The following is a 60948-nucleotide window of genomic DNA, read 5'->3' on the forward strand; positions in this document are numbered from 1 at the left end:
TTAAAGATATTTTCCTATATATTTCTATGTAAAACTTGGATCCCCCATTGTGGCCCCACCCTACCCCCGGGGGTCATGATTTGAACAAACTTGAATCTACACTACCTGAGGATGCTTCCATATAAATATGACCAATCATGCCTTTGCTGTTCTTAAGAAGAAGATTTTTAAAGATATTTTCCTATATATTTCTATGTAAAACTTGGATCCCCCATTGTGGCCCCACCCTACCCCCGGGGGTCATGATTTGAACAAACTTGAATCTACACTACCTGAGGATGTTTCCACATAAGTTTCATCTTTCCTGGCCAAGTGGTTCTTGAGAAGAAGATTTTTAAATGATGCCATTATTTTTTCACGAATTCCTAATTATCTCCTCTTGAAAGAGGGCGTGTCCCTTCATTTGAACAAACTTGAATCCCCTTTACCCAAGGATGCTTTGTGGCAAGTTTGGTTGAATTTGGCCCAGTGGTTCTTGAGAAGAAGATGAAAATGTGAAAAGTTTACAACAACAACGACAACAACGACAAGAAAGACGACAGACAATGGACAAATTTTGATCAGAAAAGCTCACTTGAGCCTTTGGCTCAGGTGAGCTAAAAACCAGTCACAGAATTATGTATCTTAGTACAATCTACTTGTGAGCAAGTCTTACTGAAATTGGATCAAACTGCTGGAGGAGTAGCATTTTGACAGAATTTTACTGAAATTTCTAGTTTAAGAAATAATGGCAACACCTTTTGTTGATATAAGAATATCATAAAATAATCTACTTGTGTATGAAATCTTAATGAAATGGAATCAAAATTGTAGGAGGAGTAGCACTGTGAAAGGATTTCACAGAAATTTCGATTTTTAGTAACCATGACAACATTGCTATTGTTAGTATTATTTGTGTACCAAGTCATATTGTAATCATACCAAAACTGTACTAAAGCTGAACAAGTAGTTTTTAAAACATAGATATCAAAGATACAAAGCTCACCTTGACAAATATTATATATATATATACACAAGTAAGTAAGGCAAATCTCACACCAAATTTTTGCTAGTTAGTGTGCATTTGAAGATTAATATCCATGCAAATTTGGTTTAAGTAGGACTTGCAGCTACATGGGAATGGATTTGCTCTAAAATGCTTAACCTGTTCACTCATCCAGAAAATGTAGGCCAGATCAAGCATCCAAAGCAAGTGTGGTAGCATGCATCCCTAGTCGCATCATCTATACAAGTTTAACCATAACAGGTCATACAGTTTCAGAGCTACTCCAAATACGTTACCCTGGTCACTCATCTAGAAAATGTAGGTCAGATCCAGGATCTGAGGCAAGTCTAGTTGAGTACATCCCTAGATACATTATCCATGCAAAGTTGGTCCAAGTTGGGCTTATAGTTACCTGGGAACGGACCTGCTCCAAAAACTTTAACCTGGTCACTCATCTGGAAAATGAAGGTCAGATCTAGCACCTTAAGCAAGTCTAGTAAGGTATATCCCTTAGGCTAGATACTTCCTCCATGTTAGTTTGCTTTTTGTAGGTCTAATATTCACTGATCTGGAAAATATAGGCCAAATCCAGCATCTGAAGCACTATGGGTATTATTCATTCCAAAATGCATCATCCATGCAAGTTTCGTATAAGTAAGACTTGGGTTACTTGGGAATGGACCTGCTAAAAATACTTTAATCTGGTCACTCATCTGGAAAATGTAGGTCAGATCCAGCATCCGAAACAAGTCTGGGAGTGCCCATCCCTAGATGCATCACCCATGCAAATTTGGTCCAAGTAGGTCTTACAGTTAGTCAGTTACTAGGGAATCCACTTGTTCCTAAAACTTTACAACACAGGCACTGATGGTATAGCGTATCCTCATCTTGAACCTTGTCGGGTGAGCTAAAAATTGCCTATGAACAGAAAGACAGCTGGACAGACACTTTACTAATGCATAAGCTCTTCATGACTCTGATCAGTAGATCTAAACAAGGAGAATATTTAACTAGTGCTTGTTACTGTTAGATGTCTAAAAGTGAGATTTTTTAAACATAGGTAATCAAAGATTACGAAGCTCACCTCAACAAATGTTATCTATAAGTAAGGCAAATTTCACATATTTTTTTTCTGCTTAGGGTACATCCCAAGATCAATATCCATGCAAGTTTGGTTTAAGTAGGACTTATAGTTACTTGGGAAATAGACCTGCTCAAAAAACTTTTAACCTGTTTAGTAATCAAGAAAATTGTCGTCAGTTCCAACATCCAAAGCAAGTCTGGAAATTTTCATCATTAGATGCACCATCTATGCAGATTTAATCATAACAGGCCATAATATTATGTAGCTACTCCAAAAAAATACCCTGATCACTCATCTGGAAAATGTAGGTCAGATTCAGAATCCAAAGCAATTCTGGAAGTATCCATCCCTAGATACTTCATCCAAGTTAATTTGGTTAAAATATGGCTAAAATTCAATCATGCCGAAAATCTAGGTCAGATCCAGCATCCAAAGCAGGTTGGTTAGTGTACATCCCTAGATGCATCATCCATGAAAGTTTGGTCCAAGTAGAGCTTATAGTTACTTGGGAATGGGACTGCTCCAAAATCTAAACCTGGTCTCACGTGTGGAAAATCTAGCTCACATCCAGCATCCGAAGCAAGTGTGGTAGTGTCCACCCCTGGATGCATCATCCATGCAAGTTTGGTCCAGATAGGGCTTATAGTTACTTGGGAATGGACCTGCTCCAAAAAACTTTAACCTGGTCACTCATCTGGAAAATCTAGGTCAAATCCAGCATCCGAAGCAAGTTTGGTAGTGTCCATCCCTAGATGCATCATACATGCAAGTTTGGTCAAGGTAGGGCTTATAGTTATTTGGGAATGGACGTGCTCCAAAAACCTTCACTTGGTCGAGGTGAGCTAAAAATAGAATACATTTAAAATATATGGCCAAGTGATAAACCCCCCTCCACAGGGCCTGAACTCTTCAATAGGATTTTGCATCAAGATCTTTCTTATGATTTTGTCTAGAGGTAAAAAAGCCTTTTTAAACATTGCTTATTAGATGTCTAGGAGTGAGGATTTTTAAAAATATGATACATTTTAAATATAAGGCCAACTGATAACATCCTACCACACCCCTGCCTTAATTAACTCTTCACTAGGAGGTCATAGATTTTAGTTGAACGCACACTATTACTTATAATCATGCAAATATTTTGTATTACTATAATACACTGTTATTAGCTAGATGCCTAAAAGTAAAGGAAAAGATTTTTAAAGATAAAATGAAACTGTACTCATTTTATCTAAATTCTGTGCAAAATAGGTCAGGGAGTATTCAGCTCAAACATTATGAGTCAGGATTTCACAACTTTGGAAGAGGACTCATTACTTATCATTTATTGTACCCATGCAAACATTTTACAGACTAGATTTCTACCATAAAAAAATTTATATGATACTTTTTTGTTTTGGTCCCACCTCGGGCCAAAATGGGGACTGATTCCATGACAACTGGTAATCAACTCAAAAGAATTTGTAACCTGGGTGTAGCACTGAATCTACAGTGTAACAGAAACCACTTTTTTTCTTTAAGAAATGCTTGCTTCTACAGTTGAAAACATTTACCCAGTAGTTCAATTTGAACACAGAACCCCTTGATGATGTGCTTTATACATATCTATGCACTCGGTTGGTTGAGTGCTTGCTCTATGATTGGAAGGTGACTGCTGTTGGTTCAAGCCCCAGCTGCGACAAACTGAAGTTGATAAACAATAGGTAGACACTGTTCCTTTGCTAAGTGGAGTAAGTGCTCAGCACTTTGAATTTGAAGTGAGAGTTGCAGGTCTTTTGGATGATACCTTAACACTGAGGTATGTGTCAAATTAGGCATTGGTAGAATTAAGATCCCTTACTATTGACTAATCAATGGTGGCTCATTGGCCCTGAGTGCCTAGTAAAGGTTATCACATAAAAATGCAGTAACAATTTCCTGCCATGTATGGACAGGGAATTCTTAATTTGCATAGATTTTCTATTTTGAAATTTTTAACTACATGATTTTTTTAAATTTCTTTTTAATTTTTAACTACAGATAACCCAAATGGGCTATTATATCCTGTTTGGGCAAATGATTCCAACCTGTTCTATAAATATTACAGTGGGGTACCTTATATAAATAGATTGAACATTCTATCATTAAAATGATATTTTCCTAACAGATGCAGTGTGGTGAGGGCTATTCTCTTTAGAGAAGTGGAAAAGCTTTCGCCTTCATCCACTTCGATGAAGGCGAAAGCCTGTCCACTTCTCTAAAGAGAATAGGCCCCCCCCCCCCCTATCAGCCTATGGTAATGGTGAGGGCTTGCCCCAGTTAGATTACTCTATGGGGTAACTGAACTTTGTCTATCTAATAAAAAGAAAGTTCTGTTACATGAGATTTCTTTAGAATGGATAGAATTTCCAAAAACCCTTACAGTGTAGATATGATAGATTTATATCATTCACATAGGCATAGACATAGTATGACACGAAGAGGAAATTCGGGTTACCATTGATCTGATTTCTGAATCTGATTCCGACGCAGAAGCCAATATTTTGTACTTTCTATGCAATCACAAACCTGTAATTGTATGATTTAAACTTTCTGCTTTCACGCAACAAGTCTTTATAGAGTTGTATAACTTTCCTCCTGTATGCCATGTTTTGAAAAACTTTGAACTTTTACCTTTCAGTTTCAAATTTTTCGACAATCTATTTAATGTTACGATTTAGTCGAGAGAGAAAGACACAAAATCAATTTCATGCAGATCCTGTTTTTGAATGAATGATCATATGTGTGTGTCCAACTGAAGAAATGACATTACAATGTTATTGTCGTTAAACAAAGTACTTTCCGACAAGCATGGCTGCACCCATATTGTTTAGCAGAGGTGTACGTTAAAACATTGTTTGCACGATTTCTTGTGTTTTAGAAGACTGAACATCGTAGCGGTAAGTTAAATCAACTTAAATGAGTTTAAATTGATTATTTCATGGTTGCTTAGCTTTGTTTATGTGTTATATAACACTGTATTTGGGTAGCTCATATCACGATCATGAGGAAATTCGAAATGTTATAGTTTTGACCTTTCAAAATGCTTATTCATAAAAATAGATTTTCATTATCTTCACATTGACCTCTATGGAAATTTTACTTGTAAATACAATATTTTACATCTGATTACTGATATCACTTTTCTTTTTCTTTTCTTCTTAAAACAGCGATAATGGCCATATGGAAGAGGATCCAACATTATACCAATTTATCTGGGTGTTATATTCATGTTGTGTATAAAGTACAGTCATCACAAACTTCACAGAATCTACAACATTTATTCAAAAGAACATTTTCAGTCAGACCAAGCTGTGATGTAAAGACTGTAGATGTTCTAGGCAGCACATACACCACTGATCAAACCACAAATGTTACTCAAAAAATATTGGAAAAGATTGGCAAGAACTTGCATTGTAAGCACAATCACCCATTAAATTTAATAACCAGACGAATTGAAAATTATTTCAACAACAACTTCAGAAATAATTGGCGTGCTCCAATGTTTAGTAAGTTTGATCGTCTTAGTCCAGTTGTGACTTTGACCCAGAACTTTGACACCTTACTGGTGCCCCCTGACCATCCCAGCCGGGCGTTGTCTGAGAGTTACTATCTGAACTCTACTTACATGTTGAGAGCCCACACTTCAGCACATCAGAGTGATCTGATAAAGACAGGACTGGATGCCTTCCTTGTTGTGGGCGATGTCTATCGAAGAGACACTGTGGATGCTAGCCATTATCCAGCTTTCCACCAGATGGAAGGAGTTAGACTTTTTTCAAAACAGGAAGTAAGTTGATTTTGTTGAAAGTATAGAAGTGCTATACTATTTAGAATAAATCTTAGGTGATAAATCCCTGTGACTCCTTAAATAGCTGCAGATCTGTAGCTTGCTGGTCTGAAAAAATTGGGATGGACAACCAGCTACAGTGCCACCCATTGAAGAAAGTGTATATTTATTGCGCACAAAAAAGTGTGCTGTTTCTTGATTTATTTCTCTGTTTATTTATGCTGCCATCTCAAATTTTTACTAACTGTGTGTTCCTGGCATATTCTTTTACTACTTCCACAATAAAAACATTTCCCCAAACCATTTCCTGGGGCTGAAATTGAGACAATCGAAAATTTCACCTATTTTATACTGCCATTTTGGGTGACAAGGCTATTTGGCCAAAAGTGCTTCATGCATGACTTGTACATGTAGTTTTGTTGTGAAAGTGCCGGTAGTAACAGCGAGTAAATAGAATATGTTAGGATTTAGGAACACACGGTTAGTAACATTTGAAAATATATGGTGAAATAAACCCAAAAAACGGCACACTTTTGTGCACAATAAATATACACTTTTTTCAATGGGTGGCACTGTAGCTCTCAGGTCATCCATCCCAATTTTTTCAGACCAATGAGCTACAGATCTGCAGCTACTCCTTAAATGGAATTCTTTTACTCTGAAAATGAAGATGGGTGAGAGAGAAATCACTTTGATCCTCTGTCCATCAGTTTGTGCAATCATATATAATCACTTTTTAATGGAGAAGGATTGGAAGCATATTCTTGGCACAAAGATTGCTTATGACCTGGGGATGTATCATGACCTTGACCCAAGGTCATTTCAGTAAGTTCAAGGTCACTGAAAGAAAGAGTATAAAATTCATGTCTGGTCTTTAACTTTCTAATGGAGAAATATTGAGGTTCATACCTTCTACAAAGATTGCTTATGACCGGAAGATGAGACATGACCTTGAGCCAAGGTCATTTGGTCACATTCAGTCATTTTAAGAAAAATGTATTGTTCCTGTCTTGACCATATGTCAAAACATGTGAAACATTGGAAACTTGGTCATTTGAACAATTTCAAGATCACTGACAGAAAAAGCACTGTAGATTCCTTATTTTTCGCAAGCACTTATTATCGCGAAATGACTCTTTAACATCAAATTCTTACAATCGTTACAATGAGAACAATAATTTGTGATAGGAAAGTTGATCAAAAGATTTTACATTGATTTCAGCCCCATAAAAATAAAAGGAAGTAATTTTATTTTGGGAAAGGTGCTTCTCGCGAAATTATGCAATATTTAATTCCTCACGTGTGTTTAAGAATCTACATTTTATAACTCATACTTCACACAAAGATTACATAAAACCAGAGGTGTGTCATTTTCTTGAACCAATGTCAATGGCAAATTCAAGGTCACTTTTAGAAAAATGTATAAATGTACATAGGCAATTGAATAAAAAAGTGTAGCTCCGGGGGATGGGATAATTTTGAGAGTTTGCTAACAGTATGTGTCAATTTTCTAATGAAAAATGGATACAAAATTCACATTCGTGCAAAGGATGACTGCACTTACATTGTAAGGACATGCGAAATTTGCGACAAAATAAACTTTCAAAACAAGCATTGTTCTTTTCATTGCAAGAATGGTCAACATCCAATCTACAACTTTATGTAATTACGTTTTATAAAAGTGTGTATTTACGAAGTTCGAACCTGTTTTCAAAGGCAGGGGTCATCACAATTTCTTGAATCTCCGTTCGATAATGAGGACGCCCACTTTTGACTGACTTTATACATAGTCAGCGCATGTTTGTCTATTGTTCTACGTTTAACAGTAGTTGTATATTTGCATAAATAACAATGTGTCAAAAGGAGATTAATAGACAAACATGCACTCATGGTTAAAAAGAGAAAAAAACTGCTTCTTCTTACATTCACTCCCTATGTTGTAACCAAGGATTGTGACATGTTGAATATTATAATTCACCACATGATTTCTTACCTGAGGTAACTTTGTGAATACTTAATTTCGTCACGTGACTTGTAAGATAGCATGTTTTGTGCTGTATAGGACATTGTGTTCGAACATGTTAAGTCATCTGGCATTGATATAAAATCTGCTTTAATTACATTGATGTGCTCATATTGTTAATTTCGTTTTGAAACTTTTGTCAGAAGTGTATTTGTGCCATACAGAATGGAAAGGGAGATTGGAAAGAGTGATCACGTTCTTTTTTCCAAACATGTCATTGTTATTTATCAAGTCTAATTTTAGACCCATTCTTACAATGTTAGCTCCACCTCTCATGCATATCTAATGGTTAATCAAGGGCAGGTAAGTGTAAATTCACGATATTTGAAAAGCAGTAAGGACAAAAAACATTGAATCATTTTATTGTATCACAGTCTAAAATCATTTTAAGATTTAAATTTGGTTACAAATTGACAGGATTCTTTCATAGACATACAAAAGTGAAATAAGGTTTAGATATAAAAGCAACAGAAGCAATCGAAAAAGACCCAAAAACAGGCGTTAAGTGCAGTCATCCTTTAGTGTGCCATTTTGAGCAAAATTTGTGACAAATTAATCGTTGAAAATGAAAATCTTGAGAAAGAAACTTGGTGATATATGTGCACTATATATTTACATGTGATCTCTCTTCTCAGAGGGTCAATGGACCAAAATATTTTGATGAAAACTAGTTTTATATTGTATGATATTTAATTTTGATACTTCTGCAGCTCTTTAGTCATGTGGAAGACACATCAAAAGTGACATTTTTTGAGGAGGGTACAAGAAATGGCACCAAACAAGAAAGACTTACTGTAGAAACATCGTTGTGTTTAGAACAGGATCTCAAGGACACTTTGAGGAATCTTGCTAATCATCTTTTTGGGGATGGTTTGTATTTTGTGTATATGCACGTAATTGAAGAATTTATCATTCTGTATTTTCAGTTCCTCTCATAACAATGTTTGGTAAAGATTTGTTTAACTTTTCAGTTATGTGTCACAGTGATCTGTATTCAGATTGAGAGGTACACTGTAACCTTGATGAATTTGTTTCTTTATCTGAAATTTTGGTTTATTTTTTACAGATGTGGAGATGCAATGGGTTGATGCTTACTTTGTTTCTTTATCGGAATTTTGGTTTATTTTTTACAGATGTGGAGATGCAATGGGTTGATGCTTACTTTCCTTTTACACATCCGTCCTGGGAACTGGAGATAAAATACCAAGGGGAGTGGTTAGAAGTGCTAGGATGTGGACTAATAGAACAAGATATTCTAACATCTGGTAGGTATAGTTTTCACAGTTTATTTATTAATGTTATGCCAACATTAAGAGTTCAGTGTTTCAGGTAAATATATCATATACAGCTATACACTAAACCTTTATCTCCAAACCAACTTTAACTGGCTTCCCTGTGACAACATCAAAATTGACAATTTAGACAAAATTAAATACAGTCAAACCTTGTCATCTCCAACTCGATGGGTTTGAGGTATTGAGGGTTAAAAACATAGAGAAAAAGGGGTTGGGACTTTCAAATGACTTCAACATATTATCCATGGTATTTGAGATATATTGATGTTCGAGATACTGAAGTTCAACTGTAGTTTTCCTTGTGCCATGTAATGGAAATAAAGTCTATGTGTAAAATATTGTGGAGTTATATGTGAAAGGCATACCTATATACTAGTTTAAAATACAGTTTTGTCTAATACTTTTGTAGAATTACTATTCAAACTTGTAATATTTGCATAAATGTACACGTACAGCCTACTTATAAATTCATTAGGCATTAATTGTATTTTCTTAATTATGCCCCATTTACCCTTATGTATAATTAAGTAAAATCATAATATTAGCAACCTGCCCACTGGATATAGCCCTCTTATCAATCATAGCCTCCTACTTCGTATGATTACACTGCAAGAGCCAGATCATTTCAAACAAAATCTATGGATTGCATTTTCTGTATTAACTAAGCTGGAGCAGATAGCAAAGTTGGCTGGGCCTTTGGTCTGGGGCTGGAGAGGCTAGCCATGAGATTATATAGTATTCCAGACATCCGACTCTTTTGGAGTGAAGATTCTAGATTTTATAAACAGTTTGATGTTGATGATCCAGACAAAAAAATTACTTTTAAGGTATGTGTAAAACTAAGTCAATTTTCTTTGATTTTAAAGTATGAAGAATAGGGTTTTTATCACAGAATATGTTCTTAGATATTTTTTTTACAGTGAATGCTGAAAAGGGAGAAATAATAATATTATTCAATAGATAAATTTTCATTTTGAATTCTCTCTCTCTCTTTTTTTTTAATTTTATAAATTTAAGGATCAAAAGTTGATTTATTACTTTGTGAAAAACTGTATCTTAAATCAACTTTGGTTAAGATGAATGAAAAAAGTACATTTTAAAGTATCATAATTTATGTATTTCATTACAGTTTACCTGCATATTTCTTTTTCATATTTTCAGCTCCACTGGTCTGATTTCAATATAACTGTACACAATTAGATTAACTAAGATACATAATTCTATTGTATGTTTTTTGATTTTGATATACGGCATGGTGACTAAGAATAGAAATTTCTATGAAATACTTTCAAAATGCTACTCCCCCTAATATTTGTGTCTGATTTCAGTATAACTTTGCATACAAGTAGACAACTTTATGATACCTAATTCCATTTATTTGTTTTTGATTTTGATGAACAGGGTTGCCATGGTTACTAAAAATAGAGATTTTTAGTAAAATACTTTCAAACCACTTCTCCTCCTACAGTTTTGGTCTGATTTCAGTGTAATTTGGCACACAAGTAGGCTACACTAAGATACGTAATTCTCTTTATCCGTTTTGATGAACTAAATATAGAAATTTCTGTGAATTTTTTTCAAAACGCTACTCCTCCTTCAATTTTGGACTGATTTCAGTATAACTTGGCACTAATACATAATTCTGTTTATCTGTTTTGGATTTCGAGACTAAACCAAGGATCATTATTTTATTTATTGCTGTTGCACAGTTTCAATTCTAAGTTTTTTTTTTTGTTATAATTACAAATCAGTAGAGCTACAGTCTTGACAGAGACTTCTGGTTTATGTATCATGTATGAGTTAGATATTATTCTTAAACATATATGTATTCTCTTATTTTAGCCTTTCAGTAAGCAATCTCCATGCATTAATGATGTTTCATTCTGGGTGCCTAATGACTTTTCTGAGAACGATTTTTACGATATTGTGCGTAGTATTGGCAGTGACCTTGTAGAAAGTGTAGAACTCTTTGACGATTTTGTTCATCCCAAAACAAAGCGGCGGAGTAAGGCCTATCATATTACGTACCGTCACATGGAGCGAAGTCTGACACAGGAGGAAGTTAACGACATTCACGGGAACATTATGGAGGAAGCTGTCACACAGCTGGGTATCCAAATCCGATAAAATTAATGTGTTATATACTTTTGCACCGTGTTGGACAAAGTACTGTCTGCAAAGTTGTACCTCACAGGCCTGAACAATTTTGGAGGATAGCTATTAGGGATGCACGATTTTATCGATATACTGGTATATTGTGATTTTTTTATTGCGAGATAAGTATCGTGATACGGAGACTAAAATACCGGTATTTGGTAACATAACTATAAATTCCGGAAATTATTCATTTATTTGTTCAAACTATTGAATGACAATTACAGGAAGTGTAAAAAATGTTGAAACAGTTAAACAACGGCATCAAAACATGCTTTATATTAAATAAATGAAAATTAAAAAAGTAAAGTTATGTTTTAATAGCATATTTTTAAGAAATATTATTAAAATTCATTTGAAATTTTAGTAAAAATTATGTGTAAAAATATCATGATTTATCGTGATATTTTTGGTAAAAAATCGTGATATATCACGATACGGAATTTTTGCTGATACCCATCCCTAATAGCTATTCTGATATCTTCAGACTAGTGAGCTACAGATCATCTGCAACAAAGTACACACATGTGTACAAGATTTTGGTTTTATGCACCTTTTACATCGAACTCAATTTGTAGGATACTGAACAATATTAAAGCAAGAAGAAGAATTTTATTTTACATTTTTGTTTTCGAATGTACAGTGTAATGAAATTGTAATACAATCATTTACACACCACTCTGATTATACAAAGATCTATTTTAAACATACCTGTCTTTAATGATGTACCTGTGATAATTATGAAAAATAGACAGGTTTACAACTTGTTCATTATTAAATAAATAATTATTTTGGATTTAGTTTGAACTACATTTTTATTTTGATATGAAGGGAGGAAGTTTATTCTGCCTGTATGTCTTGTGTTTGTTTTGTAATTTTTAGTACATTCCTCATCATTGTATATTCATAAAACATTTGCAAAAAAAAAAAAACTGTTCTTGCAGATTTGGTTTTATTATGGAATAAGTTTGTACATACAGGGTATCCCAGAATATACGATACCATTTCAAGACTCTGTAAAACCTAAAGTAATAAATATTGGATTACAACAAATGTATTATAAACATTGTATATACTGTCCAATTTTATTTACACAATTTGACAGTCATTAAAAAGAAAACAATAAAATGAATTCACTTTAAAAAAAAGTTTTTTAAATGATGCCCTCTAAATGACGTTCTATCTGTGTAACGATAATGTCTAGACATTGTACAAAGTTCCTTAACTCGAGACAATAGTGCCTGTCTCGGTATTAACTTCTGGATTTTCAAAACCTTTTATACATATGTTAAGGATTCTGGTTTGGGTTTAGCAGCAACCTAAGACTAGGATTGATAATTACAGTTTCAAAATGAGGGTAGCTAGCTCTTTTAATAATCCATTTTGATTGAAATTGGAATGGTTATTTTTGCAAAGAGATTGATGTAAATTTGATACATTGAAATTTCATAAGTGTGAGATTTTTTTTGGAATATTTTGTTGCTAAAAAATTGTACTTATTCAAATATTTTTAGAGACATATATCAAAGAAAGCCAATGGATGTGTTTGTGGCAGGTATTTCAAATGGCATCATATATTTTGGGACACCCTGTACATGTGTATATTTTTGGCATTTATGAGCCAATAACCAACCTGGGAGTCTATGATAATTTACTTAAGCAGCTTTGTAGCTCGTATAAAATCATGGACGTTTGATGAGGTTCGTGTGGTTTGATATTGGCCAGAAATGTATCACTATTAATTTTCTTCAGGAACATGATGTCTGTTATACCTGTGACCCAGTGACTCTGGCAAGGTGATGGTGATTGTGGGGGAAAGTACATTTTCTAATTTAGAAAATTATAAAAGGCTAAAAAAAAAAAATGCTATAAACAGATTTAGGTCATTCTGATACCAATGCCAAGACCACCAGAAGAAAGGTTTAAGTTTGATAGTCCTGCCTTGGATATGTTTTTCACAAAGGAAATGATTTTTTTTTTCCTGAGTAGGTCCTTCATTTCATTAGAAGTATGTCCTCTAAATACATGTATATGTAAATTAATTTCAATTCTTTTTTAAACTAAAACATGAAGAACCAAGTAAGGCCATCTTTAAAATAATGTTTGTTTGCCCTCTCCCGACTCAGGGTTAAAAAAATTGGGTCGGTAGGAAGATGGAAAAAAAATTTTTCCTAAAAAAATTCAACAGACATATTGATCGAAGGAATGAAAAAATTCAGGAAGAATTTTTTTTTAAATCGTTTCCTGGAGATTAAAAAAAGTTTAGAGTCGGGCCATTTTCAGCCAGTCGGTCGGGAGAGGGCAAACACAATTTCTTAAAGATAGCCTGACAAATTATACATTATAAGTACATCTACAACTTTATAACAAACATTGATTTGTACCTTTCATTAAAATATTCAATGCAAAAACTAATTGTTGGGATTATTTTTTGTTTAATCCCATACAAAAATCAATTTCATTCCCTCCCCATTTCTTTTCCTATGAAATGATTTTTATACCCCCTGCAAACGAAGTTTGGAGGGGGGTATATTGGAATCAGCATGTCCGTTTGTCTGTTTGTCCGGACCTTTTTTCGGAGACTATTGCATGGTTTGGAGGGGGGTATATTGGAATCAGCATGTCCGTTTGTCTGTTTGTCCGGACCTTTTTTCGGAGACTATTGCATGGATTTGTCAAATTTGTATAGTCATTATACACCATATGGAGGTGTGCACCTGGTATTTTCATTATGATTGGATAATAATCCTGCATTTTATAGATTTTTATGCCCCCGTAGTCGAAGATTCGGTTTTTTGCCCTGTCTGTCCGTTTGTCTAGCTGTCTGTTTGTCCGCAAAAACTTTAACCTTGCCCATAACTTTGATTGGTTGGAGCTATGACTTTTATATTTCACATGTGTATTCCTTGTGACAAGACCTTTCTTTGGGTATCATAAAATTAGACCTTTTGACCTTGACCTTGGAGTTTGACCCCCTTTGTCTAAATTTTTTCAGACTTTAACCTTGGCCATAACTTTTGAATAGTTGGTGCTAGGGCTTTCAAACTTCAAATGTGTGTACCTTGTGACAAGACTTTCCTTCTGATACCAACAACTTTGACCCTTTGACCTTGACCTTGGAGTTTGACCTACTTTTGAAAAAACTTTAACCTTGGCCATGACTTTTGAACAGTTGGTGATAGGGCTTTCATTCTTCACATGTGTAATCTTTGTGACAAGACCTTCCTTTGGATACCAACAACTTTGACCCTTTGACCTTGACCTTGGAGTTTGTCCTACTTTTGCAAAACTTTAACCTTGGCCATAACTTTTGAACGATTATTGCTAGGACTTTCATTCTTCACATATGTAACCCTTGTAACAAGACCTTCCTTTGGATACCATCAACTTTGACCCTTTGACCTTGACCTTGGAGTTTGACCTACTTTTGCAAAACTTTACCCTTGGCCATACCTTTTGAACGGTAAGTGCTAGGGCTTTCATACTTCAGATATGTAACCCTTGTGACAAGATCTTACCTTGGATACCAGCAAGTTTGACCCTTTGACCTTGGAATTTGACTAACTTTTGAAAGACTTTAACCTTGGCCATTACTTTTGAACAGTTGGTGCTAGGGCTTTCATATTTCACAAGTGTATTTCTTGTGAGAAGGCCTTTCCTTGGGCACCATTAATTTTGACCATTTGAACTTGACCTTGATGTTTGACTTACTTTTGAAAAACTTTAACCTTTTTCATATCTATTCAATGGTTGCTGCAAGGGTTTTCATATTTCACAGGTATATTCCTCGAAACAAGACCTTACTTTGGGTACCAACATATTTGATTTGCATTTGAGAAAGTTTAACCTTTGTTATGAGTCGCCATACGGGGGCATCAGTGTTTCACAAACACATCTTGTTTTTTTCATTTTCATTGACTTTAGTCATTTTGAGTTCTTGTAGGTTTGAGACATAGAATCTAGAACTGAATGATGACTTTTATTTTTAAAACGAATTTGGTATAAAGTTATTAAGATTAATTTGATACTGTATAATATGATATTTTTATTCTTTTTCAACAAACAAGTTGCAGTGTAATGTCTCACAAAGATGACAAATGCAATTTTATTTTCAATCTAATAAAAAACAGTATCCTAGTAATTAAACAACAATAATTATGGCTTACTCCCCAAACGGCTACTCACCAAAAACAACAAGTAATTATCACACTCAATTAAGGGGCCCTCTAAGAGGTACAGGTAGACTTACCTGTATGAATAATCTGCCAGAATTTAAGTTACTTTAAACAAAATAAAAAAAAAAATGGATTTGTAATTAAGTTTGTTTTTTTTTTTTTATTTTAGCAGAAGTTTAAATTATATATTGCGTACATATTTTTAAATAAATAATTTTACAAGCACAAAACATAGTAAAATTAAGAATTAAACAGATTTTTTACTTTAAATTGTCTTGAAGTTCTATTGTTTAACAGCACTGTTTAACACTCTTCATATTTCATTATAAATAAAAAAGCACTCTTTCACTTTCACACCACACATATTTACAATATTTACAATTTATTTAGTCACAACTAAGGGATCACTATCCTAGGTGAAGTAGTTCAGATGCAGAGTCTGTGTACGCCATAAGGTCAATGATGCCATCCTGGTACCTTTCTTTCAGTAACTGCAATCTTCTCTTTATAGTTGCATACTTTTTTGCTGGAGGTCTAATGGTCCCGCCGACTTCCCTCTGAATCTTTTGAATTTCTTTAGCATTTTGTATATCTTTGAACATCTTTACGACGATGAAGATGTTAGGATGTGCGTGCTGTGCCATTTTCCATGCCATCCTTCAAGGCTGTTGTTGGTCCGTCTACCTGTACCCCTTAGAGGGCCCCTTAATTGAGTGTGATAATTACTTGTTGTTTTTGGCGATTAGCCGTTTGGGGAACACACCATAATTATAAATATAATTAATGATTAATTAATAAATATAATTAAAAAAACAATGTAACAATGATTATTATTATAATATTGATGTTTTATTAGGCTGCACCTTATTTCATCATTAAAAAAATATAATGATATATTAAATTTTCACTCTAATTAATACTTTTCTGAAAAACCCAGTGGGGGATATTTGTGCAATTTGGGCAGTAAGATTTTTATACCATATTGATGTTAAATACTAATTTGAACAATGAATTAACAATTCAACCTGTATGCAGTGGTGGATCCAGGAATCTTGAAAAGAGGGTGGGGAGGAAGGCGACCAGTTTGGATTGGGGTAGGAGCACACGGTCACACTAAAAAAAAATTGATTCATTAAATCTTATGTATATTTTGGACACAAAAGGGGGCCCAGGCCCCCTGGCCCCCCTCTATATCTGCCAGTGATATGCATTTATTATGTTTCATGTTTGCTTGATTTAGATTTAGTGATTTAGAATTTTTGATTGAGTGACTTTCTTGGTCTGTATGATTTAGAGTATTTACTTGAATATAAGACGTATTGTACAGCATTATGCATATTTATGAGAACAAAACCCCAATTGCATCATCTCAGGTCTTTCCGTCGGAGGTCGGAAAAACAACGTCGGAAAGGCCCAAGAAGTTTCGATTGAACTAAACCCCTACCAAAACACGCGTGGATCAAGGGTTTTACACTGGGGGAGGGGGGGGTCCACATCCACCCAATTTTTTTTTTAAACCAGAAAAAAGAAACAAATTTCTCAAACCGGAGAAACCAATTTTAGAGGGGAGGATAGGACAAGTCCCTTCTTTGTTCTTATTTATACGACTCCCATTACTATTTTACTGTGGGGGGGGGGGGGGGGGGGGGAGTACCGTGTTTTCTAAGGTGTGGGGGCTTTAAAGTAAGTTTTTGATTGCTATATAAATGTAATAACTCGGTCAAAACGCATGTAATGAGCACATTGGAAAATAAAAATTTGACATCTAGAGAACATACTAGTTTGAAATGAAATTGAAATTAGGGTAAGGGTTAATGAACGAGTAAAAGAATCAAAGTACTGAATATACTTCTAGTTGAACTTCTCAACCATTCCAAAAATTCAGTCCATTATTGAAGTGATTATGCTTTGTCTTTTTTTTTTTTCAAAGTAGGCAACGTAATTTTTAACATTAAAGTTCTGCAAATGATGCTTCGTACCGAGTACTGTATTCGTGTATTAGGTGTATTACAAGTACAGAGTACATAGTTATCCCCCCCCCCCCCCCCCCCATCAGGACAAACATGTCATACGTATTCGAGATTCGAGAGACTATATAGGCACTTTACACAGTCTCAACTTTAAACGCCTCTGATACATACATTTTGTAATAGGCAGACCCATGGCACCAGTTTCAAAAGGGGGGGTCCTCTAAAAAAATCTGACAAGCAAAAAAAAAAAAAAAAAGCAAAACTGTCCAAAAAAAAGGGGGGGGCAATTTTCCAAATAAATCTGACAAGCAAAAACAAACAAATAAAACTTAATCAAGTGTCAAAATCCAGGAATTTGCAAGTGCTCGACCTTACAGCGAACAAAAAGTGTGTGTATGGGGGGGGGGGGGGGGAGAATCTAAGGGAAAATTTACTATTGCAAAATACTTTACTCAGAAAAAGAATAAGACACTGATTTTAGTAGAAGAGTAAAATAGATAAATCTTTTGTTTAACGTTTGGCGTTTAACCCGCTCCAATTCAATAGGGAGTGCAAATAGGTTAATTAAAACCTGTAGATTTCAATGTTTACACTAACACTCCTGTTGTGGTCGTTCACTTTACATACAAATTAGATTTTGTTTGTAGACTTGTTAATAAATGAACAACACAACATTATTAATGTTTTTTATATGAGAGTTATTATGACTCGACGAGTCCTATCCTATTTTACTGGGTATGTAACTTCATTTTGATCTTTACCTTATATTTTTGACCCTTAAATTCATGAGCTTTAATCTAGTCACCTAGGGCCTGTTTCTCAAAAAGGCCTTCCATAAGCCCCGGGGCCGTAAAATTTAGACGAGCCCACTTTTTGATCGCAGTCTCATTTTTGCAAGAGGAGATCACTTTTGATTTAATTTTCAAAATGAGACTGAGATCAAAAGTGACCTCATTTAAGTTTCATGGCACAGGAGCCAGTCATAAGCTTATTCCGGACTAAATCGATGACTAAACATGAAAATTGGAATAAGTTGCATTTCACGAGAAAGACGGAGATTTAGGTCCAGACTAAATCTTGGCTTAATTGGCCTGTACACAGACCTAAAAAGTACCAAATATAATATAAAAAATTAAAACAAAATTTATTACATCTGTATATGATAATACCTTTACATATACTCGTACGATATGCGAAAATCTAGCTGCAGATCTGTAGCTCGCTGGTCTGAAAAAAAAGTCGTCCATCCCAATTGTTTTCAGACCGGCGAGCAGGTATACAGAGCAAGATGCCTCTTTCAAAATTGTGAATTTCATGGCCCCTGGTTCAGGGGTTCTGGTGTTAGGGCAGGGCTTTATTGATCACATGTATATAGCAAAAATGCCAATAATATAAATGTAAATTTATTAATATAATTATTTGCAGAACTGTAGCCTTACGGTTTTATATTTTAGTCTTTGGTCATAACGCTACAGATCCCGTAAGGCAAATATGGTGTAAAATTTACTGCTTAATCCATTACCCTAACACCAAAACCCCTGACCCAGGAGGCAATGATATTCAAAAATTTTGGAAGAAGCACCCTTGCTCATCATAACCATGCATTTAGTTTGTTTGCTTAGTACCCAGGAGCAGAGAAGCTTTCAAAGATTTAATGCATTTTCACTGTATATTCAACAGAGCCCCACCCTTACACTAAAACCCCTGACCCAGGGGCTATGACCCATTTTCACCATCTGATCTATACATTTCTGCCTAAACACCAGAACCCCTGACCCAGGGGCCATGAAATTCTCAATTTCGGAGGAGACATTCCTGCTCATTATAAATATGCACTTATTTTGTTTGCTTAATACCAAGGCGCAGAGAAGATTTTCAAAGAAATATATATTTTCACTATATAATCAACGGAACCCACCATAACACCTGAAACCCTGACACAGGGGCCATGAGATGCACAATTTTGGAAAAGATACCCTTCTTCATCATAAGGTATTCTTGCTCATCATAACCATACACTTAGTTTATCTGCTTATTACTCAGGAGCAGAGAAGATTTTCAAAGAATTGATGCATTGTCACTATATAATCAATAGAGCCTTGCCATAACATCAGAAACCCTGACCCAGGCATGCACGGATCTAGAGGGGGTCGGGCGGACCCCCCCCCCCCTGGAATTTTCAGACAGTGTCAGGGGTTCTGGTAAAAAGGGGGTCTGTTTGATTATATTGTGAAATGAATTAATTCTTTGAAGATCTTCTTTACTCCTGGGTATTAAGCAAACAAATTAACTGCATAGGTACACATGTTATAAACAAGGGTGCTTCTTCAAAAATTGTGATTTTCATGGCCCATGGGTGAGGGGTTCTTGCTGGGGGGGGGGGGGGGGGGCTCTATTGGTGTTAAGGTGGGGCTTTATTGATTATATTGTCAAAATGCATCAATTCTTTCAAAATCTTCTTCTCCACTCCTGGGTAATTAGCAGATAAAGCGTCCATACATTGTAGTTGTGATGAGCAAGACTTAGTGTGTTTCTTCCAAAACTGAATTTCGCAAGAGCATGCTCTACGTATGTACAATTTCTAAAACGAGGTAAATTATTGACAAATAAGTTGATGAAACAAGAATATCAGCTGTCTCGTTTAAAGTCATCATTTCGTAAGTTCTATGGTCGATACAATGACCTTGTCAGCAAATACACTTTATCATTGAGTCAAATGCTGACTGACGTTTTTCACACTAATTGTTAGGCCATTATTTACACACTGAATTGTCGACGGATTTTTCCGTTATTTCTCGATCATGACAAGGAGCACACGGCGGGTGTGACCGGTCGGCAGGGGATGCTCACTCCTCCATGGTACCTGATCCCACCTCTGATGTTTGGAGGTCCTTGTTTGCTCTGCTCCTATTTTGTATTGATTATGGACTTTTGAGCTTGAATACTGTTCGTTGTCTCCATATATTTCATTTCATAACCCCTGTGTAAGGGATTCTGGTGTTAGAGTGGGGCTTTGTTGAATGCTTAGTGAAAATGCATTATTTCTCTGAAATGTTTCCGCTCTGTTTCTGTGAATCAAGGATGTAAATGGTATTTTAAGCACATTTGTGAAATTCTTGACCACTTGGTCAAATGTTCTGTCGCTGGGCATGACTCGACTCTGCTTCTACTGAGAGAAGTTATTTTCCTTATGATAATTAATCACTGTTAATACTAGTAATGTAATTGAAAGGTTGACTGAATAAGAGATTTATACAATAATTTTTTTTATAATATATAAAAAGCACTTGTTCAGTAAATGACCAAGAGAGGTCAGAGGGAATGAGATGGGTTTACAAATAATGTTTTTTATCGATTTTTGAACAGAAAACACTACAGTATGCATTATATGTTAATGAAAAGTGGTTGTTTCAATATCAGCAAAGAAACTGAATTTTTACAAAAAATATTTCATGTGCATTGTTCGGTCATAGATATGTTAATTCAGACAGTCGATGCATTATAATATATAACACAAAAAGTACTTTCGTCGATTTTAATGGGCAGGTCAGATGGAGTTGTGAATAATAGATAGCAGAAAAATACCTCTACATGTATATTTTCATTAGCACATCTGTGTATATAAGGCTTTTTGTGAAAATTAAGTTTCTTTTATTTCAAAACACTGCTTTGCTGACATTGAAACAACTTTTTTCACATATAATGCCATTTTCACATCCTTATTTTAAGTCCTTTAAAATCCAAATATTATGGACGAATATTTTTAATTAATAATTTTTTTAATGGACTTATTTCAGTTCTAATTATTAGTTTTTGGGGGAGGGGGTGTTTTTGACATAAAAGCTGCAAGCTGCATCAATTTTAGTTGATGGAGTAATTGCTGGAGATTTATCGTTATCGAAGATATAATTATAGACTATGTTTAAGGAGTTTTATTCATACATTTTCCAAGCAAAATGGGACGTAGCATGGGGATGGAAGGGAGAGAAAGTAATAAAGGAGCATAAAAACTGCCTAAAAAAAAGAGTACTCAAAGTTGTGTGTGTGTGTGTGGGGGGGGGGGGGGGGGTTGACAGCAATAGACTCCGTATTCTTTTTAGAAAAAAGGGGGAGGGTTGCAGCCCCCTCTCCCTCTTCTGCTTACTATAATCCTTGTTACTCCTTAATTATAATTTTCTACCAAATTTTACGTCTTTAAAATTCTGGGTTACATGTCTCTGGTTCACCCACCCTACCCCTTATTAAATATTTTTCATCCTTACTGGATAATATATACATGTACTATATTTCACATATCATACTAGTACATGTAAACATATTATAGGATACCCTATCATAAAGCTTTTCTTTAACTATTCATGATAAAACACTCGTCAGTTTTTAAAGTTTTGTACGAACTAAGAACTTAAGCCTACCTATGAGTAGGCGTAGATTTTTAAAGTCAAGATTTAGTCTCCGTCTAAATCTCCGCCTTTCTGTGAATCACAGTTTGATCCGACTTTCAGGTTTAGTCGCTAATTAAGTTAGGACTAAGCTTACCTTGGTGTACCTTGGTCGTAAGCCTTTTTGAGAAACGGGCCCGTACTAGCTGCTACGAAAATGTGAAAAGTTAACAGACAGATGGACAACGAACAGCTAGACCAGAAAAAGCTTTGTTTCAAGCGAGCTAAAAAGACATCAAGAACTACTACAGGTTGTTTCTTTTATTAGAAAAAAAATTAAATATACAATTGACTATTCCATCACGTAGTTTTACAGACTTCTGGACCGTATCCTTGAGGATACTGTATGACCACATACGGCGGACACTTCGGCACCTGGCAACAACATCCGGGTTGCGGCTCTTCCAGGGAACAAATAGATTTAGGAATGTTCCAGTGGTTCACACACCTACAAAATTGTTGCGGTGGACAACAAATGTATTTTATTTCTACCATATCTTAAAGACATTGTAAGCATCCATGTAACTTGCATTTCATTGCAGAGAGAGAGAGAGAGAGAGAGAGATTTCTTCAAAAAATTCTTATCAATTCATAAAAGGATATATAAAATGTGTTAAATAATCATTTACTTCTTTCACTGGTTTCATGAATAACAACTACCTTGGTATAAAGTGAAAACAAATTTTCAAGTAAATACGGACTTTTAAGGAAGTATATATAGAGAGAGGTATGGGTTCCATTCCCATCATAATTTTTCAGAACAAATGAATGTTTGTATATGATACTTATTAACATTTGATCTTCTTTTGTGTCATTTGATCATCACAAAAAAGTGTCACAAAATGTTCTCGAGTGCACGCCGTTTGTGTGTAGGAGGGGTATATGAACATGTAACATATTGTTTGTATACTTTAATGGTGCAAGTGTAACCATACCAATTTTTCTTCCAAGTTTACAAAAGAACTTTTTCAGTAATGATAGAATAAGGTTATTATCCCTGTTAAAATTAATAGTGTACTTGAATTTACATAACGCAGAAAAAAAAATAAATTAAAAAAAAAAAAATAAAAAAGATATCATCATGTATATCTTGTTTTCAGAATTCAATAAAATCATAACTCATTGTGTATTTTACCAAAATATAGTATAAACATTTTTTTATTCCACATTTCAGAGAATGTAAACATCAGAATTGACCTTAACTTCAAAACAAACTTCATTTGCAGACAGAAGTGTTAATTAATCTCATTTTGACAGAAACAGATAATGCTTTTGGATTTTGTTCAAGAGAAAAGTTAATTAATCCCACGGGACTAGTTGTAGCTTTCACAGTTCACAGTAAGAACATTCTCAGCAGTTATCTCTCTTTGCCCTGGCATTCATTCTAATGCAAAGTTAAGGAATCTACCCCACCACCCCAGCTCCAAACTGGATGAAATAGAGAACCAAAATTAGCTTCAAAATATGTCTTACTGCCTATTCAACCAACATACCAAATTTGAACTTAATTGGTCAACTATGAAAAAAGTTATTAGAAAAAAAACAGAAAATTTGTGGACGGAAGAATGACAGATGGATAGACGGACAGACAGTGATTACTATAGGGTCCCCGCAAATTCTTGCTGGGCCCTAATTACATAAAACTATCATGACATTAGGACTCTTTGTAGTGCAGTGGTTAGAGCTTCCTTTTTTAAAATTACTAGGAATCTCAGACTCACAATTTACAAATCAGCACATGAAGTATAGGTATTATGTTCTAAATTTCTGAATTCAAGAATCTTTATCTGGAAACACTCACTAAAATTTCGATTGGCAAAATACAACAATCTTTTAACTGATGTATTTTAATTTTATTTCATGATTTTAATAACACTTTCAAAATAGTGAACCAGGAAAAATCTTGGAATGTACAATTCACCATTTTTAACTAATAAAAAATGAGCATAATAAAAAACGTTTTGCTCAGTGTTTTTTTTCAATCAAACAACAAAAAAACCCATCAAAAACAGTCATAATATTTAACAACACAAGACTAAGTTTCTGGGCCATATCCTGGGGGGTATTGAATCACTACATAGCTCGGACAGTCTGGAGTTTTACAGCACTTCCCAGGAGCAGGATCACGCAGTGTACAAATACTAGGCAAGTTCCAAGTCACACACCTAAAAGCACCCAAAATTTAATTGAAAAGCAAAAGCAAGCAAGCATTACCAGGCTACCCTGATTTTACAATAAAAGGCATGACAAAGCACCATACATAATTATGTATTATTCAGCTTGAAACCCTGAATAAAAACTTAAAATGTAATACATGTGCATGTGCAAAATGTTTTTAAAGCACAGAAAGCGAAAGCTGAACAGGAACAAAAGCTACCTCTTTTCCATTCAAAAGTGAATGAAGCAATTGAGTTTTCTGGGATTCTAGTCTGATATAACTGGCACTTACTTCTGTTTGCAGCTATAGGCACCATTAGCTGAGCATTCACAAGTCAAGTCACAGCCATCATCCCATTTATCTCCCACACTGTAATCTTTTCCTTTATAGTTGCAAGCTGGAAACAACAAAATATAATTTTCTCATTGTTCAAAACATAATGGCAGTGCAAAAATGACTGTTTTACTGTACAGTAATGACTAGCAATTCTGTTGTCTACATAGAGAACTGACAACAAAAAGTAAATGCTCTGTATAGAAATAAACATGTTCATTTTTAACATATAGTGTGTAATTACATGTACTTTCATTTCAGCCATTAAAGCTGAACAAGACTTGTAAATAAGCATAAGCCATATTAGTTTTCCTATATCCTATATCAGCATTTGGGTATATAAACCCTTTGCATTTGTTACACCTGATTGCTGTGAGTATCAAAGGTATATCTTTATACATTATCCTTTTTGTTTACGGTTTATTTCACTGAACGTGCATTTGTGTTTATTTCACTTTGTAACATTGACCCATGCAATTGATATTGAATACATTTGATAACTTTTTTTTCCTGACATGGCAGAGGCATACAGAAGTCATTTTAGTCACTCCCAAGTATGTCACAATGACAATGAAGGTAACATCCTTTCAGGTGGAGTCTGTGAAGCAAAACACATTGAACTCTGAACAAAGCTGAAGCTTATATAGGGGCTGGAGAAAGAAAGTGTTGAGAAGACTAAAACGGCCAACAAAGATAACACTTATTTTATGAATCGTGTTCAGCTTTAAGCTGAGCTTACACATTCCTATAACTACTTACTTATAAAGCCAGTAAAATTGCAGAAAACTTGTCCACAACAATCCCCAGGCTTCTTCACAACATGACACTGGGCAGGGAGGCCTTGATATACTGGACATCTGAAATTACCCATCATTCATTACCCAAGCTGTGTTTTTGTTAAAATTGACTCTAAGCTAAGAGAGGTAACTCTAGTGTTAATTTCTTAATAAAATATTGATGCCTGCTGTTTATCCGTTATTAGCCTGCTGTTTATCCGTTATTAGCCTGCTGTTTATCCGTTATTAGCTGTTTGTACCTTGGTACACATTGTGGCATTCCTGACTGATCGCTTGGACAGGTACAGTTAAGGTCACAGCCATCCACCCAGCTGTCTCCCTTCTGGTGTAATGTGCCCTTGTAGAGACACCCTGAAGCTGTAATAGGATGAGATTGTAATAAAAAGGAACTCTGTTGTAGCCTTCATTACAGAGTTATCAGAATGTTACACTGGTAACAACCAGTCATCATTACATGCTTTATAAAATGTGTTTAAATACGTACGCTGTGGTAATGGTGTGGTAGTTGTGCCATTGCTACCTGTATAAATTTAAAGTCATTTCAGTTTGAGAAACAAAATCCACTAGTTAAAAATTAAATGAAAAAAAAAAATTAAAAATATGATAACTATATAATGGTCTTTGTTTTACTCACATGTGCTGTGTCCCTGTATAGCAAACACATCTCCCAAACCCTTTTGTGCTACAAAAAAAGCAATGTTTATAAATATACATGTAGTACTCTTCACTGTAAGTAGGATTCCCCCCCCCCTACTTCATTTGATTTGCATCACTTTGTTTAGGTACTGTCATCTTGGCAACTACAAATGAAAACGAAAATAAGAAAGAATTTGAGTTTACAGAAAGTTTATACCAATAACGTGTCTTCAATGGAAAAAATATTTTTTCAGTTGGTACATGTATAACAATGAATTACAGATGAAGTGAAGCTATTTTAGCCCATTCTTTGCTAGAACTATGTTTTACTGCAGTCTCGGGTATCTGCTATAATCCTGTTTGATAATAATACATTAAGATAGAGAGAGATTGAATGCTGGTTAGTAAAACACTTACCTGATCCCCAGTTCACGGCAGAGTTGGTCATGGAGTAGAAGAATGCAGGTTTCTGCAGACCTTTCTCATAGAAGCAGTTTGAAGTAGGAGAAGTCACCATAATCCAGCCTGTTGTTGAACACTGCTGAGAGGACTGCGTCACAGAAAACTGCAGACCTGTTGACGGGTCTCTGTCAACATAATGTAAATTCATTCTAACTCATCTCTTAGTCAGAATGTTTTTTTATGTTTAACATTTTACTATACACACAGAAATATTTGGAATTTTTGTTGGAGGTAAAACACTGAATCCCTACTGTTGCATTCCAATGAATTGTTTGGGTATGGCTTTAATGTCTCCCCATGAGGAGTCGATGATCCTGTCAGATGTAAACCAGTTCAACTTGTCTGAATTTCTAGCATCAAAAACAATAAACGCCTTCTCCACTCCATGCTTGTATATGGACACCTTGATCTGAAAATACAATAATGAGTATTATCAAAAAAGATGCATTACATATTTCTGAAAATACATGTCTATTAAAAGTAACAAAAGTTGAGTGCTCAGTCTACTTTTTCCCTGGAATTTAAACCCCAAAATATACAATGTTTGTAAACATTGCTTCTCAACTCCCAACTCCCCAAGTACTTCAACAGAAGTGGGTGAGTTGTCCCACCTGGATTTTCTCTGCAAAGTCCCCATTTGCATGTATAGTACATGTACCTTTAATTTTACTGTAATTTTTTTTTATTTAAGAATCCACGTTTTAAATGTGATGAGTCATGTACATTATTGAATATTTGATTGGAATAAAGATTTTACTATAGTCTAGCTGATTTTACATGGCATTCTGTAATAAGGTAATAACACATACAGTAATTTACACACACAATGTCATTTTGTTTCGTTTCTTTCTTTCTTGACATAAGGGACAAAACATTCCTTTATAATTTTCAAAGAGGAAGGGATACTTTTTCTTAAAACCAAAATTCATGAAATGAATGTTTGAACACTTTCCTGAAACAAAAATTTGAAAATTTTTGATTTCCATTTTTTTTTTCTATTATAATGCTTTGGTTTTCTGCCAATTTTTCTCCATCTTCATGTTTTCCAAGGTCTCCTTTGACAATAAGTATCAGTATTGGCCAGATTATTGTTTTTCATTTGGGTAAATTTACAGTTGGTGCCATCTGAAAACTAATTAAGAATAGAAACCAAACCATATTTTTTAAATCATGAACCTGAAGTACATATGTATTTGATGAGCTCAACTGTGGTCATTTTATATTTATTGCATAACATTCAGTGTGTACAAGGTTTTCAAATGGGACAACTTGAAAAATATAGCAGAATGACACAAGATGTGCAATCCAGATTCATTTCTATTGCTATACCTCATCAGCAAGTCCTTTGCGTATAGAGTGCTCGTGATACAGATATATGTATGTATGTTCTGACGAAATGTACATTTTGTATTTGGTAAATTAAAATGTATCATGATACAGAAATTTTGATTTGCATATTAACATAATTGTTATGGCTGATAAGTTTTTAATACATTTTAAAACTATGGGGGAATAAAAATCTGCTGTAAGTGGGAATTTATTATAAGTGTGCCCACTGTAACCTTGTACTGTAGATCATAACACAAACCTTGTCCAAGCAGAGAGAGTTCCACTTGTTGGATGCGTCTGGTTTGTAGGGTTTATTTGGGAACAGGTTAGCAGCAGTAGGGTCCAGAGGATTGATGGTCTGTCCACCAGCCCACAACTGGAATAGGTCACCGGGTATTCCTGCCACACCCTTAAATAACAGCTGCCAGCCACTGGGTGGGGCTAAATGAAGAACATTCTTATTTCAATATTACATCTACATACACAAACCTTGTTAAGAAAGATACACACAACAGCCTGTTGTTTTACTTTCATAAAATAATAATAATTAGCACACACCATAGGCAACAAATATTTGAAAAAAGTGCTCTTAACAAACATCTACGATACAAAATAAACTCATTTTTCTCTGGGATTTACTTAATACATATACATAGAAAACTCTGATACATTTATCATTATTTGATAATATAAAGCTCCACATATACATGGACATAAAGACAAAGAAAACTCCAATACCTGTAATTGTTGCAGGTGTTGTGGCCACTGAAAATAAAGCATTCAACATAAAAAATGTTCTTGAATCAATTGTGAAACTGAATTTTAAAAATGAATCAAAATACAAAATTGAACCCAAGTTCTGCATTCATTGTCAAATGGGTAAATAGAAAACATATTTTCTAACCAGTACAAACTCCGCATGACTTAGCACATCGTTGTCTGACAGATGCGAACTGTGAACAGAAATTGTTAGCGACAGCAGTTTGACACAGGGTAGCTGAATCTGTATCCACACAAGGTTTAGAAGTTGTTGCTGCAGAATAAATCAATTCAACGTGGTGTTAAAATAAACATGTTCATAATTATTATTTCAACAATACCCTTATCTAAAAATTAGTTCAATGCAAACTGTCACTCTAAGATCATCAGATCCACAATGAACTACTACATGTTTCTTACTTGACCCTTGGCAGAGCTGGTTAAAGTTGGGACAATTTTGTTGAGCCCAAGGTTGGAAGGCCAGGCTATTACACAAACTCTTGTCATTACATTGTGGTGGTGGAGTGGTCACAGTTGAGTGATCTGTAATGTTAATATTTACCAATTTACCATTTACCAAGTGTAAATTAATGTCATCTCTATTGTCTTATATCAGGTTGCAAGAATGAGAAGAGGAGACAGACAGGCTGGAAGAGAGATACTTACGACACATGTTACAGAAAGCTGGACAGTTCCTCTGTGCCCAGTCTTTGAATGTGCCTGTACAGGCTGAGTGACCATATGAAGCACAATCTGAAATGAGATCCTGACAGCCTGCCACCGTGTTGTGACTTCCATGTGGCGGTGGTGTTGTGGTCACTGAGTTGGATGCATTACACCTGACCTGTTTACAGCACTGTCCAGTGACAGACTCCAGGTGACAATATAGAGGCAGCGCTGTATATGTAGGGCACCTGTTAAAACAAACTGTACTTACAAATCTCTGTTTCTACACAAAACTTCAGCTCATTCATACTGTGAAATCACTCATTTTCGTGGGGGTTAAATTTTCATTGTTTTAGAGGTATGAAGAGACACACAAATTCATGTCCACAAGGAAAAGTAATTTTTCAAATATTACTACTCAATAGTTCTTCTTCCAAGAAATCAAATCTTTACAAACCCATTTTTTTTCCTCAAACCACAAAAAATTTGAACCCACTAAAATATGTGACTTTACAGTATAAAAACTTGCACTGAATTCAGATATTAAACCTATTAGTTTATGAGTTGAGGTGCAATTGTCATTAAAGTGAAGGCAGCACAGACACCCTGTCCCTTCCTTTATTACTTTATTAAGCCTTACTTGGAGGTACAGGTGTAGAGACCTGCACTGTCTTTACACGTACAGCTGAAATCACATCCGTCATCCCATTTCTGGTTCACCTGATAAGCAACACCTTTGTATACACAGCCAGCTGAAACAGAGGAAACAAAATCATCACTGGCAATGTCTAAATGGTCATTTCTGACTTGGTAAAGATTTGTGTGTAATAACCTATGTGGTTCTTGTGTTATTTGTGCCAAATTGAGGAGCATACACATACAGCTTAACTGCAGAAGATATGCATCTATGATCAGAAGCATTATAAACATAAGAATATGTAAGCATATTCTGTATTTCTAGGGAATTCTTTAACATACTAGACTGAAGTTATAGGAAAAATTTGGTAAATCCAAAAAATTACAGATCCCCCCACCCCCTAAAAATTGTTGATTTTGTTTTTGTATGAAATCTGACTAACTAGAGGTTCCTGTCTGTCCACCAGATGGAGGTTGATAGTTTGGTCGGAATCCTGAATAGCCTGGCTGGTAGGTCCCTATCACAGGGAACTGACTGGGTTTGTTTGGATCAACACTGATGATCTGGCCATTACTGCTAGGACACTTAATGGTTTCACAGCAATCACCATTCACACCAGTAGGCTGAATACTGAAGCAGTTGGCTTTCTGGATATCAGTGTAAGTTGGACATCTGAAAGATCACCAGAAAAAAATTTTACTGGACTATCAGGCTTTCTACACAAAACTTGTCTAAAAGATGATTGTATAAGACTGTAGAAACATACTTGGATTTGCATTCAAAGTATCCTGTGCGTCCATCTTTACATTCACAGGAGAATTTACAATCCTGGTTCCATTTCTCGCCTTGGTTGTAAACCTTATTCTGGAATATACACTGAGCTGCAATATATAAAACAAGATATTCAATACATTACAATACCAAACATCCACAACATCAGCACCTACTCCCACCTCTCCAATGGTCAGTGTTTTTGTCCTGTTCACAATTTGTGAAGTTCATAGGATTTGCAAGCATGATCTAACTTCATTTCATCTAAAATTCAAATTTCTCATCATGGCTCAGAGTTTACGATGAAGCTAACTTACAGGTGACTTGTGGGACTTGTGAAGAGCTGATGGGATATCCTGATCCCGGGAACACAGTGACAGAGGAGGGAGTAGTGATTTGGATGGTAGGATTTGGTGGAGGCATTGAGGCGGGGGGCTTTCCTGGGGCTGGAGTGGGGTTCAGCTGAGGGATAGGATTGTATGTTCCATATCCTGGAACATCACAAGTCAGAGACTGACAGCACTGTCCAGGGACATTGACAAGTTTACAGTAGCTGGGGAGAGTCGCAGGGAAGTGTGGACATCTGGAATAAAAATTCTAATGATAATTCTCTTCTTATAAAAAAAAAATACTAAAATAAAATTCAGTATCAAGGCATTTTGGAAAATTAATGCGTCTGATCAAGTGGGAAAAATTAGCCTAAAATAAATCAAAGTTTATGATGCATCAGACATGAAACAAAATCCTGCAAAAAGTTAACCCCCCCCCCCCCCTTGATGTCTTAAACAAAAATCAAATATGCTATAATTAAAGGTGATTTCTACATTTTACAGATTGTTGACTGCATCAAAATTAATTATGGCATATTTCCTTCAGTTTAAAAAAAAAATGCAATTTTAAAATAGGAATGACTATAGAAATACCATATGATATTTGTACTGTACTGAGATCTACATGAATTGTTTCCTAAAGTTTTGCCAAAATATAATCTGAAACAAAAGAGTTCAAGGCTTTTTTGCCTCATGTAATTTCTCAGAGTTGAACAGATAATATACAAGTAAATATTTTTCCTGTCTGCATTGCTATTCAGTTGACACAAAAAGCTTACTTGGATGTGCAGCGATACAGTCCAGTATTGGCATTCTCACATGTACAGACATATTTACAACCATCATCCCAAGACTGACCCTGGTTGTAGATCTTTCCATTATAAATACACACATCTATAATCATAGAGACATTAAAGGTCTGAATAACATAAAGAACCATTAACACCTCGTTATTAATACTTCAATTCTTCAACATTAGTGAAGGGAACAAACTTACGTCGGCCTCCAAATGTTGGGGGATTGAATGTCCCAGGCTGCCAGCCAGTGCCGGTGAAACTACTGTGCGTTCCCACTGGGAAGATGTTCAGCCCATTAGGAGAGGGTGTAACAGGACCATCAATGAACGGTGTGTATGACCCACAGTCTGGCTTCTCACAGCACTTGTCGTTAGGGTCAGGTTGGAGAGTACAGACGGAGGGGAGACCAGAGTAAGCCTGGCATCTGTTTCAATAGAAAGAATGTTGAACCAAATGTGGTACAAGCCGTATTATTTTTTATAAGACACAGGCTGTATTTATCAGACCACAGGCAGATGAGGTTTAAATTTTCATGATTACAGACCTGGCATTGCACTTGTATTTATTGGAGGCTGGATCTTCACAGGTGCAGACATAATCACAACCCACATTCCAAGTAGCTCCCTTAGCATACAAACTGTTGTCCACATACAGACATTTGTCTGAAATACAAATTACCATTTATAGTTTATATCATTTCAGTAAAAAATAACATTTCTCAACTCTATTAAAAATACATCTGAAAAAGTACATGAAATAAATTGATTCTTTACTTTGCTATATCTGTATTTTGTTAAATCTGTATAACGAATTCCATAAAGTATACATAGCAAATTCGCAATATAGATATTTTCATTTAAGTAACTACCAAATGTATTTCAGGGAGTATAAAATACAATATTTACCTTTGGGTTCAAAAGTTTTCGAATAATTGAGTTTCAAATATAAATACTTACAACATTAATGGCAGTTCAATATTTTAAAAATTGAAAATTTGCCATAAAAATGTATGAAAATTTCATTATTTTTAACTTCTACGGAACACAAAATCAGTTCGCTATATCCATAAATTTGCTATATCCAAGTTCGTATATCCATAAAATTTTACAGGGAATTGTAAAGGATTTCTCCAGGGATTGCAAAAAACTTTGCTATATCCATAAATTCCCTGTATCCTTGTTTGTACTAAACAAGTTTTACTGTAGCCAAGTAATTTCATAGAAATAAAAGATTAAAACAAGGAAAGTTCAGGTAAATATTATCTCCTTTCTGTGATTATAAATTTTCCTAAATTACCCATGGGTTTGATGGTTGAGATTGACATGACAGTGGTAGCTGTGGTGGTGGGTGCTGTTGGTGGTACTGGGGTGGTGGCATTGTAGTTAAAGTCACATTTAGCAATGGTACAACAACGGTCATTCGGGTCATACGTCCTGTAGCACTGAGGAGGAAGATTGTAGTACTTCTGGCATCTGAAATATTTACCATGCTTTGTACTCAAATTCATGGGAGAAGTGAGGTATTATAAAGCTAGGACGTGTTTGTTTCAAATAATACGATATATGACAATGTTTACCTATCAGTACACTTGTAAAGTCCCTTTGGAGCATCAATACATTCACAGTTGTAATCACATCCATCAGTCCAAGTGCTTCCCTGGTTATACAGTGCACCCTTGTACACACAGACATCTAAAACAATTGAAAAATGCTATTAGTTACACAGTTAGTTTGGGATCTATTACGGAGTCATCCAGGGTGTGTAATAGAAACCTGTATTAGGTCATGAAGCCCAGTACGACTTTCCACTTCACCTGGCCTTGCCCTAATTTGAATTTCCATTTCCCACCCTGGATGACCCCCTATATAGGTCCCATTAGCTATTATCCTGCTGAAGACCCACCTTTACCAAATTTTTATTTACTGTTTTAGAGTTCAGTAACATATTAAATAAAATATAATTCAAATCTCATTGAACATCATATATCCTCAATATTACATTATCACAGTTGAAGATACAAGCAAAAAATTCAACAAACTGTTTTCCGCTGCCTTTTAATTTGTTTACAATAAGTTCATGTACAACAGAATCTTGCACCTGATGTTTAATACACCCCCTGTTCGGAGTGTGTTATAAAATTTCAAGGCATCACATGAACTGTTTTTAGCCAAATAATATTCTACAAATTTGTCTGAAGTAGGATGAAGGTACTTGCAAAGTGTAAAATGTATACGATTGTACATTAAAAAAAATTTTCTGATAATTTTTAATGAATTCACTTCGAAATAGTGAAACTTCAGTTTATTTTTACATGTAATTGCATGCATTTTTTCTATCTTTCAGATGAATTGTTTTTTTTTACATGTACTTTTAAATCAATTTTGTATTTTTGCACAAAATAATAAATAAACTTCAAGAGTGTCCAGGACACTGAATTGATAAGGGTCTTACTTCGTTTGCCTGTTCCACCAAATCCTACATTAGGGTACTGGTTAGTTCCTGTAAAGGAGCCAGCCACACTTGTGGGTACCACAATCGGAACCTGTGTGGTAGTAATGCCTGGACGTGGTGGGAGGGGTGGTGCAGGGGTGGGGTACCTGTTACAGTCAGGAACCAGACAACAGGCATCCTTAGGATCGGTAACTAGGCGACAGCTGCTAGGCAAGTTGTTGAATGTCTTACACCTAGAAGATATACATGATCAATAAATACCACACATTTTACATTGTTAATGGTGCAGGTGATTAGACTATGACTGCTATTTCAATTCTACTAACTGCTTACTGGTACTCGTCATTCTATGACATCTGTATACCTTCAATTCTAGCCTTATTTGTCAGTATGTATGCTTCTCCTATGAGAAGTATCTCAATTCTAGCCATATCATATAATGTTGGTGCAAGAAATTTTCAGATGTTCACCATCTCAAATCTCAATTTTAGGCTTATTAGCAGGAATCCTTTCTACAATAGCTATCTAGGTTCTGGACTTACTTGTTGGTACAGGTGATCAGTCCTTTTGATGGCTCCTCACAGCGACATGTTCTATCACATCCATCAGACCAGGATTGGCCTTGTGTGTAGTACACTCCCTTATAGCTACAGAAACCTGTCAACCAATAGAATACAACACTAGCACAACATAGCAATGTATAACAGATTTATACTTGTACTGTAAACCAATTTTTATTCGCTACAACTGTTACTGGCGATTCGAAACATTGAAATCTATCTGCTATTACTTTTCGTGTCTTATGAAACAATGTACATAAATGTCCATTAGAAAAATTGATTTTGTGGTGAGAAATATTCATGAGTAAAATAAGGTTGCTGAACTGTGGTTATTTTTCGCTTGCAAATAAAAGTTGGTTTACAGTACTCAAGAAATACTGTACAAATTCTTTGACATACTAAAGGTAAATTCCAATAAGTTGTTCTATATATATATACAGAGAAGTAGCCTTTTGATTTTGATCTGTTACCTGTTTCTGGAGCTACGGTGATTGGAGCTGGCTGGCCAGGTTTGGGTGTTGGAGGAACTGCAGAATAAAATTTACATTTTAAATATCTTACAATTTTAAAGAAGACTTGAACATTACCTGCATCCAATATCTTGTAACAAATGAAAGATGCTATGTAATTCTAACTCTTTTGGTTCCCATTTTCACTAATCTACCTTTAATTCATTCAAGATATGATCCCACGCCAGTCAATCACAGGATGTTTGCAATTTCAATTAATTTTTGGCTTCTACTTTGATGATTTGGTAACAGGTAAAAATTGGACTTACATGAACTCATAAAGATATTTTAGGAATGACTCTAATTCTTGGTCAAATTATTCGAGTATAACCTGGTTTGGGTCAGTTTACGCTTTATAATCCGCAAAGCGGATTATAAAACAGCGTAAACTGACCCAAACCAGGTTATAATCGAATAATTTGGCCAAGAATTAGAGTCATTTCTTATAATTTAATTTTAAAATCATTAAATAACTATGGATGTAAAATTTCGTTACTTTTTATAAGTTCAAATTTGCCGCTCAATAATACAACCGTAGTAACGGAAGTAATAGAAGTGATGGGAATCTAGGGGAGGTAAAAACTGATACATAGGCCTAGCAGCCATGTTGGTTGTTTACATGTGGTAAGATCGAATTATTCTTTGAAATTAAAAGTACATTTTTTAAATCTGGAATTTTCCATGAATCCCGAGGACTGGAAATGAGAGGATTGTATGGATACAGATGATTCAGCTGGTTGTCAGGGGGGGGGGTGTCCCCATACCAAACCAGGTTATACAGAAATAATTTGTGTTCCTTTTTAGATATTAACCAATCAGAGGCTAGAATACAAACAAAATTAAATTATAATCATATAATGTATATGTCCTAAATAGTTAACATTTACTTACCTATGCTGTGGAAGTCTAATCTAGACTCTCTGTTTTTCTAGAACATTACATCTAACAATGCCAAATATTTACAAAATTACACTCTTTCTTAAATTTTTTCATAACTTACTGAAAGGTCTGGGAGTAGGTTTGTAAGATTACACTTATTCCTATATTGTCTATTCCTTAACTTCTGATAGGTCTTGGGAGTAGGGCTGTTAGATTAAACTTATCTACTTAATCACTAGCTGATAGGTCTGTGAAAAGGGTTGTTAGATTACACTGATTCCTACATTGTCTATTTTAAATCTTACAGATAGGTCTGGGAGTACAGATGTTAGATTGCACTTACTTCTACATTGTCCATTCCGTAACTTATTTAGAGGTCTGGAAGTAGGGTTGTTACATTACACTTAATCCTACATAGTCTTTTCGGTAACTTACTGATAGGTCTGGGCGTAGGATTCTGTGAGTAGTCACAGTATGGGATCCTGCAGCATTTGTTAAATGGATCAACAATCAGCTGACATTGAGCTGGGAGTCCAACATACTTTGTACACCTGAAGTAAATACAGTTATCAAAGTGTTACAGTCCATAAATATTAATGTATTTGGTTAAAATACTTGGGGCAAAAGATATTTGTTATGGCTTATATCATGTTGTCAGAATTATGCAAAATTAATAATAGTATTTTTAAAAATGTTCTTTAAGTACAGCTGTTCAATAAAGCTTACAATTCTAAATGAACTGGAGGGGTAATACATGTAAACAAAGTATGTAGAGACTTACTTTTCGGTACACTTGTACTGGCCTATCATGCCATTGACACATTCACACGAGTAAGAACAGCCGTCGTCCCACTTCTGTCCTGTGGTATACTGTTTTCCCTTGTAAACACAGCCTAGTAACAAACATACCAGACTTACAGGTCTCACACTGCTTACACATCAGGTTATAATGAAATTCATGATAATATTCCCCATTTTTTTCTTTATCAGTATCACTTTCCTATATAAAGGTTAATGAACAACCCCACTCACCTTTCACAATGTATTCAAATAACATTATTTTCATACATTAAAAAAATGGGGTTTTTTTATCTTCTGTCTCTATACATGTATATACATGAACTGTGTATTTGCATTCTTTGAGATTCACCTACAGACTGATCTACAAGGTAAATTTACCTGGCTGTGGTGGCAGACCTATAAAGAACAGGTATGGATTGTTATATGTGTGCAAAGTGGCATTTAATATAAAATTAGAAGCAATGCCTACAACCATGCAAATGTATGAGACTTATTATAATATACATGTATGTTATGTCACAGAAATAACCATCAAATGTAATGTTTATCCCAAAAATTTATGAAATTAACATCACACAAAAATGTTTAAGGTATGCAGCTTAAAATCAATTTGTATGCCTTCAAGAGACTATGACAAGACTAAACAGAGTACAACTGAATAAGTATCACAGGCAGTATTCTGACAAATAATGACACCTACCTGGTGAGGGGGTGGGGATTTTGCCGATTCCAGTGATAACTCCGGGGGCCACTGTGGTGGGGGGTGTGTTGATTCCTATCAGTGGTGTCACACTTGCCGGTGAACATGAAGGAATCTTACAACAAGATGGATCTGAGGGGTCGGGAACCAGAGAGCAGGACGCTGGAACACTAGTATATACAGCACATCTGTAAAACAAATGAATTCAAGAAAATTAATTTTACGTCATGAGCTTTATTGCCAGACACTGAAAATATAGGGTACAGAATAATTCACTTGTTAATGAAAACAAAATTCAAATAAAAATTCTCTGAAGACAAATAAATAACTAAAGCCAACTATATTAATATTTTACTGAGTTCCACACACCTCTCTTGGCAACGGAACAGATTGGACGTGGAATTCTCACAGCGACACGACAAGTCACATCCGTCATACCACAGCTGTCCTTGCTGATAGAGGCTTCCCTTGTAGGAACAGTATTCTGTAAACAGGTGAAACATACTCACACTACATGTGTATTTCATCTTAAAGTAAAAATTTATTTAATGCTTACAATAAAAGCAGTGTCAATTGAGGCATCATACAGATAGATCCTTACTAGGGTCAATTTCAGAATATGTCCATTTTAATGCAAAAATACTTTTTTTTAACATGATATTAATCAATGTTATATAGGCAGTCACAATTTTTCCACGGAAATTTGTCCCAGTGTACGTAAAGTACATGTAAGGCATATAGTGGAAATCTAAGAAATCTGTGTAATTTTCTACCTGCAGATTAAATAGAAATTGTCATTTTGCAGAATTATGACCCATGGAAAAGTAGTATGTTTAAAGTAATTAGATCTGTAATTGTCTTACTTGGTTGAGATGGTCCAGGGATAGGAGTGGGGGTGGTGCTGCCAGGGAGGGGGGCTGGTGGGGTGGGGGTGGACAGGGGAGTACAATATGGCTTCTCGCAGCAGCGGTCAGCAGGATCCTCCACCAAAGTACAGTAGTTTGGAAGATTGGCGTATCTTGGACATCTGAATGGGATATGGTAAATTGGGTCAAAAATAGTTCTTGGTTTAGTAATAGTTACTTTTAATGTTGATTCAATCCTGTCAAATCTGTGACATTTTTATTTTGCTTAAAAAAAACATTCACAATAAACTCAAGCATTTCATTCTATATGTTACACAATTAAACACACTGGTTCATATTCATCAAAGGTAAATATGTTTAAAATAAAATGTTCTCTCAGTTCCAAAATAATATATACTAAAGTAATGTAGGTATGATGATTTCTGAACAGGTGCTCCCAGTATACTTACTTCTCTGTACATCTGTATTGTCCATTGTATGCATCTACACATTCACAGGAATAGGTACAACCATCATCCCATTTCTGTCCTTGGCTGTAAAACGTGCCTTTGTAAACACAGGAATCTACCAAAAATTTACAGTACCATTAATTAAAACATAATCAAGTTTACAGTATCATTAATTAAAGCATACTTATAGCATACAATGTACTCAAATTTATAGTACCATAAATTAGAACATACTCAAATTTATAGTATCATTAATCAAAACATACTCAAATTTATAGTATCATTAATTAAAAGATACTCAAATTTCAGATATTCCATTTTAGAGTAGTGCATTCGTATTTCTGTGAAAATACTGATCTTGCTGAGAAGACTTACTCCTGTTTCCTGTGACTGAGGTTCCTGTCTGAGGGGACACTATAATGGTTCCTGGGACCCCCGTCACAATGGTGTCGGGATTAGTACTGTTGGGGTTCAGACATTGAGGGACCTGACAACAAGTGTCTTTAGGATCTGTCACCAGAGTACATCCCTTTGATAGAGTCTGATAAGTGGGGCACCTATAAACAGATTAGAATACACCCTTGTCATATCATCTAATAAGTGGGGCACCTGTTAACAATAGAGTCTGATAAGTGGGGCACCTATAAACAGATTAGAATACACCCTTGTCATATCATCTAATAAGTGGGGCACCTGTTAACAACAGAGTCTGATAAGTGGGGCACCTATAAACAGATTAGAACACATGCTTCTCATATCATTTAATAAGTGGGGCACCTGTTAACAAAACAGTGTACACCTTTTAATAAAGTCTAATAACTTGTGAACCTAATGTATCTACATATTATGGAATCAATACAATGTATGAAAATGATGATTGTAGGGCAAAGTTTTAGCTTGATTTTTACATGACAACTGTCCTGACAGCTGATCTGTCTTACCTGTCCTGACAGCTGATTTGTCTTACCTGTCCTGGCAGCTGATTTGTCTTACCTGTCCTGACATTTGATATGTCTTACCTGTCCTGGCAGTTGATTTGTCCACTCTTGGCATCATCACACCTACAGGTCTTGTCACATCCCACACGAAGCACCTGTCCTTGTTTGACTATAACTCCATTGTACAAACAGAACTCTGTAAGGGAATCAAATTAAAAATTGGGAAATTTAAAGATAACAATATACTGTTATTAGAGTAAGTGTAATCATATTTTAACCAATTTTTCCAAAAAAAAATATACACACATCTGCATGGGTGTAGATCATAATAATAAATTGCCTTTCTAAATCTAGCTCTATAATCCACCCTTCTAAATATCACTTTTGAAATGGAAAAAAAAAAAAACAGTTCACCCAGAAACCAGTTACTCCTGTGTCCCTTGAGGAAGAAAGTTTGATTTTGTTAGCATAAATACTGATTACATGTCTGAGGATGGTTGGGGTTGGAACAGAATTCAGTTTCTTAGTAGAAATTCTGATTACATTTCAGTGGAGAAGGGGTTATAGCAGAAATTCCAACTTTTAGTAAAGGGGTGGGGTGGAAGGTTAGGTTTCATAGCAATAATACTGTGTACCTGTTGTTGGAGGGGTGGGGGACATGTTTGGTGCTGGGGTTGGATTCACACAGTTGGGTTTTCTACAGCAAGGCTGGGCTGGATCAATTTCCAAGCGACAAGAAGAAGGCAAGCTAGGATATCTCTTACAACTGGAAAAAAGCATCAAAATAAAACAAATTCATTACTTTAAATAAGGAATCCTCGTATTTAAAGTGACATTAATTAATATTAGTGAATATTTCTCATTTATAATTAAGACTAACTTGTAATATTAATGACAGCAAGAAATTTTTATCACTTTCTTTTTAGTTTTACTACATGTAACACAAAAAATATTCTTTTCAACAACTGCTCTTCAATTATTGTGATTTAAAGAAAACTTCATCACAATTACCAAATTAATCATGCAATACCCCTCCCTCCTCTCTTCTGTCAAATGATCAAGCAAAGTTTAATGAAACCTCTTTTTTGGCCCTTAACTAAATTTAATTCCATATTCATTAAAATTTGGTAATATTAAGTCCTGGGGACCTGTGAATTAGCTTTGCTTTATCCATGAGTTATTGTATCTTTATGATGAATTTCTTAAAGTTTAAAGAAAATTCACAATATACATGTCCTTCTTATGGCTACCAAGTATGTTCAAGGAAGTATTTAATACAAAACTTGCCTTGGAGAAATAAGTATTCTGTTGAATTCAATTTCAATCATAAATACTTTGAGACCTTGAAACATGAGTTATAATAGTTGTTTTTATAACCTCTATGGGACACAAAAATCAATTCACTATAACCCCTAAATTCATTATATCAGAATTCTCTTTATATGTCGCTGTAAAATTTTACAAGAAATCATTTAATATCATTTTGCTGGGAACTCCAAAAAATTGCTATATCTGTTAATGGTTAGACTTGAACATGTTGAATCTGCACTAAATTGGAATGACATCAATTTCTTGACTTATTTAAGCTTTCTTGAGATATTTTTAAAAAAAAATTTGAATTAACATGCTGATAAATTTTGTTAAGAAGACCTCACTTGAGCCCCTGGCTCAGGTGAGCTAATAAGAAAATACTGAATGTAAATAAAATGATCCTGAATTTCGAACACAAGATATAAAAGATTATCTCACATGTCATTACAGGAGTATCTTCCTGTGGTAGCATCCTGACACACACAGTCATATGAGCAGCCATCTCTCCATCTCTGGCCTTGCTGGTAAAGCGATCCCTTGTAGTAACAGGCATCTGAAAAATTTAACAATCAGTACCTCAGAAAGCTTATAGGCTTTGTGATATTGTGGCTCCTTCCCGATACATCACTGAACAGATATATGGATGGATATACAGAGTGATTCCTCTGTTCTCTCGTGTCTGCGGACAAGACAGATTTATAAAAATATATTTCATAAATTATCTACTAGTGTAAAATTATGTAATTTCATTTGGGGAAGGGGGCTCATCTCTGTGAACTGTTGAAATTTCACATTTTCATTGAAAAGCTATTTTGTGGCCTTCCTATTTGGGGGAAAAGAACACAATTTTAATGAAAATTTTTTCAATTTCAGTCTTCTTAGTTGTTGAAAAATAATGGGCAAGAGTTACCCATGAAATTCATGGATAGTGGCCCATGTCCCTTGATAATTATCATGAGGATTTCAAAATACTCAAGTTCATCATGTTGGTTTACAAGAAGCAATGTCCACCCAGTGTTTCATTTTTTTCTGGTGACCAAGATCCTGTTAAAATGAGTTTATTCTTATGATGAATAAGCATTCTGTTACATTAATCTTCATTGTTTCTAACTTTGCTAAATTACTGAAAAAGAATTTCACACTTCACCTTCCATCAACCAGGAGTAATATGCATGAATCATAAGCTTATGGATGGGGGTTGCAATACTTCCTGTTGTCAGTTTTAGGGTTGTGGTGCATTACTTACTGTCATTTGGGGGTTGCGGTGCATTACCTACAGTTGACATTTCGGGTTTGTGGAGCATTACTTACTGTTGACAGTTGAGGGTTGTGGTGCATTACTTACTGTTGACAGTTGAGGGTTTTGGAGCATTACTTACTGTTGACAGTTGAGGGTTGTGGAGCATTACTTACTGTTGACAGTTGAGGGTTGTGGAGCATTACTTACTATTGACAGTTGAGGGTTGTGGAGCATTACTTACTATTGACAGTTGAGGGTTGTGGAGCATTACTTACTGTCATTTGGGGGTTGCGGTGCATTACTTACTGTTGACATTTCGGGTTTGTGGAGCATTACTTACTGTTGACAGTTGAGGGTTGTGGTGCATTACTTACTGTCATTTGGGGGTTGCGGTGCATTACTTACGGTTGACATTTCAGGTTTGTGGAGCATTACTCACTGTTGACAGTTGAGGGTTGTGGTGCATTATTTACTGTTGACAGTTGAGGGTTGTGGAGCATTACTTACTGTTGACAGTTGGGGGTTGCAGTGCATTACTTACTGTTGACAGTTGGGGTTTGTGGTGCATTACTTACTGTTGACAGTTGGGGGTTGTGGTGCATTACTTTCTGTTGACAGTTGGGGGTTGTGGTGCATTACTTACTGTTGACATATAGAGGTTGTGATGCATTACTTACTGTTGACAGTTGAGGGTTGTGGTGCATTACTTACTGTTGACAGTTGGGGGTTGTGGTGCATTACTTACTGTTGACAGTTGGGGGTTGTGGAGCATTACTTACTGTTGACAGTTGGGGGTTGCGGTGCATTACTTACTGTTGACAGTTGAGGGTTGTGGTGCATTACTTACTTTGACAGTTGAGGGTTGTGGTGCATTACTTACTGTTGACATTTTGGGGTTGTGGTGCATTACTTACTGTTGATAGTTGGGGGTTGCGGTGCATTACTTACTGTTGATAGTTGGGGGTTGCGGTGCATTACTTACTGTTGACAGTTGAGGGTTGTGGTGCATTACTTACTGTTGACAGTTGGGGGTTGTGGTGCATTACTTACTGTTGATAGTTGGGGGTTGCGGTGCATTACTTACTGTTGACAGTTGGGGGTTGCGGTGCATTACTTACTGTTGACAGTTGAGGGTTGTGGTGCATTACTTACTGTTGACATTTGGGGGTTGCGGTGCATTACTTACTGTTGACATTTGGGGGTTGTGGTGCATTACTTACTGTTGACAGTTGGGGGTTGTGGTGCATTACTTACTGTTGACAGTTGGGGGTTGCCCACTTCCTGTGATGCTGCCTGTGACACCAGCTGTCACGTTGCCACACTTTGGAGCCTGGCAACAGCTGGGGTCGTTGGGGTCAGCCACCATTACACACGAACTTGGAATGTTATCATATTTAGGACATCTGTTTTAACAGCAAACTTGTTAGTAACATCACATGCACAAAGTGTCGATAGTGTGTTTATAAAAATAAAATGGTACATGGTAAATCTATTAGATACAATTCTCTCCTTAGTTATTCATTTTTTTTCTATGCTTTATTATACAAATTAAATACATATCTAGCCAAACTAGAGGCCAATAAACCATTTGAAGTACTGGATATAAACCCCTTACCTGTCAGTGCAAGTGTAGAGTCCTTTTTTGGCATCATCACAGACACAGTTTTTGTCACATTTATCTGACCATTTCTGTCCTTGAGTATAAGCCTTGCCATTGTAGACACACACATCTATAATACAGAATAGCACCACCGGTATATAGAAAACTGTATAAAGAGGCTTTACATGTACACTACCCAGTGTACTTCCATTTTAGGTTAAAATTTCATTGTCTTTATTTTGTAATGAAGATGTGAATGCACCTAAAAAATCAATGAAGGTGAAATGTTCAACAGGTGAATTGACATTTTAGATAAAGTGCCATATATACATAATGAATACTGTATGGGTGTAATACCTTTGGGTGTGGGTGAAGGTGTTGGACCTAATGGACCAGGTGTGGGTGTACTTGGACAGGTTGGAATCTTACAGCACTGGTCACTGGGGTCAGTGGTCATAAAGCAGGACTGTGGCAGAGCAGCAAATCTTGGACACCTGAAAGAAAAAAAAAAACAATAACTTACACATATGCACAAACTTATGTTTCTGGATTTGTTTTGAAGAAATACATGTTTATTAGATACTTTCAACAACAGTACTTTTTAATCATTCAGTATCTATACAAAAAAAACCCTTCAAGTTTCTAGAAAGACTACATATAAAACTGAGAGACACACCTTTCTGTACAGGTGTAAGCACCTGATGCTTCATCAATACACTGACACTTGTAGCTACAGGCATCTGTCCATGTGTCTCCTTTGTGATATTTCACGCCTTTGTATTCGCAGAAACCTTCAATATACAATAAAACACAGTTATAAGAAGTCACTGGGACCTGTGAAATTACTTTGCTATATCCGTAATTCGATATATCTGTATAAGGAATTCGTTAAATTTATATAGTTGGGGATCCAAGAACACTTTGTTATATCCGTGAATTCACACTATCTGTGTTCATACTAAACGAGTTCTGCTGTACATAATAGCATTGTAACATCATAAAACATTTCACTGGTGAGTGATATATTAAACTGTATGAATTATAATCTGTTGATAGTCTTTTAATATAACTCACCAATGTATTGTCCAATTCCAGTATTGGGGTCAGGTTTAGGTCCAAATCCTGATATAACTCCTGGTGCCAGTGTAGGAACAGGATAAGTAGGACTGGGGGACACTCCTGGAGCGGGGGTGGGCTTGTTGAATGGTGCTGGGGTAGGAACATTGGGACAGTTTGGTATTTCACAGCAAGCATCATTTGGATCTACCTCCATTTTGCATCCATCAGGTAGGTTGTTAAATGAAGGACACCTAGATGAGTCAATACAATATTTTTGCTCTCATTTTGAAGAAAACATAAAAATGTTAATAAACATCATTTTTCATGTACATAAAAAGTTACTGTATTTGATTTATAATGGTGCATTTAGTCACCACACATAATTTTCATGCATGGTCCATACAGTAAATAGTTACATACATGTACATGCATTTTGTAAATATTTTTAAAAGAACTTTATATTTGTGAAAATACAACATTGCACAATTTCACATAAAATTCTCAAAAAGAAAATGCTTTAGATAAAAAGAGTCATCTTCCCTATAAAAGCTATATTGCTTAATTCTAGATCCATCCAGTCTATAGCTTTACTTCTGTTAATAAGACATACAGAGCATCATTTCCATGCTTTTTACAGCGCTAAATATATGTATGTAAGATAGATATATACAAACCTGTCAAAGCAGGAGTAGTAGTTTGTCTGGGCATCATCACATCGACAGGTTTGACTGCAGCCCTTGTTCCAGCTGTCTCCTTGCAAATAGGGTACGCCATTGTACACACAGAAGGCTGCCAAGAAATATAAACAAAACCTTGTAAATAAAGTATGCCATTGTACACAGAGAAGGCTGCCAACAAACATTAACAAAACCTTGTAAATAAGGTATGCCATTGTAGACACAGAAGGCTGCCAACAAACATTAACAAAACCTTGTAAATAGGGTACGCCATTGTACACACGAAGGCTGCCAGGAAATATTAACAAAACCTGTGTAAATAAGCTATGCCATTGTACACATAGAAGACTACCAAGAAGTATTAACAAAACCTTGTAAATAGGGTACGCCATTGTACACACGAAGGCTGCCAGGAAATATTAACAAAACCTGTGTAAATAAGCTATGCCATTGTACACATAGAAGACTGCCAAGAAACATTCACAAAACCTTGTAAATAAGGTACACCATTGTACACACAGAAGACTGCCAAGAAACGTTAACAAAACCTTGTAAATAGGGTATGCCATTGTACACACAGAAGGCTGCCAACAAACATTAACAAAACCTTGTAAATAGGGTATGCCATTGTACACTGTGACACAGAAGGCTGCCAACAAACATTAACAAAACCTTGTAAATAAGGTACACCATTGTACACACAGAAGACTGCCAACAAACATTAACAAAACCTTGTAAATAAGGTACACCATTGTACACACAGAAGGCTGCCAACAAACATTAACAAAACCTTGTAAATAGGGTACACCATTGTACACACAGAAGGCTGCCAACAAACATTAATAAAACCTTGTAAATAAGGTACACCATTGTAAACACAGAAGGCTGCCAAGAAACATTAACAAATCCTTGTAAATAAGGTAAACCATTGTACACATACAAGGCTGCCAAGAAACATTAACTAAACCTTGTAAATAGGGTACGCCATTGTACACACAGAAGGCTGCCAACAAACATTAACAAAACCTTGTAAATAAGGTATGCCATTGTACACACAGAAGGCTGCCAAAAAACATTAACAAAACCTTGCAAATAAGGTATGCCATTGTAAACACAGAAGGCTGCCAAAAAACATTAACAAAACCTTGTAAATAAGGTATGCCATTGTACACACAGAAGGCTGCCAAAAAACATTAACAAAACCTCACAAGTCACAAATACATTTTTTTTTATTATTCACCAGAAAAAATACTTTATTGCAACATTCAAATCACCTGGTAAATCCATAACATAGGTAATCAGAGATTACAGAGCTCACCTCAACGAATGTTGTCTTTAAGTAAGGCAAAGTCCCACACTAAACTAATAACCTTGGAGTCTGCATCCCTAGATGCAACATTTATGCAATTTTGGTCTGATAGGGCTTGCAGTTACTTGGGAATAGACTTATCTGAAAACTTAAAACTAGTCACTCATCCAGAAAATGTAAGTCAAATCCAGCATCTGAAGCAAGTTTGAGATTGTCCGTCCCTTGATGCATCATCCATGCAAGTTTGGTTCAGATAGGCCTTATAGTTACTTGGAAATGAGATCTGCTCCAAAAACTTTAACCTGGTTACTCATCCGGAAAATGTAGGTCAGATCCAGCATCAGAAGCAAGTCCAGTAGTGTGCATCCTTAGATGTATCATCCATGCAAGTTTGGTTCAGATAGGCCTTATAGTTACTTGGAAATGAGATCTACTCCAAAAACTTTAACCTGGTTACTCATCTGGAAAATGTAGGTAAGATCCAGCATCTGAAGCAAGTCCAGTTGTGTGCATCCTTAGATGTATCATCCATGCAAGTTTGGTTCAGATAGGCCTTATAGTTACTTGGAAATGACATCTGCTCCAAAAACTTTAACCTAGTCACTCATCCGGAAAATGTAGGTCAGAACCAGCATCAGAAGTAAGTCCAGTAGTGTGCATTCTTAGATGTATCATCCATGCAAGTTTGGTCAATATAGGGTTTATAGTTACTTGGAAATGAGACCTGCTCCAAAAACTTTAACCTGCTCCAAAAACATTATCCTGGTCATTCTTTAAGTGAAATTGCAGCATCTGAAACCTTGACTGGTACAATGAAACACACTAGAAGCATCCTCCATGCATCTCTGACTAATATAGGCCATAGAAGTACTTGAAAAGAAAACTGCTCCAAAAACCTTAACCTGGGACGCCGAGGGTATTACATAAGCTCCCCCAACTTCGTTGAGGTGAGCTAATAAAAATGGAACAAATGTTGGCTAATGCTGTGTATTTACTAACTTATCAACAGTGCTTAAATGTCTTAAGTCTTTATTCCAATAATGATAGTTTTTTGTGTGTAATTTCAAGTTACAACTGTACATTCAAATGTGTATATCATTCATTATCTGGAAATGACAGTTTATCAAACACTCACCCACTGGTGTTGGCTGTGGAGTTGGTGTCAGTGTAGGGCCTGCAGAGATCAATTTGATTTATAACTTAACATTCTTGAAATAAATTAAAAACTTCAAAAAAAAAGAGGAGAACTTTTATTATTTATTTGCTGAATATATCAGAAAAGAAAACTATTCAATTTCTTTAGAGGGGCCTAGACACAGATTTGAAGTTAATATTTTCTCACATTTTCCTTACAATATCATGCCTTATATGTTGCTATAGCATTTCACACGGAAATATAATAATAACTTATTTTATCTGGAAATTAATGAAACTACAAAATTCGGGAGACGTTTGATTGACACATCCTTGCAGTATCCCAAAGTAAACTTTATCCTTCATACCTAAGAAAAATAGAAATCTTGTTGTGTATTAATGAAAAAATATTAAAACTATAGTCCAGAAAATTTAAAGTAGAAATGTGAGAAATCAAAACAATCTCATCAGTATTGTCAGTATGTGCTTTGAATTGAAGTGAAAATTGGCGCATTAAATCAATCATTGGCGGCACCAAGGTGCGCATTCAATTTTTTATCGATGTTAGTTGGCAATATTTTGCATAGGACTTTTTTACATTCATTTTAAATGAAGTCATTTTAATACAACAATTCTCATTGGTTAAAACCCATCAAAAACCGCTTCCTATTATATGAAACACAAAGAGGTACATTACCCTATCATTTCCAATGCTCAATTTTGACGATATGGATCCAAAAATTGCGGTAAATTATTTTATGAACAGGTTTCTTTAAATGTGCTGCACTGCATATGTTAAAAATTAGATTTGTTTAATAAAGAAACATGTTTTCTTTTCTATTTCATATTCATTTGTCATTTTGTTAAATCTTACATGGTCCTTCAGAATATATAGATGGCCCATTCATTTTCAAAATGGCCCATTAAAAATGTTGACAAGTGCGCCATAGTCCCATTGACCTTCATGGCCTTCCCATTCACTGCTAACAAGCTTTGAAAATTTTCAGTAATGCAATGCAGGCTGAAATTATAATCTATTTGGTAGGAGTTTGACTTACCCATTGAAGGAGTGCTTGGAGGATTGAGGAAGTCACACTTTGGTTTGTAGCAACACAGATCATTCTCATCTCGCTGTAGCTGGCACTGAGGTGGAATAATGGGGTAAGAGGGGCACCTGTTGAATTAAACAAAGTTGTTATTCAAGAAGAATAAAGTCAACAAAACAAAAATGCAAGTGTTTTAAATCCCGTAAAATATAATCAACCAACTACTATATTGAAAAGTTCCTTTACACAAACAAATAAATGTTTGTAAAATATAAGTTTTATAGATACTTCCTTTTGTAACTACAAAACACTGACCTCTGGGTACACTGGTATTTTCCATTCATGCCATCAATACACTCACAATCGTAATCACAGCCATCTTGCCACTTCTGTCCGGCTCCATAGAATTTACCCTTATAGAAACACCCTGTAAGTTAAGCATTGGTTACTCTCTCCTGATTATCTTAGTATCCAATGACCTCAGCCATCAAATACTCAACATATTTTAATATCTGAAACTACCCAAGATTATGTGCCTCTCCTCATAGCGTTTAATGTAATTTTTAAGGGTTTTTTTTGGATTTATACTTTCTTTATACTTTCACAGTGTGAATAAACTTATACATAAAAATTGACCCAAACAATGAAATCCTCAAGCCTTATTTTCTTACCTGGATTTGGTGTTGTAGGAACAATTCCACCACCTGTCACAACACCTGTAAGGTAAAAAAAAAAAACAGAATCAGTCAATGCCTTAATAAATTCTACACACATTTACCTGTCAATAGGAACCATTTTTATGTACATGACTCAAATTGAATGTAAAATGCCACTATTTAAAAGTCTGTGATGCCATTGGCTGATATCTGACTGCTGACCTGTGACCCCTGTGATGGTAATTGTGCCATTGGTTGGATTGGGTGGAACTGTGATACACTGAGGAACTTCACAACACTCTGGATCCTTAGGATCAGCCACCAGTGTACACTGTGAGGGGATACTTGTGTATGTCGTACACCTTAAAATCACAAAATGTATTACATTAGGTCCCAGCATGAACAAAAAGGTCATATCTGTTTTTCTGTCCTCGATGAAGATATCAATAGCATTGTGATGCTTAATTCAGATTTTAGTAGTACAAAATTATACTTGTCCACTTTCTATTTCCTATCTGAAATTAAGTGTCAATTCATAGTGTTTTGAATCATTTCCAAGTAATCTTAAGTGTATTTTATACAGACAATTTTCCTAAAAGTGAAAGTCCATCTATAAATAGATTATACCTGTCATCACAGCGATAGTAGCCTGACTTGGCATCTTCACAGATGCATGCCTTACTACAGCCATCAAACCATTTTTGTCCTTGTGTGTACGGTACACCATTATGGACACACATGTCTAAAACATTGACGGTGACTAAATTTAATCATCAATTTACTACAGTGTAAATGAAATAGAAGCAACAAACCTGAGATCTGACTACCTGTGGAGACCCTAAATATAACCTCACCTTTAATCTTAGGAGCTGGTGTTGGTGTACTGGTAGGCACTGGAGTCAGGGTGGGGAACAGACCTGGGGTAGGTGGAGTCACTGGGGCTGGGGTAGGGGTGTCAAAGCATTCTGGAACTTTGCAGCATGGGTCTTTTGGATCCACCACTAATCTGCAGTTGTTTGGTACATCCAGGTAGGATGGGCATCTGTTGATAGTTTACAGCCGTTTTGAATTAAGTAAAATGTTCAGAGGAAATTATTCCATAAAAATTTAGTGAACACTGTCTAAATAATAACCTTTTTTAATCAGATAATTTTGAAGTAAATACAACACAGAGAATAAAAGTTTTCACTTAAAGTTGGTATTTGATTCTTGGAGAAAACTATCATACTTAAATGCTGTTCAAATATCATATACCTTTCTTTGCACTTGTATCTGCCAATATGCATGTCTATACATTCACACAAAAGTTGACAGCCATCTTCCCATTTCTGACCTTGTCCATAGGCCACTCCATGGTAAAAACATGCACCTAGAGGAATCATAAATATTGAAGTACAAATCAATTTACAGTGCTTGTATCATATGACATAAAATCATCCATTAATATCAAAACATGTCTTGCAGTTCTCTGGATTTTCATAATAGGTTATCTTAATCATAACTAAACACAATAAAAAGACACAACTTACTTCCATTTCCACCCACTCCAATACCAGTTATCACTCCAGACACTGCTGTGGGAACAGGCTCAGGTGTGGGTGGCCTGGCTGGGGCAGGGGTGGGGAAAAGGTAAGGAGGATAGGTCAGTCCTGGGGCAGGGGTAGGCTCCAACCCCGGAGCAAATGTATAACCAGGTAATGGTGTCAGATAGGGGTATGGTGGTATTAGAGTCTGGTGTGGACCAAGTGTTTGCCCTGGTCCAAGTGTAGGCAATTTGAAAGGTGTGGGGAATACATGTGGAGCATATGTCATTCCTGGAGCCGGAGTTGGACGCATATTAGGAGCATATGTCAATCCTGGTGCAGGTGTCAGATAGATACCTGGAGGAATCAAAGTCTGACCAGGAGCAAGAGTTTGTCCAGGAGCTAGAGTTGGGGGTTTGTATGGTGTTGGGAATAATTCTGGGGCATATGTTAAACCAGGTGCAGGTGTGGGTCGGGCATTTGGAGCATATGTCATACCAGGGGCTGGTGTCAGATAAATGTGGGGTGGTATGAGGGTCTGGCCTGGTCCCAAAGTCTGACCTGGGGCAAGTGTTGGTAGTTTAAATGGTGTTGGGAATAAATATGGTGCATATGTCATGTGAGGCCCTGGGGTAGGGTGAGCATCTGGTGCATATGTAGCACCTGGATATGGAGTCAAATATATTCCTGGAGGTATCAATGTCTGCCCTGGTGCTAGTGTTTGCCCGGGAGCAAGTGTTGGAAATTTAAAAGGTGTTGGGAACACATGTGGAGCATAAGTCAAACCTGGTCCTGGAGTAGGTCTTGCATTCGGAGCATATGTTACTCCTGGAGATGGTGTCAGGTAAATTCCAGGTGGAATGAGGGTCTGACCAGGTGCTAAAGTTTGACCTGGAGCAAGTGTGGGCAACTTAAATGGTGTTGGGAATAACTCAGGGGCATATGTCATTCCAGGTGCTGGAGTAGGTCGCATGTTAGGGGCATATGTCATTCCTGGACCTGGAGTCAGATAAATGTGTGGTGGTATCAATGTTTGACCTGGTGCTAAGGTCTGTCCAGGTGCCAGCGTAGGTGGCATGTATGGGGTTGGGAACACATGTGGGGCATATGTCATGCCTGGTGCTGGTGTTGGTCTTTGGTTTGGTGCGTATGTCTGATAAGGTCCTGGTGTAAGATAAATACCAGGGGGTATCAATGTTTGTCCTGGTGCCAATGTCTGACCTGGTGCCAATGTGGGGAGCTTGTATGGAGTTGGGAACAGGTTTGGTGCATATGTTTGACCTGGTGCAGGTGTAGGCCTCATGCCAGGGGCATATGTCAATCCTGGACCTGGGGTGAGGTAGAAATGAGGTATGAGTGTCTGACCTGGAGCAAGAGTTTGTCCAGGGGCTAGAGTTGGCGGCATATATGGAGTTGGGAACACATGTGGAGCATATGTCATTCCAGGTCCTGGAGTGGGTCTCTTGTCAGGGGCATAAGTGTAACCAGGAGCTGGGGTCAAATATATACCTGGAGGAACCAAGGTCTGTCCTGGTGCTAAAGTCTGTCCTGGGGCAAGGGTAGGCAACTTAAATGGTGTGGGGAACAGATTAGGAGCATAATTCTGTCCTGGAGCTGGAGTTGGTCTCATGTTTGGAGCATAGGTCTGTCCTGGTGCTGGAGTCAAATAATAAGGTGGAATCAATGTTTGTCCTGGAGCCAGTGTCTGACCAGGGGCAAGTGTAGGTGGCATGTATGGTGTAGGGAACACATACGGGGCATATGTCAGGCCTGGAGCTGGAGTGGGTCTAGCATTTGGAGCATATGTCTGGCCAGGTGAAGGTGTCAGATAAATACCAGGTGGAATCAATGTCTGTCCAGGAGCCAGAGTTTGTCCTGGAGCAAGAGTTGGAATTTTAAATGGTGTGGGGAACACATGAGGTGCATATGTCTGTCCTGGTGCAGGGGTTGGTCTCATGTTTGGAGCGTAAGTCTGATATGGTCCTGGGGTCAGGTACATGCCTGGTGGTATCAGTGTTTGACCTGGTGCTAAGGTCTGTCCTGGGGCAAGAGTCGGTGGCATGTAAGGTGTTGGAAACACATGAGGTGCATATGTCAAACCTGGCCCAGGTGTTGGTCTCTGATTTGGTGCATAAGTCGAGAAAGGAGCTGGAGTCAGGTAGATTCCTGGGGGAATTAATGTCTGTCCAGGAGCTAGAGTTTGGCCAGGGGCAAGAGTGGGAATCTTAAATGGAGTAGGGAACAACTCTGGTCTGTAAGTTTGCCCTGGTGCTGGGGTGGGACGGGCATTAGGAGCATATGTTCTTCCTGGACCTGGGGTCAGATAGAAAGGAGGGACCAATGTTTGTCCTGGTGCAAGAGTTTGACCAGGAGCCAATGTAGGTGGCATGTACGGAGTTGGGAAAACATGTGGGGCATATGTCATTCCAGGTCCAGGTGTTGGTTGATAGCCTGGAGCATATGTCTGGTATGGACCAGGTGTTAAATAAATTCCTGGAGGAATAAGGGTCTGCCCTGGAGCCAATGTTTGCCCTGGAGCCAGAGTTGGTATCTTAAATGGTGTAGGGAAAAGGTCTGGTGCATAAGTTTGTCCAGGAGCTGGGGTAGGATGCTTATCAGGGGCATATGTCATTCCTGGGGCTGGTGTGAGGTATATATGTGGAATAAGTGTTTGTCCTGGAGCTAAGGTTTGTCCAGGTGCCAATGTTGGTGGCTTGTATGGTGTGGGGAATACATGTGGAGCATAGGTCAAACCAGGAGCTGGTGTGGGTCTAGCATTTGGTGCATAAGTTGACCCTGGTGCTGGTGTCAAATAAATGCCTGGTGGTATAAGGGTCTGACCTGGAGCCAAAGTTTGACCTGGTGCTAAAGTTGGAATTTTGAAAGGTGTTGGGAACAATTCAGGTGCATAAGTCTGTCCTGGAGCAGGAGTGGGATGAGCATTGGGAGCATAGGTCATGCCTGGAGCAGGTGTCAGATACATATGTGGTGGAACAAGGGTTTGACCTGGTGCTAACGTCTGCCCAGGAGCCAATGTTGGTGGCATATATGGAGTTGGGAAGAGATAAGGGGCATATGTTAAACCTGGGCCAGGAGTGGGTCTCTTGTCAGGAGCATAGGTCATACCTGGAGCAGGAGTTAGATAAAGTTGAGGTGGGACAAATGTCAGACCAGGATAGATTGGCTGTCCTGGTGATAGTGTTGGCAAAATTAGTGGTGTTGGGAAGACATGTGGTGCATAGGTCATACCTGGTCCAGGTGTAGGTCTAGCATTTGGTGCATAAGTCGATCCAGGTGCTGGAGTCAGATAAATTCCAGGGGGAATAAGTGTTTGGCTTGGAGCCAAGGTCTGACCAGGAGCAAGTGTAGGTATCTTGAATGGTGTAGGGAAGAGCTCTGGTGCATAAGTTTGTCCTGGCCCTGGTGTTGGTCTCTTATCTGGAGCATAGGTTAGCCCAGGAGCTGGAGTAATGTAGAAGTGTGGGATCAATGTCTGTCCAGGAGCAAGGGTTTGGCCAGGACCAAGTGTTGGTAAATAGAAAGGTGTTGGGAACAACTCTGGAGCATAGGTTAATCCAGGCCCTGGTGTTGGATGTTGGTTTGGTGCATAGGTTTGTCCTGGAGCTGGTGTGAGGTAAAACCTTGGTGGGATAAGTGTTTGTCCTGGGGCTAGTGTTTGTCCTGGTGCAAGAGTAGGCAGTTTGAATGGAGTTGGGAAGACATGTGGTGCATAGGTCATACCTGGTCCAGGTGTTGGTCTGAGATTTGGTGCATATGTGGAACCTGGTGCAGGAGTCAAATAAATACCAGGAGGAATCAATGTATGTCCAGGAGCTAAGGTTTGTCCTGGTGCAAGTGTTGGTATCTTGAAAGGAGTTGGAAATAATTCTGGTGCATATGTCTGTCCTGGAGCTGGAGTAGGTCTCATATTAGGGGCATATGTCATCCCTGGTGCTGGGGTTAGATAAATGTGTGGTGGAATTAAAGTTTGCCCAGGTCCCAGGGTTTGTCCAGGTGCCAGTGTAGGTGGCATGTATGGTGTTGGGAACACATGAGGGGCATATGTCATGCCTGGTCCAGGTGTTGGTCTCTTGTTTGGTGCATAAGTAGAGAAGGGGGCTGGGGTCAAATAGATTCCTGGAGGAATTAGTGTATGTCCTGGAGCCAGAGTTTGTCCTGGTGCAAGAGTGGGAAGTTTAAATGGCGTTGGGAAAAGATTTGGAGCATATGTCTGTCCTGGTGCAGGGGTAGGCCTCATGCCTGGAGCATATGTCAATCCTGGACCTGGGGTGAGGTAGTAGTGTGGAGGTACCAAGGTCTGACCTGGAGCAAGAGTTTGTCCAGGGGCCAAAGTTGGTGGCATATATGGAGTTGGGAACACATGTGGAGCATATGTCATTCCAGGTCCTGGAGTTGGTTGCAACCAAGGAGCATATGTCTGATATGGAGCTGGGGTCAAATACATACCTGGAGGAATTAATGTCTGTCCTGGTGCTAAAGTCTGTCCTGGGGCAAGGGTAGGCAACTTAAATGGTGTGGGGAACAGATTAGGAGCATAAGTCTGTCCTGGAGCTGGAGTTGGTCTCATGTTTGGAGCATAGGTCTGTCCTGGTGCTGGAGTCAAATAATAAGGTGGAATCAATGTTTGTCCTGGAGCCAGTGTCTGACCAGGGGCAAGTGTTGGTGGCATGTATGGTGTAGGGAACACATATGGGGCATATGTCAGGCCTGGAGCTGGAGTGGGTCTAGCATTTGGAGCATATGTCTGGCCAGGTGAAGGTGTCAGATAAATACCAGGTGGAATCAATGTCTGTCCAGGAGCCAGAGTTTGTCCTGGAGCAAGAGTTGGAATTTTAAATGGTGTGGGGAACACATGAGGTGCATATGTCTGTCCTGGTGCAGGGGTTGGTCTCATGTTTGGAGCGTAAGTCTGATATGGTCCTGGGGTCAGGTACATGCCTGGTGGTATCAGTGTTTGACCTGGTGCTAAGGTCTGTCCTGGGGCAAGAGTCGGTGGCATGTAAGGTGTTGGAAACACATGAGGTGCATATGTCAAACCTGGCCCAGGTGTTGGTCTCTGATTTGGTGCATAAGTCGAGAAAGGAGCTGGAGTCAGGTAGATTCCTGGGGGAATTAATGTCTGTCCAGGAGCTAGAGTTTGGCCAGGGGCAAGAGTGGGAATCTTGAATGGAGTAGGGAACAACTCTGGTCTGTAAGTTTGCCCTGGTGCTGGGGTGGGACGAGCATTGGGAGCATATGTTCTTCCTGGACCTGGGGTCAGGTAGAATGGAGGGACCAATGTTTGACCTGGTGCAAGAGTTTGACCAGGAGCCAATGTAGGTGGCATGTATGGTGTTGGGAAAACATGTGGGGCATATGTCATTCCAGGTCCAGGTGTTGGTTGATAGCCTGGAGCATATGTCTGGTATGGACCTGGTGTTAGATAAATTCCTGGAGGAATAAGGGTCTGCCCAGGTGCTAAGGTTTGACCTGGAGCCAGAGTTGGTGGTTTGTATGGTGTAGGGAAAAGATTTGGAGCATATGTCATCCCTGGTGCTGGGGTAGGATGCTTATCTGGGGCATATGTCATTCCTGGGGCTGGGGTTAGATAAAATTGTGGGATTAATGTTTGTCCAGGAGCCAGAGTTTGACCAGGTGCCAATGTTGGTGGCTTGTATGGTGTTGGGAACACATGAGGGGCATATGTCAGGCCTGGAGCTGGAGTGGGTCTAGCATTTGGAGCATATGTGTGGCCAGGTGAAGGTGTCAGATAGATACCAGGTGGAATTAATGTCTGTCCCGGTGCTAATGTTTGTCCAGGGGCTAGGGTTGGGATTTTGAATGGTGTTGGGAATAACTCTGGAGCATATGTTTGACCAGGTGCTGGGGTTGGTCTCTGGCCTGGAGCATATGTCATGCCAGGAGCAGGTGTCAGGTAAAATGGTGGTATAAGAGTCTGCCCTGGAGCTAAGGTTTGATTGGGTCCCAAAGTCGGCAATTTAAACGGAGTAGGGAAGACATGGGGAGCATATGTCATCCCTGGAGCTGGAGTGGGTCTGGCATTTGGAGCAAATGTCATACCTGGGGAAGGTGTCAAATAAATTCCTGGAGGAATCAACGTTTGCCCAGGTGCTAAAGTTTGTCCAGGAGCCAAAGTTGGTATTTTAAATGGTGTGGGGAATAATTCTGGGGCATATGTCAGCCCTGGCCCTGGGGTAGGATGCTTATCAGGGGCATATGTGAGACCTGGTCCTGGAGTAATGTAAAAATGTGGAGGTATAAATGTCTGGCCAGGAATAATAGGGACCCCTGGAGATGCTGTTGGGGGGACAAATGGAGATGGAGGTATGGTCTGAGGGGCTGGTGTGGGGGGAGGGGTTGGAGCACTGGTTGGACTACAGAGAGGGCGCTTGCAACAAGAATCTCTAGGATCTGTCTCCATTGGACAATCAGCAGGTAAATTATCATATCTTGGACACCTGGGCAAAAAATATGTTTCTTATCAATTTCAAAATAAAATCAGCCCTTTTATTCCATAAATTTGTGCAATCTGTAAAATACATTCTTCAGGTGTATAATAATGGTAACACTTAATATGTACATCATTGTAATCCTTTTGAAAGTTCAAATTTATTTTAATAATTATTGCTTTAAGTCTGAATATAATAAAACCTGTTCATACCTGTCATTACACCTGTAATAGCCCTTTTCTGCATCTTCACACGTACAGGTAAGATCACAACCATCAGCCCAGGATTCTCCCTCTTTGAACAAAGCCCCGTTGTACACACAGTCTGGAAGAACAATAATAAGCTCTAGGTACATGTAGTTCAGTGAATAAGGAACCAACTTACTGTATGCATTAGATTACTAATACAGAGCAGGCCTTGACTCTAATATATCAGAGAGCTTACGTGGAACAGGTTTGGGGGTGGCCCCAGAACTGGGAGCTACTGTAGTTTTGCTAGGATCACATACTTGCTTCATACAACAGGGATTCAAAATGTCTCTCTCCAAATGACAGTTGTCTGCCAGTTTGGAGTACTTAGGACATCTGAAATAAAATGCTGCAAATTACAAAGTTTGTCAAACAGATTTTAAAATAAGATTGAAAGTAAATCTATAAACTGATAACTGACTTATTGTGTATGATTAAATATTTAATGTAAACAAATCTTCTATAACCTTTCTGTGCACTGGTAGACACCTGCTTTTGCATCAACACAAACACAGTTGTAATCACATCCATCCTGCCATTTCTGATCCTGTCCATATTGCTTGCCTTTGTAGACACACACCTCTGCCAAAAACATTCATACTCTTTGACATTATGTTAAAATGAAATAAATGTGCAGCTGCCAAAAACCAGAATTATTCTTAGCATTAGAGTCAGAGCAGTAATATTAGAATATAAGCAAATAAACTGATCTTAGAGTCAATATTTTGACAACAACAAACCCGGCAATGTGGGGGCAGGAGTGGGAGTGGCTACATTGGAGCCTGGAGAGGGTGCAGCAGTGGGTTGGGGATTGGGTGCTGGGGTGGGGATCACACTTCCTCCACTAATAGTCCCAGTAACAGCCACACCATTACAGTAGGGCACCTTACAACAGATAGGGTCCTTTGTGTCAGGCTGCATTGTGCAGGAGGCAGACACTGGTGGGTAGGTTGGACATCTAAAATAAGTAGTAACAAAGTGTTTGAATCTTCTTACCGGTAATTTAAGAACAAGCACATTCAATTCATGCTCAATTTTTGGGGGAAAGATTTTTATTCATGGCAAAATTATTGTAATTTTTATTTTTGGTTAAGGAAATACCAAAATCTAGAAAAGTGGGTTTTTATCATAGTTTCTTGATTTCGTTGAGATTAGATTTAAATTAATTTCTTACAAGATAAAATTAATGTAAATTTAATTATATTTATTTTGGGGGAATTTTAATATTTTATGTTACTTCACTGAATTTTAATATAGATATGAAATATACAAAGACATGTACTGTAGATTATTTAGTATACACATAATTTGTCCGTACTGTTTGTAATTGCAGAAATCATGCTTGTTGTTTGTAATGCCTGAAAAGGCCCTGATTTGGAAATAAAGAATCTATCTATCTATACATTTAGGGAGAGTGCAAAAATATGGGTGGCTGCAAAGAAAACTGCATAATAAATATGTGTTTAGCAACAGTACAGTGTATATCCTGTACAAACTGTTTAGAAATTTCTATAATGTTTTTGAGTATCCTATGCCCTTAATAAATATCAACATGTACCTAAAGTCAAAAATAAAATTGAAACAAAACAAGAATATTGTTACCTTTGGCTACACCTGTACACTCCCTTGATACCATCTTCACAAATACAGGAGAAATCACAACCATCATACCACTTCTGTCCCTGTGTGTATGTCTTACCCTTGTATTTACAGACATCTAAAGAAATACAAGAGGCCAAATGAGCCACAATAATCAATACTCACTAGTCACAGATTCAAAATTTTGCATGGCTCAAAATATTATTTGTCAACATTTGGTATATCATTTATTTGGTATATATATTATTTGTCAACATTTGGTATATCAACATTACTTCACATCTATGGACAACAGAAAAACATTTGAAAACTTATATTACAAATCTCACTTGAGGAATCTTTCATTCTGATATTTTATTATTTTATTTTAAAGTGCATCCTCATAAGACTTAATGCACAGTTTAAGGAATTCCTAAACATTGATTTCACTTCCAGTTTTTGGGGTAATCTCTCTAGAATTTTAACACTCCTTTGCTCATTCCTGTTCATACTGTATAATGAATATTTTCTGCCATGGGAATTTTTTGTGATTTGACCCAAATTATTAGCAAATAAATTTTTGCATTTTTAATGTCTGTGGTTGCATGTTACTGCTGAAATTTATTTACGGGACATGACTACCAGATTCAAAGGATTTGGCAGAACACTGCCACGTTTTACGTAGTATTAAAGTCATATAATAAGATGAACCACATGCAATAGTACTGATACTACATGTTAGTCCTTATAAATTTTTATTTCATAACCCCCTAAGCATATTTCTTTTTTAGAATGTAGAATAAGCGATTATGAAATGATATTAAACAAGAGGCCCAAGGGCCTTAACGGTCACCTGAGTATAAAACAACAATCCATAGAAGATCCACAGAGTATAAAATAAACTGACAGAAGGAGCTTTTGTAAATATTTGATCATCCATTGTGGTCCCACCCAATCCCTAGAGTCCAGAATCATGATTTGAACAAACTTGAATCTATACTACCTGATGTTTCCATGTAAATATAACCAATCATGGCTTTGCTGTTCCTGAGAAAAAGATTTTAAAAGATTTTTCCTATACATTTCTATGTAAAACTTTGATCGTCCATTGTGGCCCCGCCCTACCCCCAGGGGGGGTCATGATTTGAACAAACTTGAGTCTACACTACCTGAGCATGCTTCCAAATAAATATGACTCATCACAACTATGCTGTTCTTGAGAAAAAGATTTTTCCTATATATTTCTATGTAAACTTTGATCATCCATTGTGGCCCCGCCCTACCCCCGGGGGTCATGATTTGAACAAACTTGAATCTACACTACCTGAGGATTC

The 60948-nt window shown here is 36.9% G+C and overlaps 3 protein-coding genes across 3 annotated transcripts in view; 1 reads left to right on the top strand and 2 right to left on the bottom strand.

Moving 5' to 3' along the window:
• LOC133205482 (LYR motif-containing protein 4-like) overlaps positions 1-4719 on the bottom strand; it is a 7535-nt gene extending 2816 nt beyond the window's left edge. The window contains exon 1 of the mRNA XM_061341308.1: positions 4617-4719. Within this exon, the coding sequence (XP_061197292.1) occupies positions 4617-4696 (80 nt within the window). The 5' untranslated portion in view covers positions 4697-4719. The remainder of the gene's footprint in view (positions 1-4616) is intronic.
• A 178-nt stretch (positions 4720-4897) lies between these two features.
• Positions 4898-11591, top strand: LOC133172608 (phenylalanine--tRNA ligase, mitochondrial-like). Its single transcript, XM_061307541.1, has 6 exons — positions 4898-4987; positions 5258-5877; positions 8611-8770; positions 9034-9165; positions 9862-10022; positions 11038-11591. Exons 2-6 carry the CDS (start codon positions 5263-5265, stop codon positions 11320-11322), a joined length of 1353 nt encoding a protein of 450 aa, XP_061163525.1. The 5' UTR covers positions 4898-4987; positions 5258-5262; the 3' UTR covers positions 11323-11591.
• A 10638-nt stretch (positions 11592-22229) lies between these two features.
• On the bottom strand, positions 22230-58990 carry LOC133171747 (uncharacterized). Its single transcript, XM_061306540.1, has 55 exons — positions 58777-58990; positions 58504-58618; positions 58233-58372; positions 58001-58112; positions 51325-57797; positions 51050-51164; positions 50650-50837; positions 50423-50537; positions 50018-50157; positions 49811-49855; positions 49455-49566; positions 49152-49267; positions 48095-48133; positions 45648-45762; positions 44989-45224; positions 44591-44705; positions 44272-44408; positions 43930-44044; positions 43569-43717; positions 41513-41627; positions 40399-40529; positions 39845-39959; positions 39201-39382; positions 38826-38940; positions 38374-38537; positions 37880-37994; positions 37511-37698; positions 37189-37206; positions 36791-36902; positions 36445-36560; positions 35092-35148; positions 34604-34718; positions 34062-34294; positions 33187-33301; positions 32907-33082; positions 32155-32272; positions 31811-32034; positions 31593-31707; positions 30802-31067; positions 30480-30594; positions 30156-30385; positions 29717-29828; positions 29077-29324; positions 28831-28953; positions 28556-28684; positions 28390-28416; positions 27911-28092; positions 26574-26731; positions 26278-26447; positions 25859-25906; positions 25709-25744; positions 25464-25581; positions 25187-25284; positions 24386-24491; positions 22230-22384 (listed from the first exon to the last, which is right to left on the bottom strand). The coding sequence occupies exons 1-55, from the start codon at positions 58955-58957 to the stop codon at positions 22237-22239; spliced, it is 13596 nt and encodes a 4531-aa protein (XP_061162524.1). The 5' UTR covers positions 58958-58990; the 3' UTR covers positions 22230-22236.
• Between the last annotated feature and the right edge of the window lie 1958 nt (positions 58991-60948).

This window comes from Saccostrea echinata, unplaced genomic scaffold, assembly GCF_033153115.1.
Source record: "Saccostrea echinata isolate AGI-Se365-2 ecotype Australia unplaced genomic scaffold, CSIRO_AGI_Sech_v1 ptg000054l, whole genome shotgun sequence".
Lineage (NCBI taxonomy): Eukaryota > Metazoa > Mollusca > Bivalvia > Ostreida > Ostreidae > Saccostrea > Saccostrea echinata.

Excerpts from the sequence above, each read along its gene's own strand:
- LOC133172608 (XM_061307541.1), top strand. The coding sequence starts at position 5,263 with ATGGCCATATGGAAGAGGATCCAACATTATACCAATTTATCTGGGTGT. Across the intron at positions 8,771-9,033 it reads TAATCATCTTTTTGGGGATG|ATGTGGAGATGCAATGGGTT; the intron begins GTTTGTATTTTG and ends TATTTTTTACAG. Across the intron at positions 9,166-9,861 it reads ACAAGATATTCTAACATCTG|CTGGAGCAGATAGCAAAGTT; the intron begins GTAGGTATAGTT and ends GTATTAACTAAG.
- LOC133171747 (XM_061306540.1), bottom strand. The coding sequence starts at position 58,957 with ATGCAGCCTGACACAAAGGACCCTATCTGTTGTAAGGTGCCCTACTGT. Across the intron at positions 51,165-51,324 it reads TGGAGTGGGTGGAAATGGAA|GTGCATGTTTTTACCATGGA; the intron begins GTAAGTTGTGTC and ends TGATTCCTCTAG. Across the intron at positions 45,763-48,094 it reads TCCACAGCCAACACCAGTGG|CCTTCTGTGTGTACAATGGC; the intron begins GTGAGTGTTTGA and ends ATTTCTTGGCAG.